Source organism: Oryza glaberrima, chromosome 4 (genome assembly GCF_000147395.1).
Source record: "Oryza glaberrima chromosome 4, OglaRS2, whole genome shotgun sequence".
NCBI lineage: Eukaryota > Viridiplantae > Streptophyta > Magnoliopsida > Poales > Poaceae > Oryza > Oryza glaberrima.
In genome coordinates this window covers 21,232,855-21,300,084 of record NC_068329.1, presented here as the reverse complement: position 1 = coordinate 21,300,084, position 67,230 = coordinate 21,232,855, and the positions used below count along the sequence as shown (strand labels likewise).

Sequence of the window (67,230 nt, the reverse complement as noted above, 5' to 3'; positions counted from 1 at the left end):
ATTGTACTCCTCTACGGCTTGCCCGCTGCCTCCATTCTTTATTGTCATTGAGATTTTAAAATCGAACATGATTATCATTGTTTTTTTTTTTTTACTTTTTGGAAGTTCCAAACCTTTAAAAATTGGACTTGTAGTTTTATTTTCTTTATAATTTTTAGAAGTTCCATCGAACGATGCCACTATGCCTCTCTACAGCTCGTCCATCGCCTACTTTTTATTGTCACTGTGATTCTAAAAATCGAACATAACTATTGTTGGAATTCATTTTTTATTTTCTAGAAGTCCCGTTAACCGTCGGCGGCTCTGCAACTATACTCTTATACACCTCGCCCGTTGCTTCTCCTTTTTATTGTCATTGAGATTTTAAAAATCGAATAGGATTATGAATAGGGTTTATTTTTATTACTTTCTAGAAGTCCCAGCAACTGCTTTACTTGTTTGCTTCACGGCCTGCCTGGCGTCCCTCCTTTTAATTGTCATTAGGATTCTATTTGGTATTTTATTAACAATTTTTATATGTCGTATCAACCGCCACCACTCTACTCCTTTATAGGCAAGTTACTTAATTTATCTCGTCATTTCTTTTAGATGGTCTTTTCTTTCAATAGTCTTTATTTTTATCACAAATTTTAGTTATTTATAAATTGTATTCCTAATTGAAATCTTATTTTTCTTTTTCTAATTTCAGAATTTATTTTTTTTAAAAAATTAGTTAATACCGTGTTGTGTTCTTTTAATGTTTTTATTTTTTTTATTTTCAATTTTAGATGTTTCAAAATTGTATTCCTACTTGAACTCTATTTTAGTTTTTCTAATTTTGTATATTATATTATTTTTTATTTGAAATTTTAATTAATCTCGTATTGGGTTCTTATATGGATTCTTCTTTCAATATTGCTTATTTTTAATTCCGAATTTCAGCTAATTTTAAATTGTATTCCTACTTGAACTCTTCTTTCATTTTATTTTGCTAATTTAGGATTTTTTTTATTTTTATTCTGAATTGTAATTAATCTCGTATTGGGTTCTTATATGGACTCTTCTTTTAATATTCTTTATTTTTAATTTCGAATTTCAGCTATTTTTAAATTGTATTCCTACTTGGACTCTCCTTTCCTTTTCTAATTCTGGATTTTATTTTATTTTTATTTCGAATTTTAATTAATCTCGTATTGGGTTCTTATATGGAAACTTCTTTCAATATTGCTTATTTTTAATTCCGAATTTCAGCTATTTTTATATTGTATTCCTACTTGGACTCTCCTTTCCTTTTCTAATTTTGGATTTTATTTTATTTTTATTTCGAATTTGGATTAATCTCGTATTAGTTTCTTATATGGAAACTTCTTTCAATATTGCTTATTTTTAATTCCGAATTTCAGCTATTTTTAGATTGTATTCCTACTTGGACTTTCCTTTTTTTTTCTTTTTCTCCGATCAATGTGGGAATTTCTAGCCTCCACAGCGAACGTGGTGCCTCCTTTTCGAGCTGTCTTAATAATATAATAGATAGATTGGTAACTTGTCTTACCACCCTCCAATGGTAACTTGTCTTACCATCAGAAATTGTAACTAGAGGCTTTTGATGAACAACTCTGAATATATCCTTTTCTGCTACGTTTTTGCGGTTCTGTAAGTTCAAGCGGACATGATTACTTTTGGTGTTTTGGTGAATTCCTGAACTTTTTGTTGGATGCTGCATCATGATTTCTGAAATTGCAATGTGATCCGTTCTATTGTTTTAGATTTTTGGTGATGATTGATCTGCTCTGGCCAATGCCAATAAGGTTCATTGCACTGGCATCATTCTGCTTGTAATATTCAGTTTGATGTGGTGTTGAATACTTCATTGACTAATTGACGAGCTTTGAGATACTGATGTTTATTGGATCTTGTGACTGTCCCAATGTATTCATTTGTTCAGTAATGGTTTAAGTAAAAAAGAAATGGTGAATAGTGCTGGACTACTAGTAGTATCAGTGTGTTGACCTTGCTAGTGTTTCTTGCTCCTGTATCAGTAATCAAGTTATTTTTCTCCTGAAAGAGTGAAACTGAAAAATCGGATAACTTGGTTACATGAGATTTTGCATTTTTAGAGTTTTGCCTATATGGAAATTGCAATTCAGTCAGGGCTGTAATTTAGGATTTGTTTTATATTTCATACCATCGAAACATCTGACAACATTTGAAATATCAGTATTCTTGTGCTCTGAATCATCAGTACATGACTCCTTTCCTTTGCTCATATGGGAGTAGCTAAGCGCTCAATTGCCACTGAATCGAGTATCTTTTGAGTCATAGGACAATGTCTACTGATGAGGGCTTGGAACATCTTGATTCACTCTTTGCTGCAGAGTCCCTGGTCTACTGTCGCGTTTATGCAAAAGCATTTGCAATGTCTGAAAAACTGAACTAATCTATCAGTAAAGTGAACCTTACAATAACACTTGTTACACGCAAAGTGTGTAAACTACCTGTTAATCCATTCAGTTCGACTATCAAGTAGTAATCTGAATTTCACTGTAGTCTTTGACAGTATGTATTTTGTCAGATACTCACTTACTCAGATTCACTGTTAAATCTTCACTTTGCTGCTCTCTGAATTTGTGATGTTCTTGCTGTGTGGTTAGAGCTTCAGCAGTTGGAGATTAGCTGTCAATAGAGCTTCAGTATTACCTGGTAAATGGTTTTTTCAATAGTCTTTTCTGTGACCTTGTAAATGGTTCTTGTGACCTTGTAACTTCTTCAGGTTGCAGTAATCTTGGTAAGTTGTATAATGGTATTGTTACTTGCTATGGTGGTTAGTGCTTCTTTAGTTTCCTCGGAACTCTGATGGGGTAAAACCCAGAAAATTTCTTGGTGAATGTTTCTTCAGAGATGGTTTGTTTTGGTGAGTTCTTGAGACATTGTTGGATGTTACATACTTTGTCTAAAATTGCAACGGGAAGTGAACATTGTTTAGATTATCTGCAGCTGTTCTGCCTTTTATACTCGGTGAAGAGTGATCTGCTGTTGCCATTGTCTAAGGCTCATTTCCCTGCCAACAATTTGCCTTTAATCTTCAGTGTGTTGTGGTGTTGAATACTTCAGTGTTAACAATCGCAGTGTCGTGTATAATCGTAATGAACTGAGATGAGCTCACGACATATCATTTTACATTTGAAGTGAAATGTACTTCGTATCATCTTTGCTCTTGGACCAATAAACTACTTGTTGCGTTTGGACATTTTCATGCTATGTAAACATCTGACGGCGTTTGAAGTATCAGGGATGCTGGTGCTCTGAATTTTTTGTTCATGATTCATTCCTGTTGCGCATATGGATGCAGCAGTGTTAGTCTTGCTCTTCCCCCGTGAGAAATTGTTTAACTGCTATAATTCTATCAAATCGGTAGTTTTTTTTCCCTCGTAAGACAGTATCTACCGATGGAATCTTGGACAGTATCTACTGATAGAATTGCAAAGCTAGTTCTGAAAAACAAAGAAACTAAGACTTAAGATTGGTCGTAGGAATCTGAATATGGCGATACACTCTGCACTAAACATTGATCAGTATTGACCACAAGTAATAGCCTGAATCATTTATGCTTCTGCAGCCTGAATTTTGTGGCACGGCTGTGCCAGTTACAGTGTAGCACACCATAAAAGATAGCCGAGTGTTCATCGCAGTTTCATCCCGTTCGATCTGCGACGGCGCAGATCCTCTCCAGTCTCCATCCACGCAGCCACGCTATATAACTAGCCAAGCAGGCCAGCCCGAGCCAACCCAACCGTTTCAATTTTCGCAAGCAAAAGCCACCGCGCCACCTCCACCTTCCAGAAGCAGAGCGCGGATTCTCTTCCAAGAAAGGCAGAGCAGAGCAAGAGAGGGAGGGGATCGAGGCGAGCGCTGCGCAGAGCTGCTCCTCGTCAGCGCCGCGTCATGGGGATCGCCTGGATCGTCGCCCGCCACCTGCTGGGTGCGGGGTGGCGGATGCTGCGGGTGCGGGCGGCGGCGGGGTGGCGGAACCTGCGGGTGCGGACGGCGGCGGGGTGGTGGAGGCTGCGGATGTGGAAGCTCGGCGGCACCAGGACCCTGGGTCAGGCGCTGTTCATCCGCTGCGTGATGTGCCGCGAGTGGATGGAGGCCGGCGCCGTCGTCCGCGCGCTCTCCTGCGGCCACGTCTTCCACAGGGCTTGCATAGACGCGTGGCTCCGCGAGCACGGCATGGCCTGCCGACTATGCCGCCGTACCGCTAGCTGCGTGCTGCCCTGGAAGAACGGAGGGCGCCGCCGACAACGCTGATCGCGGATGATCTACGCGGCGGCGGGCGGCGGCGGCGCCGCGGCGGTGGTCATCACGGAGCTCGGAGGGGTCAAGGCCATCGACGATGTGCAGGCGTAGGTTGTTTGGTTTCGTCGTTTTCTGTTTTTGATGGCAGTTCTATTTCTAGTGTTGTGTGTTCTTGGTCCAGTCTTCTTCGAGTTGATCGGTGTCAGATATGTTCCTCGAAGATTTCAATTCGATTCTTTAGGTGGTTGCAGTAGTATCGCATTCGTCCGCCTTTCTTCCCGGGAGAAATTGTAACTCGGGTTCCTTGGAGATTTCTGTTCAGTTCGTTAGGCGGTCGTAGTATCGCGTTCATCCTCTTTGCCTTTCCGTCAGAATTTGTGACTCGAGTTGCTTGACTATCGATGAACTACTCTGAATAAGTTCGGAATGAGATGAGTATAAGTCATTTTGAGTCAGTGCTTGACTATCGATGAACTACTCTGAATAAGTCATTGACTCATTTTCTGCCATGTTGCTGTGATCCTGTAAGTTCTTTAGGTTGCAGTAATTTCTTGCAGCATTACTTGGAATGATCTATGGTCAGTGCTTGTTTAGTTCGCTCGGATTTTGATGGAGTAAAAACCTGAAACATTTCAAGCAGAGATGATTGCTTTTGGTGAATTATTGAAGCTATCGTTGGATGTTGCATCCTGTATCTGAAAATTGCTGCAATATTAACTGCAGCCGTTCTGCTTTTTAGATTTTTTTTTGTGATGATTGTTCTGCGAGAAATTTTACAGTAAGTTACAGTAAAACCTCGACCATTTTAGGCTTGTTTAGTTCCCAAAATTTCTTTTCCAAAAACATCATATCGAATCTTTTGATACATACATAAAATATTAAATATAGATAAAATAAAAAACTAATTACACATTTTACATGGAAATCGTGAGACGAATCTTTTGAGCCTAATTAATCCATGATTAGTCATAAGTGTTACAATAATCTACATGTGTTAATGACGGATTAATTAGGCTTAATAAATTTGCATCGCGGTTTCCAAGAGTGTTATGAAATTAGTTTTTTCATTTGTGTCTGAAAACCCCTTCTAACATCTAATCAAACATCCAATATAACTGCTAAAAGTTTTCTTTTCACGAACAAAACAAGGCTGTGCCAAAACCTGCATCTGTTTCTCTTTTACTTCACCTGTGATCGGGGGTTTGCTCTCTCTCGTTTGGTTGCCTCCCTGAATTCGGCCCAGCACCAATGCTTTGCTCGGCCCAAATCCACCGAACCCAACTCGGGTGCGAGTCCGACCGACCGACTTAACCAAAACTTACCTCGGCGCCGGCGAGCTTAGCCTTTTCTCCCCCAAAACAATCGAAACCCTATCTGCCGCCATCCTCCTCCCGCTCCCGCCTTCCCCCTTGTCGGCGCGGACGCTCCCCCCACAAAACCCTAGCGAAACCCCGCGGCGGCGGCGGAAGGGAGAGGAGATAGATGGCGTCGGAGGAGGAGACGAGCCGGCTTTTCCGCATCCGCCGCACGGTGATGCAGATGCTGCGGGACAGGGGCTACCTCGTGACGGAGTTGGACATCGACCTCCCGAGGGGCGACTTCGTCGCACGCTTCGGGGATCCCGTCGACCGCGACCATCTCGTCTTCAGCCGCCACAAGAAGGACAACGGCGCCGACCAGGTACGGCTCCTCCTCCTCCTCCGCCGCCGCCGCCGCCGCCTCTGTTTTCCGACTGGCGGGCGCCGCACACCGTGTGAGTTGTGACGAGCGGTCGCCGCGAATTTGTTTTTTTCCTCTTCTTCCCCTCTTCGCAGATCTACGTCTTCTTCCCCAAGGACGCGAAGCCCGGGGTGAAGACGATCAGGAGCTACGTGGAGAGGATGAAGCAGGAGAGCGTGTTCAACGGCATCCTCGTCGTGCAGCAGGCGCTCAGCGCGTTCGCCCGCAGCGCCGTGCAGGAGGTCTCCCAGAAGTTCCACCTCGAGGTCTTCCAGGTCCGCCCTCTTGCCACATCCATTCGCCTCTGTACTCGTGTACTCCCCATTTATTGCTGGCACCGTGGAGAGCAGTGGTTTGAGGTAGCACTTGTTTGTGCAGGAAGCGGAACTGCTTGTGAACATTAAGGATCATACCCTTGTGCCAGAGCACGAGCTCCTGACGCCTGAGCAGAAGAAGACGCTGCTGGAGCGGTATACCGTGAAAGAGACTCAGGTCTGGAAATAGACATTTTTTATTTTCTCATAGGTGTAGTATTTGAATTGATTTGAGCATAATGTCATCGATGTTTCATTCATGTGTTGATATCTGCACAACAGTAAAAGGTTTTGTGGGCAGCATTTTTGGACAACTATTGGTGAATCATGACAATTTTCCAGGAGGCTTGCATACATACGTATTGTTTGTGTCGCCATTAAACATGTCACATATTTCCTGATACTTATCATAGCCTCATAGGAAATAGACTAGTGACTAGTAATTACTAGTAGCCTCATAGGAAAGTATGAGGCTATGAGGAAATAGCCTCATAGCCTTGATACTTTTCGAGACATTGTGGCTTGTTTACATAAACTCCCCTTCATTACCTGTACTGCATTCGAAGTTTGGTATCTGCTGCACTCTAGTTAACACATCGCAGCTCAGGTAACCTAACTCCTTGCTGTAAACCATCTAATAAACTAATAAATCAACAGTTCTCTCTGACATTCAGTGCTGCAAATGAATAAAATTTGTTAGAATGAATATAATTGATAGTAGTGGGGGCATACATTTTAAGTTTTAACCACATTCCCTGAATGCTCTTTTTATCGATCTTTTTTTTCTAATTGTTAAGAGAAGTAAATTCAGGTTTATGTGCTGTTGAACTTTGTCTGGCAGTGGAAACCAGGGCTGTTCATAATGTTGTTGTTGTTTTAAGTCATCTTGTTTTAGATACTGAGCCTAACTCAGTTGGTCAAGTGTGTGAATGTACGCCCAGACCACCCAAGTTCTTATTTAAAAATGCCACCTAGTTCCTCCTAGGTTGGTCGAGTTTTTTTTAAAAATAGTAATCTTGTTTTGTGAACTTTTAACTTATTGTTGTTTATTATGTCCTGTTTACAATGCAAACTTGCATTGTTCATGTTAGTTTTAAGATAACTGGTTCTATAAAATGTGTTAGGTCATAGTTTAACAGAACAAGGTGTCAAGGTTTCTATATCACTTCAGTAGACAATCACGATAAATGACAATCTGGTTCTTGTTTTAGAGTCAAAGCTGCTAGTTGAGCAATGTGATAATGCAGTTTTAATGTTATATGAGGTGGTAGCAGCATAACCTAATACAATAGGATATCAAGGTTCTGTTTATTTATATGCTTCGAATGCGACATTTTCAGATCTTAATGCTGACGAGCTTGTCTTGTTACAAAGTTACCATGATAAATACTCTAATGGCATTGACTTACTCAGTTGCATGTGATTCTTTACTATGGCATGTGTCATGTTGGATAATGGGAAGAATGTAAGGCACCCGATGTGCTGGGGATGTTGATCTGAGAAGCTCTTTGTTTTCATGTTCTAACATTCTATTTCTTTGTTAATTTGCAATCTGTTTAGTTTGATACATAATTTCTGAAGGGAATAGAAGAAATTTAATGAGTACCAGTCACCTCTGTTTCCTTTTTACGTTTTTTACATCCCCCAATTTTGACACCTCATTCTAAAATATAAGTGTCTTCGCAATTATCAAGATAACTTCAAACCTTATTAGATAACTAATTGAATGGACTCCACATGCAGATGTTTCTGTAAACTTTACTGCAGTAGCACATTCTGTTCTGATGACATTGAATTTGTATTATGAATGCAGCTCCCCCGGATTCAAATTACGGACCCAATAGCAAGATATTACGGCATGAAGCGTGGGCAAGTTGTAAAGATCATCCGTGCTAGTGAGACCGCTGGAAGATATGTGACGTACCGTTATGTGGTGTGATCTTCACTACATTTCACGCTTGGCCTATGCGACGAATATTACCAGTGAAAATCACTCTGCTGCTAATTCATTTCCTGTAGTAGAAACACTCGTCAGCAAGTAACAGAAGTGCGGGGGTGCCTTGTTTCTCTTTGTTGAGCTTGTTTGGCATAGCGGTGTTAGCACTAGACGTAGGTTTCTGTATCCGTTTTCCATTTCACCCTACCAAATCATTTGTGGCTATCAGAAATGTGTTTGATTGGGTGGGTCTATTTCATCTTTCGTGCCTGCCTGTATGATGTTTGTTTGATTGAAAATGGCATAAGAATGCCTTCCGGGACCATCGTTTGCCTCATGTAGTCATGTGCAACAGGGCAGCTGAGATAAAAGCACGAGGGAACATGGGATGTGCACACATCTGTAGTGTGGATTTCTTGTCGGGTGGATGGATTTTAGATGGCTAACATCAAGCTGAGCAATCTGTGTTTCAGCCTTCAACCTTATTGCATCAGGCGAACTAGTTAGGCCAATGCCCGCAAAGTTTCAACTCCCAAGGGGGTTGCCATCGTCATCGCATCTGTATTCGAGACCAGTAGCTTAAGCTGCATCCTACCTGCGGAGAAAAGAGTGATATGAAAGTTTTAGCCTTCTCAAAGTCATCTCTGATGGGAGTACATGGAAATCTACAGCATTTTAACATTTCTGCAGTTCTGTTTGGTTGCGGGCACCGCACGTCAAGAATTGGAAGGACTCTTCCCCCCTTGTCACCTTGTGGCTGTTGATGAGGCCGTAAAATCCTACTGACTCGCTCGCAGCTCGGCCAAGTCGGTCAACGATGGGAACCTGAGCGTGCGACGGCGACATGCGCCCAGCGACTTGGACCGGTCACGGCCGTTGTTGCCGAGCACCACACCACTCGCGTCGTCCAAAGCCTCCAAATCTGCAATCCACCCCTTCCCCCCAAAACTTCCCACCTCCGATCTGGCGCGGAGACTATCCGCGTGTACAGATCGCAACGAGAGCTGCTGCTGCTGCTGCTTCGCGCTGCCAGCTTACCGCATCGTGCCAGCCCGAGGCCAAGCCGCCAAAGGCATATCGTGCCGAGGGGTGTTCAACGTCGTTGGTCCGAACATCCGCCGGGGGGAAAAACAGCTAAACCGCCGGAAAAATGAGGCGATAATTACACGGCACGCGACTGGTCGCCGTGGAAACGAAGCCGAGGGGTTGGAGGGGGGAAAAACGAGATAATCCACGGCCGCGTTCACCGTTTGTACTCGCACAGTCGCACGGATAATTGAGGAAAAATCTCCGTTGTCCCCTCGTCCTTGACTATCATTATCATTCAGAGACAAGGCCCCGATCATCATCCCAGCATCAGCCGATCTGCAGATGCCATCCGTTGTCCGTTGAGCCCACATCCAGCAAATCGATGCTGTAACTCCGAAGCACACAGCAACACACAGACCAAACTTTTGCGAAATGTAACCGCGGTAAATGAGCGCTGTCAATTGATCCAGAGACTGACAGTGAGTAAGTCGAACTGGATTGGGAGGGGGTTGGGTAATTAGGCTAAGACATGTTCGCTTGATTGGTGGAAGCAACATTGGGAGTAGTAGAAAAGATTTATATGGTGCAGCCGCGTTTTTTTTTTTGTCTTGATCTCGCCGCATTTTCTCTGTGCAGCATATGCTCATGCAAATCTGGACAAAGCAGCCACTAGCAGTATAGTACAATAACTGCAGGCACCAGCTAAGCACATGATTCGAACAGGGTTGCAAAAGGTACGGCCCGTTTTTTCACCTCTCGATTTATACTTATCTATGTAGAGTCACTTCACGCATCATCTTGTTAACTGTGAAGAAAATCTTAACAGGAAGTAGTCTAAAGGTAACATTCGCTACCGCAGGTAAGTCAAATTTACGATTGTTCAATGATGGTGACAATTATTGTGGAACGGCATGTGCAAAGGGAATTGATAATTGTTCTTTGCCACCAAGAGCTGACTTTGAAATCAAAGAAAGCATACAATACATCAAGTAAGACAACTAGATAACACTCAAGATACCGGTACACAACCAAATTAGAAAACAATGGCTAAAAGCGAGGCTGAAGGTGACATTTTCCAATCGTGATGCTTCAAATGTATGGTCAGAATATAGAGCAGTGACCACAGGTAGATGGTCCAAGGTTGACAAGTATAACACCCAGTTTATAGCTATACAGATTTTGACATCAAAACTGAAAAATTATGAACTGATAAGGGCGCACTTAATAGTAACTATGATAAATCATGTTTATACAGCATTGTTTAAGTGGATGTGAATAAGGTACATGGTATCATCAAGAAAATTCACAAAGAGAAGATGGCAAATGATATAACATGCTACTTGAAAAAGGTTTCAAGGACATGAGTACATGACAGAGCGAAACATTCCTGTAAACTTTAGATAAATTGGTCAAGATTAATTTTGTTCACTGCCAATATTGTTCTTAGGAGATTGGGGAAGGAGGCAAGTTGTTCCAAGAAGGAAGGTCATATCAGAATTTAGGCATAAAGCGAGATACTACAAGCGCTAGCAATAATGTAAAAAGACAATACAGACTAAAATCTTACAGCTTACACGATTATCTCAACAGGAGATGAGGCAAGCATCGAATTGATCATCCAGCAATAATTATCATGCCAATATGGTTGCCTCAGCATGCTCTTCATCAATTCAAGTAGCAGGACTACACAAAGAAGCATCCATTGAGCCTGACCGAGGGCGGTTCACAATCCCAAGCAAGACCACCACCATTAGTTACATGGTATCTGATTCATCCTTGTTATAGGCCAGCGGGAACTCATCAAATTGCTCCGAGACATCACGACCCTGTCCAATGCTCTTCAGAGAGTGGTAAACCCGGTACATTGAGAACCTCTCCCTCGGGTGAACCATGATACACGCAAAAGCTATCTTCACAAACTCATCAATCTCTGAATCATGGCCATTCCCACGCAATGATTTATGAACAGCATCACCGATCCGGCCGGAGGCCTTAAGCTGATTTACCCAATCCACCAATGTCCCCTTGAATCCTTCACCTGCCGCATCACCCGTTACAGTGGCAGCCTCCTGCCCACTCACGAGCTCGAGCAGTATCACACCAAATGCATACACATCACCCTTCATGGTAGCAACTGGATTGCTAGCACACTCTGGGGCGACATACCCATACTCCCCGAAGTCCCCATTCAGGAAGGGGCTTGTATCTCCACCCTCGCCTGGTGCCATTCGGACCAGCCTCGTAAGCCCAACATCTGTGATCCGAGCTTCATAGTCCTCATCCAGAAGCACTGCACTTGAGCTCAAATTCTGGTGAATTTGCGGAACTTGGAACCCATGGTGCAGCCAAGCAAGACCGCGTGCCGCCCCGACAGCAATCCGAAGCCGTGTCGCCCAATCCAGCGGTGCCTCCCCTGGCTCCTTCATCACCGAAGAAAGAGCTCCACTCTCCATATGCTTGTACACAAGCAGCCGCTCATCCTCAACGACACAGAACCCCAGCAGCGGCACGATGTTAGGGTGCCGCAGCTGCCCAACCCGTCCCATCTCTGCCCGGAACGCCTTCTCCGACAACGGGCACGAGTGGAGCCGCTTCACCGTCAGAGCGGAGCCGTCGCGCAGCACGGCTCGGTACGCCGTCCCCGCCCGCGAGCTCCCGGCCACCACGATGTGGCTCGTGCTGAAGTCCTGGGTGGCCGCCATCAGGTCGGCGAGCTTGACCTTGACGATCGGCTTCTGGAACAGCGAGACGGGCGCCAGCCGGTTGTGCGCCGCCCGCAGCCGCTCCGCCCACCAGCTCCCGTCCTCCGCGGAGCCGCCGCCGGACTCGCTCCCTCCGCGGCGGCGGCGGCGACCGCCCTTGCTCTTCCCGGTGCAACGCCAGAAGAAGAAGGCGAGGAGCAGCGACGCGGCGGCTCCGAACACCCCCGCGGCGATGACGATGCCGAGGCCCGCGCCGCTCAGCGCGCGGCCGCATCGCGAGGACACGGGGCGGCCGCACAGGCCCTTGTTACCGGCGAAGGAGTCCTTCCCGAACGTGGTGAGCTGGGGCGGGATCTGCCCGTCGAGCCTGTTGTCGGAGAGGTCGAGCGACTTGAGGCGGTCGAGGCGGCCGAGGGAGTCGGGGATCTGGCCGGAGAAGGAGTTGCCGGAGAGCTTGAGCGAGTTGAGGAAGCGGCAGTTGGCGAGCTCGCTGGGGAGCTGGCCGGAGAGCTGGTTCCCGGAGAGGTCGAGGTTGACGACGAACGGGATCCAGTCGCAGAGCGCGGGCGGGATAACCCCCACCAGCGCGTTGTTGGAGAGGTCGAGCGTGGTGGCGGCGCTGCAGAACTGCAGCGCGGAGGGGATCCCGCCCTGGAGGCCGAACCCGGAGAGCGAGAGGCCGATGATGCGCGACTCCTGCGGGTTCCAGCACGACACCCCCGACAGCAGGCACAGGGCTCCCGCCGAGGTGTTGCCGAAGCTCCACGCCGAGAGGCGCCCGTCCGGGTCCCGGAGCTCGGCCTTCACCTCCTTGAGGCACCGCACGTCGTCCTCCCGGGGCGTCGCCGACTGCGCCGCCGCCGGCGCGGCTGCGAGGAGGACGGCGAGGAGGAGGAGGAGGGGAGGCGGCGAGGGAGGCATGGTGGTGGGGGTGGGGGGGAGTGGTTTGACCAGGTGGGGAGACCAGACTGCGGGGGGGTGGAGCGGATGATGGGGGGTGGTGCGGGTTTTGGTGGGGTTGGGTTGGGCTGCGCCGCGCTGCGACGGGGAGGGGGAGGGGTTGGTTTTTGGTGGAAAAAAAAGAGGGAGATGAGAATGAGATTGGGAAGAAGTGACCGAGCCCACAGTGGTGGTGGTGGTGGTGACTACTGTCCCCGTGGTCGTCAGTGACAGTGCGCGCGGAGTGGTGCGGTTTTTTTGGCCTGGTTCCTTCCCTCTCGGTCGATTTTCGGGCTCCACGACACGTGTGCTTTTGTAACTGTGGTGTACGGTGTTAAGGAGTTTAAGGAGTGTTTTCAATGTAGGACTACCGTCTTTTAAAGAGAGTTTTAGGAGTTGCGTAGCTTACATATCGTCGTGGATTCGTCTCCTGTAGTCCGGTTGTTGTGCCATTGAATTGAGTTCGGGGGCTGGGTGAAAATCTGTCTCTAGCCGTTTATAAATGTCATTAATGTAAGATATATCTTCATCATGAATTTGATGAATTTGTGATGGTTCATAAGATATTGTTTGGGTTGTGTCTTGTGAGAGGAAAAAAGATGATTGATGCAACAAAAATAATTTTACAGTACGGATTTTACACTTCTATTTTAGCAGTTTTAAATCCAAGTGTGTAAAAATAAAATATGTTCTAAAATTAAGTTTGAAAATTATAACTATAGCTATGGCACGTAAGTCTAAGCTTAAGAGCCTATTTAAATAGGAGGAATTTTCTGAAAATTTTAGAGAAATGGAACTATTTCATGTGAAAAATCTATAAAATTTATGCTATCCAAATAGAAGCCCTTGTGAGAGTGAATCAACTCATTGGATTGGATGGTTATTTTGTGTGCTCATCTATGGATTACCACGGTTTAAGTTTTGTGAGCTCTAACCACATGGCATACTGCACGGTTTCAACTTGCTCTATCGCTAGTACAATCGAGGACTAATTTTTTTCTAGTTGATTTTTTCTTGTCCCATATTTGAGGGATATATAGGAGTGCACCATCACCTCAATTCTTAGGAATCATTGGTTGTGTGCTCTACGTGAGATAGCAATAATTGAAATACGCTCGTTGCAGTTGCCAATTAAGCATAACCCTCGATCCAAATGCAGATTGCCATAGAGACATTCGTTTATCGATAACACCAACTGATATTCGTTTGAATTAATTTCTGATTGCCGTCATTCTCGAAAGAGACGACATAGGAGGAAGAGGGTCCATATATATTATTATTCTCAATTGGTTTCATTTATTATTTTTCAAAAACTTAATTTCTTATTTATGTGATCCTTTACATAGTAAACTGAGGATGTAAATAATTTGTTTAAGTAAATACAGCCACTGAGCTCCACGCCCTTGCACAACCGAGCTAAAATCCTTAAAAAATCTTGCAAAAAAAAAAACCCTTCACAAACCAAACTTTGCCAACCTATAGAGTAGTATAGACCATGTTTTTGGTTACAGCGACTAGCCCCTCTTAACAGCGTGATTTATTTGTGGGCAAGCCAGATACTATGCAATAATGCAAATGCAATAGCTTATCATATAAAATCTTATAATCCTCACGCTGTTACTGCTCACTCACCCGCGCGGCCATGTCGCCCAAAAATCTGCCCCGTTCGATCCCCCGCCCAGCCACGTGCCTGCCATCGTATCGGGCCAAGTCTACCGAGCCCATCACCCAGTCACCCACAACACGCGGAGGAGGAAAATAAAATAGAAGCCACCAACCTACGCTACTATCCCGATTCCCCATCCTCTCGACCGCCTCGTTTTAGATGATGCAAACGCAATAGCTGAATCAAGCCGACGAGCCGGTAACGGGAAAACCAAGCTAGACGACAGCGGCTGATGTCCCGTTCACCGATTCAAGGTTCTGGGATTCGGTCCGAAAGGTTCGAATGTCGGTGAATTTCACCCATTTCGGTAAGGTCCGAGACAACAATTCACTTCTATTTCACCTAAATATGGTTCATTTTTACCAATTTTTATCAAATTTGGTTTAAATTTGATTAAAATTCATCCGAATTTTCCGAAATTCGTCCATTTCGGTGGACTCCTTTTTTTTTTTTTTTGCAATCGAATCCCAAAATGCGCGTGATGCGTGGCTGCGTACCCGATTGCCCCATGTATCCAAGGGCCAAGGAAGAGTGGGTGCGTGCGATGCCGCCGATGCAAACTCGCCGCTACGCCCGTCCACGCACGCGTCGTCCGCGGCGGCCTCTCCTGTACTACACGATTTTTCGGCTGGTGAGGCGGTGACTACTCTCTCCAAGCCTTGCAACTAGACTAGGAAAATGGCCAAATTGGGCCCTTCGCCCCCACTAGCTTTTTTGGCACAACTCCGTGGGTGTTCACCAAAGTTGGAGCAGTAGTGGTTTATAGGTTCTACCGTTCTAGTTTAGCTTCCTTTGGTATAAAAATGGTACTAGCAGTTTAGCTTAACTACTAGAGACTTTTGCTGGGGCAATGTTTTTTTTTATCTATTACTCCCTCCGCTAGTATATAGCTAAAATCCCTTATATGTATATGGATACCGGTATAGTAAAAATCTTGTGTATCTTTGGACACAGAGTATTACTTTTAAACCGTAGACACGTGACTAAACAGAAAATAATTTTATGGTTAGACTTTTACGCCTCTACTCTTGATATTTCAATATTTGAGACTAATTGACACCGGAAAATTCAAATTTTATTGTAGCTTGTAAGCCGCAGCTCAAACAAAAAGACCCAATTATTTACTAAAGGGTGTTCATTGTCTAAGACATGTCGACTATTCTACCGAGAAAAGGAGAACAGCTGAACAAGAACACGGCCGGTATCCTACCTTTGGCCCCTAGCCCCCTAATCAGAGTCCAAGGACCAATTCTTATACAGCTTATAAGCGAGGAAGAGGGCCAAACTAAAGATTAAAGAAGCTTCTTCACTTCAAATATCTAATCAGGTTTAGAAATCCAGGCACCAGCGATGTGCCATGCGTCTATCATGAGCATGCGGCCGAGGAAAGAGATATCACCATCCTGCAATGGACTGGTCACGTGAAATCTCTGCGATTTGATGGGGATTTTTTCTCCGTCCGACTGAGATGTTGCTTTTGGATGGCCTACAGCGCCAGTAGATGACCGGCAAAGTGCAAAGTCTCCCACATGTGCTAATTGCAGCTTCATTAGACCGGAAGAGAAGGGGACCCCAAATGGCACGGCAAGGGACTAAGTAGTAATTACCATGAAACTATTACCCATTGATTTTTTTTTTCTGGAGGAGACTATTGCCAATTGATGTGTGTGATGCTGTGATTAACTGTATATAAGCTTTGTGTATGCCTAGGGCTTTTTATAGAGAAGAAAAAGTGAGCCCAACAATGACACTTTGTTGAATGATTATGACTTACATTAGGCTGGATGAGGAAAGGACTATATAAACAATAGACTATTTGTGATCCCAACAACGACACTTCGTTGCATGATTTAGACTACATTTTGGATAGATAACGAAAGCACTATACAGACACTACTTAGTATAGGGATATATGGTTGTTTTACACGCTAATAGCGCCATTGTGTGTGGCCTTGTGAAAAAGCTGAAACATCAGGAAAAGCTGGATGCAGCAGGAGTGCAGTTCGATGAGAGCCTAAAAAATGTTGATGCACATCAAAACAAAGGGGAATTAATAAGAGATGAAAAGATTGGCAAAAGGCAGGAAGCCAGAAAGCGCTACACGATCAGCAATAGCTTTCCTCCCGATATGGCCTGCTTTGCCAATGACCGTGGTCCTGTGCAAAAATATTCATGGGAATGGGGTTTTGTGGTCATCAACAGTAACAAGTTGAAAACAATCTGTGGCACAAACCAAGTCTTGGAGAACACCAAGACGTGGAATCTAACAGAAACATTAGGTCATAAATCATAATGAGCGAACCATCCAGCGTACTTTAATAAAGCTTAACACGGGTATAAAGTACCAGGTATCAGAGAACATGCACTTACATTCACAGAGAGCATGTGACAGGTGTTAAGTTGATAGAGCTGAAGTCAACTGCCAGAATAACTCAAGAGTCAAATACCAAGTTGATGTTTTTAGGATACTGAATATGGGCTCAAATCCAGTTGAGAAGTTACTGCAGAGTCTCCTGATGGTGGTTATTTATGTTGAACTATGTAAGCAGTTTATAAGTAACAGTAAGAATGCTTACCCATTGGATACCAGTATTGCTAACCTAGAGTAACTCAAGTGCAAATGTATCGGTCACACTCCAATCACTGAACAGAAGATCAATTATCTCTGATTCTCTGTACAAAATTGTGTAAAAGTCGGTCATTCTATGATATAACCAAAAAGATTAGTGGCATGATGTGACAATGCACAACAAAGCCAACAATTCGTATGATAATAAACAACTCGCCCACCATAGGGGAATGGAACAGTTATGTACCCAAAAGAATGCATAAAGAATGGGCTTAGTCAATGGTCATATCAGTTTTCCTTCTAAAAATCTCACAGGTGCAACTTAGTTCTCCACATGCATCCGACAACCTTCTTAGGAGAAGGGTCTTTCGGTCCTTTGTCTCGTTGCCCAGAAGTGAAATACAGCCAGCCATCCCAGTATCCTACCAGAGTGGTCTTGATTCGGAAAGGTAACCGCCCAATCACAGTCCATTCCTGTATGCCAAAATAGTTTTAGTAGCAATACAAAGTTGACAAGCTGAGGAAATTACTGACATGCAGTGCACTTTCCAAAGTTTCCTTTCGTCGTGTTTGCCATTTACTGATTTACATTTTTTCTTGGCTTCATATTGTTCTGTGGATAGATTTTATGATGATGAGTTGTACTGGGTTTATGTGCTTATAAACAGAAGAATGATGCAAAACAAGAAGTATCTAAACCACCACACGACAAACAAACAACAGGCAGTTGATAGGTGATGTTTCATGTTATATCCATCATTTCTTATCACTTTAAGTGTTTTATCTAAAATAAGGAGCAAGGAAAGGCATGTACCAGTGTGTTCAAGTTGAACCGAAACAATTCACCAACTAAAACCATTTTTTTGGTTATTGGGTGCTTTTCTGTGGTTCCTCCAGCAATAATGAGAGAATTGTTAACATTCACCCAAGCAAACTCTATATGTGAATCTGGCTTTGGCATAGGTGGAAATTCTTTCCACTTCATTCCATCATCAAGCATGTATACATTGCTGTAGACCACCTGCATAGGCAGAAGATCAAAATGACTATAGAACAAAATCTAAAAGTTATTACAAGAAAACAATGAACATAGGTCTCTAGGAGGTGTAAAATTTCACAAAGTGCTAAAACAGGTTAAGCGGACAGCTCAAAAGTTAAATCACCATCTACTGGGTAACACATTATACATTTTGTGCCTTCAGTGGAACCAGACTTTCCACTATTCATTGTCAAAAGTGATCCATGTCGAACTTCAAAATGTACAAAACAAATTCCTATACAATATGCAGAAATTAGCATATATAGTGATTGAGCTACAGATCAGCATACCTCACTTCTTCTAACACATTTAAATATAGGTGATCCAGGTTTCGCCATAAAATCTCCTTCTTGGCCACCAATAACAAGTAGCTTATCATTAGCAACAACACAAGCCCTGGTATCAAAAGAGAAAAATCATGATTAAGCTGCTAAGCTAACAACAGGACCATTCTCAGAAACAGGTTATATACTTATATGCCACATAAGAACTTTGTATGGCGTACAAACATATTTCTGGCCCAGAACTAATTTTAATTTAGATACTTAATCAAAGAAATAGCCTAGAAGCATACATATTGTGGGCGGCATCATAAAAATCTGAATACAACAGATGCTAAACATCAATACCATTCAGGTGTATAGCAACATTACTTTCCAACAAAAATGGCAACAATAGAAATTATGTGGAGGGGGAGTTATAGACCTATGAGGGCCTCCACGTGGGATTGGTATCTCACTCCTCCACTCGTTTTCCAGGGCTTTCCCATCCTTTACTGCAATGCTCCAATGTTCAAGCCCAGGTTCATGCCTATCCTCCTTGCTGCCACCCATCACATGAAGCCTGCCTCTCCAAAGTTGTGTGGCTGGAGCATATCTGAACAATAGATTTGGGATAAAGAAAGAAACAAATAAGGGCTCAAAACAATATTTGTTTTTCCTTGACAGCATACAACAGACCAAATATCCAAACTTCAAAAGTAGTATTAAGATTAACGGGAGTGCATGACCATACAAGTACAATAATGCCTAAATACAACACTGTTTGTACCTAGGAACTGGCAATGGAGGCAAATCGTGCCATTCTTTTGTTTCAGTGTCCAGCACAAAATTTCGTGCTGTGGGCCCCCTACATTGCGGACCATACTGTCCTGTTACCACATAAACATATCTTCCATCTGTAACCATCCCCAAATGTGAATGAGCCATTTCCTTTGGCATATCAAACCTCCCACCCCATGTATTATCTGAGAAATTGTAAATATCCACATGAGAATGCACCTATACATGGAAAACATTAGAAAAGGTTAAATAACTTGATGGCATCTTGAATTAACTTATGGTAAACTTAAAAGTACCAACAAAATCAGCAGGGCAAGGAATTACTGGGTTAATTCACAATCTGGCAATACTAAGCCATATATACACACACCATCAATATTAAACTTTCAGCCAAAAATGATTATAATGGGATCACGCTAACCAAAAGCACAAGTACTTCAATTGTGTTTTAGTAAGGAAGATCATGTTTAAACAAGCTAGGGAACACAGGTCATCTATACAACTTGACAATATTATGTGAATTTATATTTCATTAAAAACAATGGTGTAGGTAGCCAACTTGAGTGATCCAAAACGATAAGTCCGATTACACATCTAGGTCATTGATTGCTGAAAGGGAACAAGTATAATGTGTTGCTGTAACCCCAACTCACCAATTAAATATGTTGCATGCTATATGTTGTTCTTCAGCAAGAGATTTTATAAATACAAGAAAAAGAGCACAAAGTATGACTGGATGCGAGAGATAACAGGGAAGCTTCCTCACATGGTTAATGGTACCATATCCAGCAAACACATATAAGAGATTCTTAATTTGCATAGCAGCACCATCCAAACGTGGCACAGGTGCTTCAGCCATCTCCTCCCATTGTAGTTCTGGTGCTGGCAAATCTGCAAAGGTTGCATTTATGTCCGTGGAACCTATAGATATTTTTTCCTTTGTTTGCTGCACAAGAAAATTAAAAAAAAAAACGACTACTTAAAAAACAAGTCAACTTGAAAATGCCATACAAAATTATAGATCACGCCAACAGTCCTCATAGCATAAGTCATTATATAATAAAACTAATGGGAAGGGGAAGAAATATCGAAGTGAGATACATGAGTTTTTACATTTTTTACAACACTTGCCAAATTCATGCAGTATACACATAAATAAGATATCAAACATAATTTAAGTGTTTACTCTGATGTGTAGGACCAAGATATTAGATTAGATGGTAGGACTGTATATGCCTAGATAAACAAAAACTGGCAGTTACAGCAAAATAAGTAGTCTTAATTTAATCTGGCATGGGATCGGAATGAAAATCAGATGGCTTTTTGCTGCTTCTAGCTCAAACAAATGGTGAAACTGTCACGATTTAGCATGTGTTTGCTGCTTCCATGCCTATGTTAATTCAAAAACACAGAGATTACAGTTCATAAACATTAGCATGAGTATAGATTTTGCGGGTTCTCCTAAAGATTACTGTTCGCAAACAGCTCTTCATTCTGAAATCTCAACCAGAAGTTGCAGGCATGAATGCATGATTAATTTCTTCCTCTCCTAAGAAGCAAAAATCCTGTTGCAAATTTCACAACCGGCACATCAAGACCCTTCAGGAAGCAATCAACCTGCTAGTACTATCAAAGGTGATGCCTAAACTATAGCTCATAAGTGCAACTAGAGAGCAAGGCATTTGGTGTCGAGGGGAAGATACCAATCAACCCAGATGTGTTCTACTAGTCCAACCAAACCACAGAGGCATACCTAATTCCAACCAGATCTCACTAATCGCGCGCGACTCCGTACTACCACACAGAACACTAGAAGGCACCGGAGGCAGCAATCGAAGAGTGTGTGTGCGCGCTGCGAGATGGGAACTAGGAGCATCACCTTCTTCCCCGAGGGTGGCACGAGGGCGGCCGGGCGGCCGGGGAGATCGATCCTGGAGGACCAGGCGGGGGCGGCGGGGGAGGAGGAGGCCCAGAGGAAGTCGGCGACAAGGACGAGGCCGAGGATGGCGACGACGGCGAGCGCAATCAGGTGCTTCGGAGGGGGCGCCTTCGGCGCCGCCGCCGTCGCCGCCGGTCTCGCCATCGCCGGGTGGTCAGATGCGGCGGCGGCGGCAGCGAGGAGTGGAGGGTGTCGGTGGCATTTAACGGCGAGTCGGCGAGGGCAGGTGCATCGGAGTGAGGAAAGGAGAACGAGACGGTCATGGAGAATTGGAGCCGGGCAGTATGGCCTTTTTTTTTTTTCATTTATCTTGGAATTTAGGCCGTCTTTAGTTCGCGAAAAGAAAATTTCTGGATGTCACATCGGATATTTGACCGGATATCAGAAGGGCTTTTCGGACACGAATAAAAAAAATAATTTCATAACTTGCCTGGAAACCGCGAGACGAATCTTTTGAGCCTAATTAATCCGTCACTAGTACATGTGGGTTACTGTAGCACTTATAGCTAATCATGGACTAAATAGGCTTAAAAGATTCATCTCGCGATTTTCTCCCTAACTGTGCAATTAGTTTTTTCATTTATCTATATTTAATGATTCATGCATGCATCTAAATATTCGATGTGATGTTTTTGGGGAAAAAATTTTGGAGAACTAAACGGGGCCTTACCATCCTCCCCCTGCCACAAAATTGTAAAAGTTCTAATCACAAATTATATATTTTTTTTGGCTAATACGTCAGTTGGCGTTTTTTTTTTCCATATGCTCATCCGATGAGGCTGATTGTTTGGTATCTTAGAATGTCGGCAAATCATGATAAAAATGATGATTATACCTATTACATCATTTTTATACTGTCTTTCTCATCATCCCATATATCTATTCCAAATGACTTTCGCACTCTCTCATGTTGTATGATTGTGAGTTGAACAATACGAGGAATCGATCAAGTTCTCATTTGTGTTAAAGATGTCGATTAGGATGAAAACTGGAGTGGTTTCCCTAAACCCATAGCAACTTGTGTTTACGGTTTGAGCCCTAGAAAAACAAGGTAGAGCGCGGAATATAGTTGTCTTTTGCCTTAGACTTGTATGTGCGGTCAATATGTGAAGCTGGCCATGCTTCTTCACTTTCAAGCAAGCGTGTAATATGCCCTAAAATATAGCCACCAACAAACCCCAAACAACACCATCAATAGATCATCACCATCGCTAGTAGGTCCATTCACTAACCTCGATTTTCTTTCGGGTTGCACTTTAAATCTTGCGTAAGATGCACAATATCGTCCTTGTTGCCACTCCTCTATCTCATACTACTTCATACAATTGATGTAGATGAGCTTCTCGTTTTATTCTTAGCCTCTCACCTTCCTTTTGTATCCCGACACTATATCACTGGTTATAAAATTGTGACGTTCAGATGCTTCTTAAGGATAAAGATGTAATGAAGGATACGATAAAAATATAAGCGTATCAATCTTTAAATATTCTACAAATCCTTATTTCTAATATGCTATTACTATTTCTAAACTTATAACGAAGTTGAATTTTAAATTTTGTTTGACTATTTATATTCTCTAGTAATATTTGTGCAAATAAGTTTCGATGACAACTTAGAGATACTCCTTTCACTTTACTTTGTAATTAAATAGATATTGTTTATCTAAGTCTGATAAAAAGAAGGCAACTATGCCATATATTTGGATCCTGTTTAGCACATTTTTGGACTAAAGATTGCATGGAGATAGGTTTTCTAGCTCCATAAATATATAGATTTTGATTTGCGATTATGTTACAACAATTGGATGAATTAATAAGTTCCCATCTATCTTCTACCCTATAATTCACTAACTCACTCTTACACCTACATTACTCATTCATCAAATCCAATGGCTCATATTCATCTAACTCTAATCGAACGTGCCAGATGAGACCCCCTTCCCTCTGCGCTTGTCACGCCCAGAAATTCCCGAATAGAATTCCAAGCAGAATGTGCATTAAAGTCCCCGTCCAGGACCGACCGGGGTACACAAACGACAAAGTTGACATACAGATCCACATCTTACAAACATTATAAAAGTCTTACATAAATGCAGTGGAAAACTTAAAGGATAACTGAGCTAAACCTTGACTTGGACTGCAGCGGGAACACCACTCCACAGGCATCCTCGACGGCACGGACGAAGTCTACTCCTCAGAGAAACCACCATCTGACGCATACTCAAATTCTGGGGTTTGGGGAAAATAGAACAAGACTGAGTACTACCCACTGTACTCAGCAAGTCATACCGAAATAGGGGTATGATGCAGGGAATTATCAAAGGATAGCTATAATGGTTCATTTGCATAAAGCGGGCATTTATAAACAGAAAGTTGAAAGCAGTAAAACAGTTGTAATAATTAATCAATATTAATCATCCACTGTCCAACGCTATACCCCGTTGCAACAGGCCCAACCATCCACTTATACTATTCAATTCCATTAGACTAGTCTAGGGTGAGTCTAATCACGGTGAATTTGGTTGACCGCCCATAACCGCGGGCACGGCTATTCGAATAGTTTTACTCTGATCAGAGGTGTACAACTGTACCCACAAGACACAGCCCCACGACACGTTTCCGTGCGCCGACATGCCACCATGACATACCGGAAAGAGGCCATGACAGGACCCTTCGCATAACCCCCTCTAACCAAGCACACCACACCTCAGGTTTCACCCCCACTCCTCGCAAGGCAGCGGGCAGTCCCCTCTCATGCCTAGGTGAATCCGGAAGCCACATAGGCCGTCGCAGGGCCCATCCAAACTCCATCACGCCCACCCTTGCCTGGATGCGTCGGCTAGAGGAAAGCTACACTACAAGCCCAGCCGTTGCCCACGCTGGCTTGTGGTAAGTATGAGGAATTCTTCCAGGGTTTCCCGCGAACCGGTCCTTAATTGCCCTGGGCGCGACCATCAAAACCATGCACCCACGGCCCACCATTTAATATTAATTAATTAACCAACACCGGAGTGGTGAGCATTAACCAACATCAATCCTAGAATCTGATATCTATGCATTTAATGTAGTTCCCCATTGTGTGCTAGTTGAACTAAGCAAAGCTAAGCATTCCCTAGTCCAATCTCTAGTCATGTTATATCCCAAGCTAACAAAGAAACATGGTACAAGATAGCATGGCTATGACAGTAGGTAAACATCCCATGGTGATATTATAAAACAATGCAGTATTTGAAGAAAAATAATGGAGCATTTACAATATAGGATCAACATGTTCAAGTGGCAAGCATGACTTGCCTTGCTCTGTAGCTGGAGGAACTTCGGCGACTATTTCAAGGTACACCGGAGCGTCGGGAGAGCCGAAATCTAAGCGACATACAAAGCAAACAATACAAACAGGCTATAATACTACTGAAACAGAGAACAAAACTATTTTCAATGGATTCTACACATTTTTCTTGATTTACTGAGACTTGAATGGGCTTAAACGGAGCTCGGATGAATTAGATATGAATTTTAGAAGATTCACTGTGTTTTTACTATAAACAGAAAAATCCTTAATTGAATTATTGCGCAATAAATAAATCCCGGGAGAGAGATGGGGTGGTGCCGACATGCGGGCCCCACATGGCAGTGACTCGAGGAGGGCGGTCCGCGGTGGACCGAGTCCACGGACCGGGAAAGGACGGTGCACCACGTGGCGCTGACGTGGCGCCGACGCGGCGGCCACGCGGCAGCCACGTGGGCGGCCGAACGGACGGCCCCGATCTACCCAAGGGTAGATCGGACGGCGGGTGTGGCTCGCGGCCGGCGCGCGGCAGCGCGAGACGGCGACCGGCGGCGACCGGCCGGCAGCGGAGGGCGACGACGTCGCGGCGACGCGGGCGGCGAAGCGGCTAAGCGGTGGCGCGGGAGAGAGAGAGGAAGGGGAGGAGGGACCTCACCGACGACGATCGACGACGGCTAGCGACGGAGGGCGGCGGCGACGGCGGGACGATCTCCGGAACCACCTAGCGAACACGGTGGAAGGGGTTAGAGAGGGAGAGGGAATTGGAAGAGGGCGAGGACGCCGGCCGAAGGCGGCGGCCATGGCGGTGCTCACCGGCGAACGGCGCGGAGTGGGTTCCGGCGGCGGGATCCAACGGAAGAGGGGTGGACGGGGTGGCCTGCACGATGGCGAACGCGACGGCGTCGTCGGCTCGGCGGCTAGCGGCGGCGAAGGGGAGGGCGACGGCTCTAGGGCGTTAGAGGGCTCGGGAGGGCTCAGCGAGATGGGGAAAAAGAGAGAGGGGGTGGCGGTGGTGCTTAAATAGAGGAGGGGGAGCCCGGACATGGCCGGTAAAGGCGGGAATCGCTGGCCGACGTGGGGAGGTGGAGGAGGAGAGAGAGGCGGGATTCGAATTTCGAATCCCGGCCGTCTCGGGCGCGGGCGCAGGCGAGAGGGAGGGGGAGTGGGTGCGGGAGACGCGGCACATGCGCGAGCGTGGCCGACGTGGCCCGGAGGAGGCGGGAACGTGGGCGCGGCAGCGGTTGCGGAGCGCTGCGGCGCTAGCTGGAGGAAGGGGACGGGCCCGACAGGTGGGCCCCACCTGTCGGTGACTCCGGGGGAGAGAAGGGAGGCGGCCGGCTCGGCTGGGCCTCGGCCTGTCGGCCGGCCCAGCGGAAAGAAGGGGGGGAAAGAGAGAATGGGCCGGCGGCCCAATTGAAAGAAAAAGAGAAAAGAAAAAAAAGGAAAAAGAAGGAAATGGATTTTTCTAGGATTAAATATTGCTTGTGCTTAATTTTAATTGGTTAAAATTATTTCTAGAGCTCTGAGAATTCCACTAAAAATCTTGTTAGCGTATTTCGACATGTAGAACTCAAGAAAAATTCCACATGCTAAATCCGATTATTATTTGCATTAATTTATTAGGGTTTTCTTTTGTTCTTACACCGATATTTTCTCTGGTGGATTATAAATTCAATTTAGGTTTAGGAAAGAACTTCAGGGTGTGACAGCACTCCTCCCCACCCACGCCCACGCGCCCTCTCTCTCGCGTAACTCCCGTTCTCACGCGCCCCCTTCTCTCTCGCACTGCTATTTTCGCCCGTTCCCTTCACCCATCGCCTCCGCGATTCTTGCCACTCGCCAATCGCCGCCACACCCAATCCCTAAATCCTACCCCGCCGCTGCCGTCGTGCCGCCACTCCAAATCCCCAAACCCTACCCCGCCCCGGCACTGCGGATCCCCGATCTCCGCCTCGCGTTATGGATGCCACTGCACCTCCTCCATTGAGACGAGCCACCATGGAGGCTGCCGTCTTTGCTCCCCCACCAGATCGCCATCCTGGCACTACCAGCGGTGGAGGCGGAGGCGGCCGCCGCTGCTGCACCAGGGAGGATGGCCGCGAATGGCGTGAGCTCGATATCCAAGGGCGGGGCTGTAATGAGGAGGTACACCCATGGACCATGACGGACCGGTGTGTGCAGCGGATGCGGGCAAGGAGGGAATTGTGCAGTTGGTAAGGCAAGATCCCATCTCTCTCTGTTAATCTCGATCTCCTCATGAGATTGCTACTAATTTAACGGTGATATTTTTTTTCTAAATTTTGTGTCAATTCCAGGAGAACTCGGAACCTATGGGGCTCCTTGAGGAGAGGGAATACGTCCCTGAAACCACATGATTCCTTGCATCAGTTCATCCCTTCTGTTGAGGCTTTGAGTGGCTGGGGATTTTGATGCTATGTGCTCTTGGTTTGACTCTATTTTTGCTATGTTTTGGTGCATGCAGCAAGATCATAGAGTTGAGCGGGAATGGGCCAGAAGCTGTGGCTCGCTAACTGGCAGATTGCGCAGGCAAATTCCCATATGCTAGCAGTAAGTTTTCCCCAAAATTTTATCCCACAAACTTCGATGTTTAGTTGCCAACTGAAATCTGTGCAATGAGTTACTATTTGTTTCACGCATTTTGCTGGTGAAACTTGCTTATTGTCTCGTTTTTGTTCTGTAGGAGCGCAACCTTGGGAGGGATAGAGTCAGATCATGGCTCTCTGATCATTTTGTAAATCCCGTTAAGTTACTTTGTTATTGATGGCATCTTTAGCATGCAGCTGATTTGTACCCATTTTTTTCCCATTGAAGCTAAAATCATTGCAACATCAGTTTGCTTGCTCGAGACCTATAATCATAGCCAAAATATCAGAATTGGAGGTTTGGAGATGCTCCTATAGTGGCTGGAAATTCAGCTGGTCACAGATTACCCTGCTCCTTGCAATAAATCAATCTCCCATGGTATTAGATTTTTTTTCTACTCTTCCATCAATAAAAACGATGGCACATGATTGCTGGAGCTGTATAGGTGAACGACGGCACATGTGTTCATACTTCATGCCGGCACAGGGGCACATTGCAGAAAAAAAGAGAGAAGTAGATCTCAGGTTCAATCGCCGCTGCACCCCAGGGTCTCACGCTTATTTGTAGTCAAACTAATGCAGCTCCAAGGTTCTGATTTGATTTCATTTGGTTGGCTCGGTATACAGCTGCCGGCTGCAGTGGTCGGTTTACTGTAGTCTCTCACATGGATTTTTTTTTACTCTGTTAAACAATCTTCAATGGAAACAAATAGTTTGGTTTCTAACTGAATATTATTGTTTTAACAGCTTACATTTTCTTGTAGCATATCTGCTCCAGGTCACTACTGCTCAACATCCTCTGCATTTAAGGTAATGCCAGTTATCCTCTTCTGCACTATTTCTTGCTCCTTTTTGTGCTCCTCTGCACTATTTTGTTGTTGTGCTTGCTATCCACTCTACGTGATTATTATGTTGCGAGGTGCTATCACAAGCACTTTTATTTCAATCTTCTTTGTTGTTGGCATCACTTAATTAACACTGGATTTTTGATAATTTTTAGTGTGAAATGCATAATAATAAAGTGATGCCATATGCTGAAATGCATATGTCATCACTTAATTATTTTCGATTGTGATTTGCCATGAACATATTAACGTCTGTCGCGGATATTTCCTTTGAGATGAAACAAGGTATTCGGTGTACATAGATCTAAGACTGCTGCACGGCTGTTGTTTTTCTGCTTGTTGGCCAAGTTCATTTTACTGAATCAATTCCAAGCATAATTTCCAGTAGCTATAACCAAGATCATCTTGTTTGGGTATACGTTAATACGTTATACAGGATTGCTGCATTTTTTTTATGAATACCTATAGAAAGCAAAATTGTGTTATTCAGATTCAGCATATGGTATATATTTCAAAATATGTATAATAAGTTTAAAGCTCAGAATGTAAATAGGCACAACATTTAGATGGACAAACATGAGATCTAGATTTTAGAAATAGCTTAACAAATTGTCCTGTTCAGGTGTCTCAGCTTCTGACTTTGTTCCAAATGTGTTCAGCTGTTAAGGAAAATAGGTTAGGCTTCACTTCCGAGATTATGCATTTGTTTAGAAATTTTTTACGATCTGATAGTCCCAGTTTCCGCCTTTGTTACAAATTGGCTGCCCTTCCATATGAAGGAATCACAAAGTCAAAACACTATTAGATTGAATAGGAAAATCATTTAATTTTTCGAAATTCTCCTATTTGTTATTACATGGCCTTAATTCTAGCAGCTAAAATTAAGATCATCTTGCCTATCTTATTTGTCTTTTCATTTCTAACAAAGCCAATCTCAACCAAATACACCTTTTTTTGGCAGGACAATCACTTATTTCTATGACCTTTACACCATGTATCTTGATGCATTTATAGTATAGATATGGATGTAAATCCTGCCATGACTTTGAATCCTGGTATTTGAAAGTAACCAACGGGTGTACATGCATATTTCATGATTTTTAAGATTGCTAATGCGATGAAGAATAGAAAAATGGAGGTTGAACCTTCTGAGTTAATGGCTTCTACAATTAGAAAAAGCCAAATGATGTAAGAACCAAATTTGTTATCAGTGTAGTTCTTGGTATCACAGAGAATGATTGTATCATGTGAACGCAGGTACAAATTTGTTAGTCTTTTCTGCTTCCTATACAAGTGGTATATGTCAATATATGATTGTAGAAATATATATGGAGAAATAAATGTCTAGCTGCTAAGTGCTAAGGTGCCTCTCATTTAAATTACTTCTCATTAGTCTAGCATACACAATAACCTGGTATTTGTGTGACTTTATATGCACATTATTTGTTTGGCAATAGTTGACAGAATGAGCTCTGGCGAGACATCATTAGACTAGAATAGTTCATTTTGGTCATGGAACTGTATTTCACCTTCAATGTCGCGATAGTACTTATGATTATCAATTTCCATTTGGTACTCATGCCGATCTAGGTTTGGTGCTTATCATTTTTATTTAGTACTCATGATTCAGTAATTCTTGCTTCGATGAATTGTTGCTGATCCACATTTTTTCGTGATTAAGGGCCTGTTTGGTACAGCTCCAACTCCTAAATTTAACTCCAGAAGTTGGGTTTGGATTGGAGTTGTGGAGCTGCCTAAACCCATCTCCACAACTCCAGTTCATTTTGTGAGAGAGCTCCACCCAACTCCACACCTAGTTTTAGTGGAGCTGAAACTGTTTGGCTGAGCTCCAACTCCAGGAGGGGTGGAGCTGGAGCTGCGCCAAACAGGCCCTAATGCACCAGAGTCTGTAGTAGATTGTTCGGCTCCTTCAAACTGAATCAGTAAATTAAGTAGTTACTGCTTGAGCTATTGAGGATGCTCTTTGACTGATAGCTATACCTAATTATTGAACTCGAATTTCCTTAAAAAATATATTTGTTCAGAGATGCTCATTCTAGCTATGTCACAAGCAGTGTTAAAATATTAGTGTTTTTTTTTCCGTTAAATCGCATGTCATTTGCTTCACTACATGAGCAAATCAGGGAAGTAGGAGGTGGAGCAATTCTATTTTGAAGCTAGGCAGGATTTTTCTTTACCACATGGCAACAAGCCACCTAGGATGAGAGAAGCTCATAAAGTGAGTTTTGTATCGAGTGCTCAAATTTCTCTGTAAATTATCATACTTTTTAGGATTAAAACTTCAGTATTGTGAAGAAAAACAAGAAACGGTATTTATTTTATGCCATTCTTTAAATTTTGTATGAAGATTAAAGAACACGTGTGATGCATTTTAAATTGTATGATCTGTATTATCATATATCGTCATCGTAGTGTTAGCACGGGCATATTACTAGTTTAGATAAAAATATAAAACTATAAACCACTGAATTTTAACATACAAACTCTAAATCTGAAATCTGGAGCCGTATTAATGGGGCATAATAAAATGACACAGTACTACTTTTTAACATGTTTGAGAGTGGCTGCGGAGGAAAAGTATTTTAGCCTCTGGCTGAGAAAGGGCACGACGCACACATGCGGACATTGTCCCCGGAAAGGCCCAGCGAAACAAGTGAAAAACAGCCCATCGGCATAGCGTACCCGCCCAGCCTTCTGGCGAACCGGCCGAGAGCCCCGCGAGGGCTGCGGGCTGCGGCTCCTGGTCAAGCCAGGCCGCCAAGGCCAAGGCTGAGTAGGCCGAATGGCCAACCACAGTGCGGGCCACGCCTCTATCGCCCATCAACACCGCCGTCACGCACTCACGTTAGAGCAAGTATAACAGACAGCTGAGATGAATGAGACAGGAGAGGAGAGAGATGAAAAGCGGGATGTAAGTTTACAGCCGGCTTAGGTATATAAACAAAAATATCTGTGAGACAGACAGGTGGACCATATATTTATAGTGAAGAGTTAAGCACTATATAAGTGAGCTGATAGATAGGCTATAAGTAAGCAATTGGTTTTATTATTATCCTTGCTCTTAGAGCAGGTACAGTAGCAAGCTATAAACCAACTATAAACATATTTTAAAAAGATAAAAAAATGAGAGAAGAGCAGTGGACTACAGATTTATAACCGGCTGTAACATGGACTCCAAAACATAGTGTGTATGATATGTGAGACTAGATATTAATAGTGTTGTATATAACTATTGTATGAATTAGCTATTAAATTAATTATAAATGATTTGGAGTTAATAATTGACTATACTATCAGCTCCTACGACAGTCTAATTTCGCCCCCCGATATAGAATCGAACCTCACGGGCACACACGGCGCCACGAGTCACCGTGCGGCCGTGCCGCACGAGACCCGTGCCAGCACGCGCGGAATCCGCTTCTTTTGCAGCCGGCCACACCACCTGCCTCCTCGGCGCTCACCTGACGATAAAGAGGAACGAAACAAGAAAAACCTCACAAGAACGCCATCGTGAAAGACGCTTAATTTCTGCTTCTCCTGTTCTCCAACCGCCACGTTTCGCCGCCGGCCGATCGAACCCGTCCAACGCCTGCGTTGCGTGCAAAACGCGAGAGCCCAGTGTACCTGCGCAACCCGCAGCGATCCGCTGCCGTGAGGTTAATTTGTTCGAAAAGGCCCGAAGAGATTTTTCATCTAGGCTGGCCGTATAGTCGGCTGCCGGCGGCGGCGAATGGAGGTTGGGGGCGTGACGGCACGGCTCTCCCTTCCCCAAATGGGCCAAATTGGGCAGTTCATGCGGATAAGGAGAGAAACCGCACAAGCAGCCAAAGGCTGCGGTTTGGAGCCACTCGCCTCTCTCGGTGCGCCAACGAAACAAGCCACGCTTATTACCTCCTCCTGCTGCTGGCCTGTGCTGTACGTAAGTGCCCATGCACGCACGCGATCGAGCTGATTGATGCGCACCGCACTTGCTCCCCGTCTGCCTTATCGTAACCACCACGTCTACTGATCCGTCTCCATATGCACGCTGATGCATGCCGCATCGTCATCCATCTCATCCAACGCCTTATATAAACACACGCCGGGCAAAGCAGCAAAGGTTAGTGGCGTGAGTTGAGTGTCATTTGTTAGACAAGCTAATGCAATTTATTTGGAATAACATATATACAGTTTTAGCTGATGGGACACAGTGAGCTTCCCGCGCTTAACACGACCATCGCCAGTGAACAAACACGGTTATGTTAGCTCAGAAACTGCAAACTACAGAACTTAATTGGGTGATGAATTTGGATGTATGCGCGATTAATTCAGCTTGAATTGGCTTGTACAACACCAGCTAGCTGCTTTGCGCATAGACAACGAAACTTGGCCTTAATTAGTCATTTTGGTGAGGCTTCAGTACTCAGATTTTCTGAAAGGGCTTAATTACTTAACTTTGTATTAGAAACCTGGAGCACCTCTTCATTAGTCCATCCATAAATTCCTCTCTCACAAAAGAAACGAACTGTGTATGGTTACTCTCTGAAAATAAGCCAGGAGCTTTTGACATCTATGTAGGTTGGTAACTGGTAAGTAAAACAAAATCCCCAGCAATCAACGGTCGGCCACACCTACAAATTAAGTACTTTGAACTGTGGTTCCTTCTTTTTACAATTAGATTGCATTGCTATATAAGGCAGTTTATGCATGGATTATGGTTGCTATGTTTGTTGTTGTGCATATGACACTTATTTTTCAAATTGTAGTGGCTCTGCAAAACCTAGCATCATGATAATTTCCAGAGTCCGCTTCAGCATTACAAACTAGTGCAATCTTGATCTCTTTGGAGAAAAATGACAAAATTTCATCCTTGCCACATCATCAAAGACGATAGTCTTCAAATTTTACACTACCTCTCGCGTATATATTTGGAGTTATACAACGGAAGGAAGCACACTCTCTGCACACTCCCATTTTCTACTCACACTTGGGATCGGTGCTCGAACGAATTCCACTCGACTGACTCCATGGCCACCAACGCCGCAGCGCCGCCGTGCCCGTGCTACGACACGCCGGAGGGCGTGGACATCCTCGGCCGGTACGACCCGGAGTTCGCGGCCATCCTCACCCGCGACGCGCTGGCCTTCGTGGCCGGCCTGCAGCGCGAGTTCCGCGGCGCCGTCCGGTACGCCATGGAGCGCAGGCGGGAGGCGCAGCGGCGGTACGACGCCGGCGAGCTCCCCCGGTTCGACCCGGCCACGAGGCCCGTCCGCGAGGCAGGCGGCTGGGCGTGCGCCCCCGTGCCGCCGGCCATCGCCGACCGCACCGTCGAGATCACCGGCCCCGCCGAGCCGCGCAAGATGGTCATCAACGCCCTCAACTCCGGCGCCAAGGTCTTCATGGTAAGCAGCACACAACTCCGGCGCGCCATCGGTGAGGATCTTGACGTGGCGTGAGCGTGACGTCGTGGTTATTGTGGGTGCAAGGCTGACTTCGAGGACGCGCTGTCGCCGACGTGGGAGAACCTGATGCGCGGGCAGGTGAACCTGCGCGACGCGGTGGCCGGCACGATCACCTACCGCGACGCGGCGCGAGGGCGGGAGTACAGGCTCGGTGACCGCCCCGCGACGCTCTTCGTGAGGCCGCGCGGCTGGCACCTCCCCGAGGCGCACGTCCTCGTCGACGGCGAGCCGGCCATCGGCTGCCTCGTCGACTTCGGCCTCTACTTCTTCCACAGCCACGCCGCCTTCCGCTCCGGCCAGGGCGCCGGCTTCGGCCCCTTCTTCTACCTCCCCAAGATGGAGCACTCTAGGTAAGCACGCACAAACACATCCATCCATGGCGCACTGGCACAAAGCTTGTGATGATCAAGACATGGGCATATCTAAGTTCAAATTCTGGCTGGTACGCAATTAATAAAAAAAAAATAGCCCCGCTTTCATTCCACGTTTGATACTTAAGGAACCTTGCGTGAGGGAGAGTGCTTAGAATATGGAGTGAATTACCTGATTTTTATCACCAACATACGTTTTGGGGTTGAACTGATCGATGTATGTAACTTTTTTTTTTAATGCAGGGAGGCGAGGATATGGAAGGGGGTGTTCGAGAGGGCGGAGAAGGAGGCGGGGATAGGGAGGGGGAGCATCAGGGCGACGGTGCTGGTGGAGACGCTGCCGGCGGTGTTCCAGATGGAGGAGATCCTGCACGAGCTGCGCGACCACTCGGCGGGGCTCAACTGCGGCCGCTGGGACTACATCTTCAGCTACGTCAAGACGTTCCGCGCCCGCCCCGACCGCCTCCTCCCCGACCGCGCCCTCGTCGGCATGGCCCAGCACTTCATGCGCTCCTACTCCTACCTCCTCATCCAGACCTGCCACCGCCGCGGCGTCCACGCCATGGGCGGCATGGTCAGTCATCGAAAAAAGATCGATCCACTCGCCCGTTGGAGAGCTCCTCGAGCTAGTTGATTAACCAAACGGTTGCTGATGTGGTGCAGGCGGCGCAGATCCCGATCAAGGACGACGCGGCAGCGAACGAGGCGGCGCTGGAGCTGGTGCGCAAGGACAAGCTGCGGGAGGTGCGCGCCGGGCACGACGGGACGTGGGCGGCGCACCCGGGGCTCATCCCGGCGATCCGGGAGGTGTTCGAGGGACACCTCGGAGGGAGGCCGAACCAGATCGACGCGGCGGCTGGCGACGCCGCCCGTGCCGGCGTCGCCGTCACGGAGGAGGACCTGCTCCAGCCGCCGCGCGGGGCGCGCACGGTGGAGGGCCTGCGCCACAACACGCGCGTCGGCGTGCAGTACGTCGCGGCGTGGCTATCCGGGTCGGGCTCCGTGCCGCTGTACAACCTGATGGAGGACGCCGCCACCGCGGAGATCAGCCGGGTGCAGAACTGGCAGTGGCTCCGGCACGGCGCGGCGCTGGACGCCGGCGGCGTGGAGGTCCGGGCCACGCCCGAGCTGCTGGCGCGCGTCGTGGAGGAGGAGATGGCGAGGGTGGAGGCCGAGGTGGGCGCCGAGAGGTTCCGGCGCGGCCGGTACGCGGAGGCCGGCAGGATCTTCAGCCGGCAGTGCACCGCGCCGGAGCTGGACGACTTCCTCACGCTCGACGCGTACAACCTCATCGTGGTGCACCACCCCGGAGCATCGTCGCCGTGCAAGCTCTGAGAGCCTGAGCACATGTATACCTCATCGTTGTAGCTACATATAATAAGGACGAGGCTTCAAACTTTACTCTTAGAATACTTACATATATATACAAGGTGGTAATAACTCTCTTCGTGTAACTTCTCCGAGTACTTTGCTCATACTTATTAAGAAAATATTTTTGTTTGATCTGTGATCTGTGTAAGAGAGAAACAGAGAACAATTCCTGTTTGTTTGCACTAGAAATTCTGAAATATCAAATATATCAGGTTTACCGAGAGGAAATAACAAAAAGTTCTTGCATTTCAGGATTCAGAGGAAAACAGATTAGTCTGAACTATGAATGACAGTAAAACAGCATAGGCACACACACTACTGAGTACTGCCCAGGACCAAATTTCGGGACATTTGTATGGTAGTAACATTCTAGGTCTAACAAGCACAGCACAGTAAAATAATAAACTAAGGACAGTGATGCAGAACTTAAAATATCACTGCGTGCCAGAAAGAAAAGTTGACAGCATGATCATTGCCAGTTGTATAACAAAGGTTGATCACATGAGCTTCCAATTCACAGTAAATTTCTACGATGTACAGCACCAACTGAACTACAATCTACCTCCTACAACGCAGACCTACACCGGTTAGGAACCTTATAGTATAGCCATAAAACTGAGCATTTGTACAAATCACATCCAAGAGGAGATTTGAGTTTTCATGCTTCACAACTCATCAGCGATGCGATATGAGGTGATCAAGCAAATACCTACGAGTAATGCGTGTCTAAGAACTCCATAGAGCTAAGCGCATAACAACAGCTATAAGGATTCCAAGGATGCAACCGGCCACAACCTGACATAAAAAAGAGATCGAAATTACATTTAGATTACAAGCATATAATGTATATCTGGTGATGATTCTGACAAGCATAAGAAATGCCCAATAGCCGATGTGAGCATGGTAGTAGAAGAGTGTAAAAATGCTGGGGCACATGCAAAACCTCCTCTTCTTGAAACAATGACAACTGCATATTCGCACCCCCCACCCCCCCCCCCACCCCCCCCCCCCAAAAAAAAAAACAGAGTAGATAATGTATCTGTAAGATGTCCTATGACTTAACCTACTGTTTATTTCTTCAGAGAAGTTTTAAGTGTTTGTTAACGATATTGTGTTTGTATCATACCAATGAACTTTCGACAGTTGCATTATATTAGGGTGCTACAAGGTGTATCTAGTATCTGCCTTTATGCTTAGAGAATCTTCCTACGGTTCTTTCTGCTTTGAATATCAGTATTTACAAGGCCACAGAAATAGCTAAAATTCGACAGAATCATGCAAACTAAGCTAACCTGAGGAACTGTGTGTCCAAGAATTTCACGCAATGGCTTTGTCTCTGATAATGGATGCTCTTCTGGTAGCTCGTACACAATTTGATTCAATACCTGAAAGATTTGCATCAACAATATTAGTACGCTCTGACTTTAGTCATTTAAAATAAAATAGAGCATATCAGATAGCACATATTTACTGGACCATCCAAATCTACAATTCAACATTAACTGATGGCGGAGTGACCAGAAGAACAAGAACGTTTTCTCACAAGGAAATGTCACTTCAAAGTTCAAACTACAACATACAGTTGGCATTGTCTAAATTTATTCTCCACATAAAAGTGAAAAGGTAAAGAGTTCAGGCCAAGCAGAAGTTAAACATACAGTTGCCATTATCTAAATTTTCTTGCTGGCATAAAAGTGGATAGGTCCATGAATTCAGGCCAAAAGTGTTGACCCAATAAGGATATCAAATTTTATGAGCCCAAGAAACAGAAGTTGAAGGACAAGAATATTAAAGCTGACATATTAGCCCAACAAACAACACTGCATGTCAAAAATCTAAATGCCAGCTATAGATAATCGAATTCTGTTTATTAGTCCATGAAGATACAATCAGAAGCTGCCATGGAAAACCCTTTCATTCTATTATATCCTGTTCAAACAGAAGGCTGAAACCTTTCAGGATGAGAAAGACAAACCTCTGCCTGCTTCCCAGCATGTAAGCGAACTCCAAAAGCATCATGCATCACCTACAAACACAAGTTAAAGAAAAAAAGAAAATCAAATAATATAGACATAAGCATTTAGATCAAACAAGATAGTTGTATTTCCCAACTAGGTAGTACTGTTCAACGAGGCAGAGGCAATTGATATTGTCATGAAGATGCACTTGAAACAGAAGCTTTGCATTGTACAAGAGCAAACACAAATATAGATCAGTGTTGTATATGAGATTTAATTTTTCATTTGTAATTCCATCCATGACACTAAACTCACTCATTTACATGTAGGCTTAGACCATATCAAATGGCAAAAATGAGATGATAGAACGAGTTAGTGGGAAAAAAAACATAAATGTCTTATCTAACTAATACTGAGCAAAGTATTTCATATATGCAGAAGGGCATCTGTTTGTGTGGAACCAATGAAATGAATGCAAAATTCTCTCATATTTTCCTCTATAGTATCATACTCATGCAACAGAAGTTACAGAAGCAGCTAAGACCTAAAGATACAAATAAGAATCAAGAACATCTACTCACCACACATGCAATAATTACTGAAGTTGCAAAGGTGGCGCTACGATAGCCTTCTTGGATTCCTATGGCCACTGCAAGTGCTGTCACTGTGGCTGAGTGGGATGATGGCATCCCCCCAGAAGCTATAAGTTGCCTGGCATCCCAACGCTTCTCTTTAAACCTGCATCAAATCAGTTAATCAATGATAGAATAGTTATTTAGGGTTTTCAATAAAACAATAAAACATTAGTACAATAGGTAATTGATAAACATTAGCACAATAGGGAATTATTTCTGGCGCCACCTATGATTTTCTGACAGGTTAAATTGCAGAAAGTATATTGTTTTTTTTTTGGGAAAATTTGTTATTCATATATATAGATTACTGGTGTTCAAGATTTTCATCGCCCCCCTTTCACATTCAGATTGAAGATAGCAATACAATTAGAGAAAAGGCAAAACACCTCATACACATTAGATCAGAACAAGACAACAGGAGTGATCGAATTCCTGACAGACTATACATGAAGTATTATCTAAATTTCTAGCTGGCAAGCTTTCACGAGGGCCGTATGTAGTCCTTGTATATACTGTTCCTGGTCTAGTCCTTTATCTACTAATTTTGTATAACATTTTTTTCCTTACCTTACTTAATGAAATTAGAAAGATAAATGTTTTCCAGTTTGAAAACAAAAGATCCTGTCCTGATGCCAATTCAATGTGTATTTATTTTTGAAATCACCTAGTGATTTTTGGTGATTTAAAAAATAACCTGTACAACAAAGCATATTGTACTGTGCAGCACAAAAATGTGACACACTTGATACTTAAATACAACAATAGTGCCTATTTTATGTCTGATAAACCCATAACAGAATACAGATACCAACTATTGTCCTAGTGATTTCAAAAATAACCTGCACAACAAAGCATATTATACTGTGCAACACAAAAATGTGAGACACTTGATACTTAAATACAACAATTGCGACTATTTCATGTCTGATACGCCCATAACAGATACCAACTATTGTCTTAAATCTTCCAGAAATATCAAGGAAGACCAAGCTTACTTTAATTAATAATTTTACTACACTCATTATTTGCAAGCAATCTGCACAACTCTTGCCTAAAAGTACTATAAAGTAGAACCAACGTGAGTCAGAAAAATATATCAAATTGCCCAGTAAAAATTTCACAGGGCACTAAAATGCCCTCAGGCTATAGTAATAAGGCACTAAGTAGCAAAACACCCTGTTATTAGTGTCTCTCAAGTAATGCTCTCAACCAGTAGTTCACGACAAAACGTACCAAAAATGTAAACGAAATCGTGCAAGCGCACTACAGTAGCCGTCCAACTCTCACATCACGCTGGATTTAGAAATCCTGTTTGTCTCTTCTAGACAAAAGCATCCCAAGAAAAGCAGTTCTACCCCCTACAGAAGCAGTTGCTGCAGATCACACTGTCAAAGCCAAGCAAAATACAGAAATAGGAAAAGGATCTCTCTAACCTCCGTGAGGATCTACGGGCTAGCTACAATCCAAACCATGCCAGCGAACCAAAAAAAAAAAAACAAATCTAGGACGCCTCAGCTCCTCGTAGGCCTCAAATCTCAATTCTCCAAGTCAGCTCCTTGTTTCTACCAACGCGCAAACCACGAAACGCAACATCGAAGCCAACGAGACCTCGCCCCCACGATTCCCACCGATTACGCAATGCTAAAACACCGAACCACACGTCTCCAGCGATCGAGAACGGCCACCGCCATGGAGCCAAACCGTCACCCACAAACGCAGCGCGTGGAGGGGAGCGGCCGCCGAGCGGGGGCGCAGAGGGAGAGATAGGGCAACTCGACTCACCAGGTGGTGAAGAATTTGGAGGACTGCGCGAGCGCGAACGCCACGAGCGCCGCGACGAGCGGGTAGTTCACCGCGGCGGCGGCGGCGGCGGCGGCCATCTCCGACTCCGCGGCGCGGGAGCCTTCGCCTTCTCCTCGAAGAGCGAGTCAGCGAGAGGGAGAGGGAGAGGGGAGGGGGTTCCAACTCCCCGCGAGGAAGCAACGAGAGCGGCGAGGAGAGGAGTCGAGAGGAGGAGAGGCTTCTTCTGGGGTTTATTGATTTTTTTTTTCCTTTTTGGAACGGTTCGGTCTTTGTTTGCGAGCTCTTTTCCTAGGTTCTTCTTTGCTTGCTCGTTTTCTTTTTTCTCTTCTTCTTTTCTCGCCTCCAAGTTTTCATAATTTAGGAGCGAATATTCTCTGTAACGAAGGTATGTAGTGTTGTGTATTAAATTGTAGGCGCAGCTGTTATTTTAAGACCCATGCACCTCTGAGTACTCTAAACAATAATGCTTCTAATTTAAGAGCTTATGGTAAATACGATTTCTTCTATTGAGTAATCTTTAGTTCCTCTAAAGATTATAGATATAATCCCTCCCTTTTATTTAAATTTATAGCTAAAAATAATTATAGAATTTAGAAAAAATAAACCCGAAGCTAGAAGATCTAGTTTTTTTTCAGATTATCGCCAGTTGACTACTCAGCCTATCGATTGTTTCTTAAAATCTCGAGTAATCTTAAATATGGTATTGTACACTGAAAGATAATTGTTTCTTTTCTAAATGAAGGCATTGTGATTCATTACATAACTCAAGTAGAACTTATCTTAAACATGGTAGTGTATTGTACACTGAAAGATAATTGATTCTTAAAATCTCGAGTTATCTTAAATATGGTAGCGTATTGTACACTGAAAGATAATTGTTTCTTTTTCTTAATGAAATTGTGTGTTCCAAAGGGGCTACATAGCATAATATTTACGTGTTGCAAAAAGAATGTACTGTATAATCTTCAACGGCAAAGAAACAATGTGCACTGTGCACAGCACGAGGAACTTCCCTGCACGTTGGCACGTAGGACTTCGGTGCTAAATGCCTTGTTGGGCAGGAGGCTGAGAATATGCTTCGGGTCGCCAGGTTGGAGCCGCCGAATATGCCTCTTCGCTCCCCTTACACGTCGCTGTACTTTAGTAAATTGATGTGGAGCATCTTTCTAATCTAATTCTGAAGGCAACAACCACCTTCGTTTTCAGCGGTTTTAATCCCAACATTAAACCTGCTAACACATGGCTTAACGCTAAAAATACATTTGCCGTGTCGTGTCAGCCTGGTAAACTGCGGCAACCGTGCGGGTAACATCTTTTGATGCAACCTCACAAAAATCGTCTTGAGCAGCCCACGGTTCTCCTTCGTCGCACATAGATTAGGTTAGACACGGTGTCCCCGGCTACAGCCGCCCCCGTACAGGCGTACATACACCAGCTATACTGATTGAAAATACGCAATCAAGTGCAGGACCCTTTGTCACTCAGATCCAGCGAAGCGACGAGCAATCACCGCACGCACGTCAAATGAATCTGGTTTCGTGAAGCCGCATGCCCCGTGAAGAATGGCTCGCTCTCGCTCCACGTGAAGTGAAGCCGCGCAAGAATGGGCCAGGAGACAGAAGGAAAGCACATGGGGCGCCCCATGGCAAATGGTACGGTACACTAGCACGCATCCACCTCAGGGTATATTACCCTTTCGATCCGAAATAAATTAATCTAGTACAAGATATAACACATAATATTCGAATTCGTAGTATTAAAATATATCACACCATACATCATGTGTCATGTTAACTTTGGGTCGAAGGGAGTAAGCAAATGAGAATAGGAGGGCGGGGAAATAGATATGTACCTGGCCACCTGGGACTTGGGGAGATTTTTTGCAGTGGAAACGTAACAGAATTGGGTCTACGCAAGGATGGCCCATGGTGAAGAGAGGAGATACTGCAGTGGCAACCAGGTTTCCGGTGCTTTACTGTGACACTTCACACTTTACCCGCCCGTCGAAGAGTTGATTCTCATTTGGAAAGGAAAAGGAGAACGATAATTAGATATGGAGCAGTGTTGTCTGTACAAGAAGAATGGGTTCTGCTTCTGACTCTTGCTTCCGATATACTCCAGTCGTGCGAGCGGCATCATTCTCTTCACCCAAGCAGAATTACTGAGCTGGCACCCCTCAATCATACGGCAGAAAAGCCTCTTAGCCAGCTCGACGGGAAAGCGTTCCTGGGGTAGACACACGCATACCTAGCAGAAGTTTCCTCTGCAGGAGGATGCTCACTGCAACGCCTTCTTTACGTGCCTATATATATACAAGGTGAAGGACAAATTGCAGTCAGTGTCAAGCGTACGACAAGACAATCAGAGTAGTGTTAAGTAAAGGAAACAATCAGGGCAGTGGCCAGTGGGCGCAGACCTCCTTTAGATGCCTATCTGATTGGGTGGCCGCGGTGGCTTGCAAGCATACGAGTATGTATGTACAGGTAGCTGGGGGCAAGAACTGTTCTTGATCGCCAACTGCTAGCACTGTTCCCCTTTTCCGACAAGTTTAACCAGTTCAGCTTTGGCTGCTTCCATGACCAGTGGAAAATCAACCTCCACATAACGTCCCCTGTCAGCAAAGATTCAGGTTCAGGTAAATAGGTGACAGAGGAAAATAATGAGAAAAGGCAGCCAGAGAGGCAGACCAGAAGTGATTTTTGGACCAAGTGACAGATGGAAAAGCAGGGCTCGAGATGCCGTGCATAATCCTCGCAACAGCCCTCGGGGTGAACTTTGCGAATGAGTTGCTTTGAATGAACACCTAGAAGTATGGTGGAGATACAATTGGAATTATTGCATTATACAGAATCACAAGGGAAATGTATCACATCATCAGTGCTTACCTTTATATCGGCTTGCAAGAATGGGCTGCAAAAAAAGTAAGATGAAATGCTTCAGTCGGATAAATTTTAGATTGGAACATCACAAGAAACAAATGGCAAGTAATGCTCTGTTAAGTTCGATCTAGAAAAAGAGTACAGAAACCTGCTCTTCTGCAGCTGAGTGCGGCAATCATTCTCTGAGGTGCCATCGTCCTTGCTGAAGTACTCCATAATCTTCTTCTGAATGCACGGAGTGTGCTGGGAACCAGAGCATCCTCCCGTCCTTTTACACCCTTTGACAGCAAAGTTTGCAAGAGCAAACATAGCATCTAACTTACTGATCTGTTTGAACAGCAGATTCCATGAATCAGTATATCTAACTTCTATTTTTACTCTAATTTCATTGAATCCGCTTTCTTGCTCAAACTTGTATTAGTACCACAACTTAAATCCTTACAAAAGAAAACAGAACTTATGTAGTAAAGATTGGCAATTTACAATATGAAGCAAAATGAATATTCAAGAGAGGCAATTTAAGAAGCACCTTTGAGCTTTCTACTTCAGAAAGCCATTTTGTGAGATTTGCTGAAAGAGCATTGAAGTCATCTGGCCTCCACAAGATCACATAACAGTAAGCAGGATCTTTCAATTCAAATGATATTTCTCCTGAAAACTAAATAACAGAGGAACAAAGAAAGTTTAAGGCTTCAACATATACATATTTGCAATACTTGCTAAATACCTGTGCGTTGCAGCGGATTATAGAAATAAAAAAATTGAGTCCATTTTCTGAAAAAAAAATTGTTTCTGTTTGGTTGAAACAAAATGCTTCATCTTTATGAAACAAAAAGAAAAGGGACATGCTTATAGGATTGTAGTTTTCCAAAGTGAGACATAAACCCTTAAATGCATTTTCACGTGACAATAAAACACGTATTAATAATAAATCGTGCAGTGTGACCAATTTAAAACTACAAATAAAACTAAAATGTTTGTGAGTTTTTCACTTTAATCAAGGTGAAAAAGAAGCAAACCATTAGAAACAACAAATATACAGGGAGCATAGCAATCATGTGTATACTGGTCTCATAGCCTGATAGCCCCATACATCAGTGGTGGTGGCACCACTAGAGTCTTTTAAAAGGAATATAGATGATCATAGAAAAGAAAAACGAGCAGTGGTCAACAGTCATCACAACCAGACTATAAGCCTATACTACGTGATCATATCTTCTGGAATCTGGATAATAACAGCAATAACCATTCTAAGATAACCATTAGCGCAAGACCGATAATGGTAGAGTTTGCCAGAACATATGTAAGCAACATGAAGTAAATAAGTAGATAATGATAGGCTAAACTAAAGGTTAAAATAGCATGACTCCAAACAACTAGCAAGAATGAGTTTCTACTCAGTTCATACACTAGGCAGAGCTCCTATCCTTTCTTTCAAAAAAGTTGCAACAGATGATGCAGCCCAAACAAATATGTTTAACATTCTAGCTAATTTAGAAGAGAAGGGCAAACCTTTAGTTTATGTAGGTGATCAAATACTTCATTCATAGTGATCTTCAGATCATTAGCTATTCTTGGTATGTCAAAGACATAATGTCCATCCTTCATCTCTGATCTGCTTTCTCCACGAATTCAGAATCGACATCTTAGAAATGTGTAGCACATTCAGAAAAAATTTTGGAACAAAAGTTGATAGTGTGTTACCTATTCAAAACCGATCTAATTAGTATATCCTTGTCAGCAAGCAGTTGTGGTGATGTCTGCATCAATTTAATCCAATGATCAAGATATGAAAGAAAAATGAATATTGCTTGACAAAATAACAATGAACATGGTAAATCCATGATTTTTTTTTAAGTAAAGGCAAGCCATGTTAATTAAGTGTCTAGGCGGTGAACAATTAAGATCACTCATTGTTACATGACAGACAAGAAGATCGTCAACTGAGCATCTTGACACGCAAATCAAAAAAGGTCCAGATCACTGGAGAAGCCTGTGGCATACCTTGTGAAAATACAGTGTGCAGGTAACACTGAACTGAGGAAGTAAACGGATGTATTGTTGATCACCAATTTCCAGCTGTGTGAGAATTGTCAAAAGCACCTGCATTGTTAGAAAAATAAGAAGATAAGATCATTGAATCTAAAAATTTGCTGGACCATTTAATATTTTCGGTCATTCAGGAACTAAAAGGCTTTAGGATAAGAGTATTATAAAGAAGTGCATGAAGATATTGGTGGGAAAGGTGGATTCCATGTAAAATATTAGGGGAAGAAACTGTCTAACGGCTTCAGAGAAAAAGTCTATAAATGCTATTCCTTGTAGTATTCCTGGAACCTAAATGCATTATAGCTGATTCCAATTGCATGGAATGGCAATGTGGTTTTGACTGGAAGAGTAACATTAAGAGATTAATAGAATGTGGAAACAACTTCCGTAAACTAAACACTGGAATCTTCTTGGGGCATCATACCGATAATTTTCTCTATGATGTTCTGAACAATTGAATGCTAGACAGCTCATCCACTAAGACATCATTTAAGCTAAGAAATAAAATTTAGTGACATTGCAAATTCTTACAGAGCACAGCAAATAGCCATCAAACACACGTGCCCCAAAAATTGATATCCATTTGACCCGTTCAGTATAACATAGTGCGAGCAAACTAGGCCTATGTAGGTAGTAGGATGAGTGCATGACATAAGAAACTAGGTGCATGCTGGCCTGAAGAGGAAGGTCCGAAGGTGCAAACCTCTTCTTTTATATCAAACTTGCGTGAGGTCAACTCTTTAGCCAATGAACAAATGCACCCAGTTGTGTTCTCAGAGGAAAATATCTGGTAAAGAAATTTGCTCATTGCATATCCATCAACACCATCACTGCCAAGAAAAGGTTGCTCGGTGAAATTATAGGAAAACTGTGGCAGGCAGAGCATGTTGATTAGGAAAAAAAGATTCACCTGTGTGAAAGACTACGGATCTTATAGAATGTTGCTGAGTCAAGAAGTAGATGACAGTGTGATAACCGTCCATCCCTTCCAGCACGCCCAGTTTCCTGGATGTATTCTTCTAAGCTTTCTGGCAAGCTATAGTGAATCACCTTTAAGGGTGGAATGCTCAAGTCAGACCATTAACATAATTTAGTTATGCTTAACGTTATGAGATACACAAAATTTGAGATAGTGTAGAAATGAAGTTCACTTAAAAACAAGGAGCAAATGCAATTCTATCATACAGTTTGAGCATCATAATGTATGTATATCCATACCCCTTCGACATCACTCTTATCAAGACCCATGCCAAATGCCACAGTTGCAACAACCTTTGCTCAAGGATGGAGAAAACAAATGTTAGACACCACGTCTTACATAATGCATTTGACGAGAAAAGGTCATGCCAAAGAACTAAAGAAGAAACCACATACCACTCTTATTTTGTTAGAGCAAAATAGCTCCTGTACACGGCTCCTGTTCTTAATCAGAAGTCCACTATGGTAGCTCTATAAAACAATAGAATATGTAATTAAAGTTGGCGCAGCAAATTAATATCAAGCTAAAGATTAATGTCAACCTTGGCAGTAATGTTGTTATCACACAAGTACTTAGAGACGAAGTCAGTTTCTGCCTGTTCGCAATAATTAAAAAGGGGTCAAATCTTCATATAGTGCATACACATTTAGGGTATATAGACAGATGCGTGGTCTTTGGAACATCTTTAGGATTTTTTTTTAAAAAAAAAAACATACCTGAAACTTGCAGTAGACAATAATACTTCTCATGTCAACAAAAGGGGGAGACTTCAATAATAACATCAAATCTTTCAGTCTGCATACGTGCAAATGCTCTTGAAAACCAGATAGCATACCTTGTTTCACATGTAAATACGTATTAAACTGACTCTGGTTGCATTCATGGGTGCAAAGAGAAGTGGCCTACCTGTTATCACTTGTGCTGATAGACAGCTGTAGATTTTCTCTTATTTGAGATGTTTGAATGAGATTATCAGATGGTATTTCTAAGGCATTCATTATCTCCTCCAAGGTTTGGGTCGTTGCAGTTGCAGTCATTGCAAGAATACATTGAACATTGAGCTTTCTCCTAAGTAGTGACGCTCGGAGTCTCAGATATGAAGGTCTAAAATTATGAGACCTGTACATTCAGTCAGGAATAAGTTATAAACTTAGCAAGACAGTTGTACTAACTGTCTAACACTACACAACAAGTGAATAATAAACTAGGAAAACAAAACAACGGTAAAATTAATAAGATGTATCACAAAAATGATGTGAACACAAAAGTAATAACACAGTACCAACTGTAAAGAAGTATCATGTCTTCTCAACTGAACTAAGAACAATGTCAGCTCACCATTCAGAAATGCAATGAGCTTCATCAATCGCCACAAGAGATATTGGTAGTGTGTCCCTAAATATCAGGAGGAATTCTTCGTTCAAGAATCTCTCAGGGGAAACAAAAAGCACCTGATCCCAAAAATAAAGAATCTCAGCATAACCTAGCAAAACATTGAAGCGCAAAAAAAAAAATACATTTGTGCTTCTTAATGATTCATGTTCTAGTTACTCCAAGAAAAATGCCGCACTGGAAGAATTGATAAAGATAGTAAGGAAATGTTCTCTAGATAAGGCAGCATCAAGGCTGTAGTCACTGGAGAATGCTTAAACTGATCAGATGTCGACATTAAGAAAATTGTACCTTTATTTCCCCTGCACGCAGCCTTTGTAGTGTATCATGAAACTCATCCGATGTCTGGATAAATGAGGTAATGTTACACAATAGTCAAAACAAGAATGGATGGAACTAGCAGCAACTGCAAACATTTTGCCTTTACCTGACTGCTCGCAAGAAGGCCACCTGGCAGAAATGCAGGGAGCTTCCTCAATTGATCAACCATCAAGGAAAGCAGTGGACTCACCACCAGTGTCAGTCCAGGCAAAATCATAGCAGGCACCTGAGAAAATAGCATCATCAACTTTTCAGCACCGACCAATATAAACTTAATAGCTCAAATTTTGAAGCATACCTGGTAGCATAGCGACTTGCCCGCACCAGTGGGCAGCACAAGCATTGTTGACTCCCCTGCAACAATTTGCTGGATCGCCTCAAGCTGCCCCTGGCGGAACGAATCGTGCCCATATGCTGCATTCAGCAAGCTCTTGAGATTTTGCTCCGATGGGTCCTCCCTCACACTCTCGACAGCCTCCAGAACACTATCGCTAGCTGCCTGCTTCTCCCGCTCCAGCAGGGCCTCCGCCACGAGATCCCCTTCCTCGTCGCCCTGAGAACGGGGTGTTGCACCGGCGGCGCGCTGCCGCCGCCAGGATCGGCATTTCGTCGAGCGCTTGGCCTGCGAATTCTTGAACGTCCTCCTCCTGCCGTACCCGTTGATGTTCAGACGCACGAAGTTGCCCTCGGATCCCCCTCTTGCCCGCTTCGGCTGCTCCGCCGCCGCCGACGCGGCCGCTACCTCCGACACGGAGTTGGGGTGCACCCGCTTGGGCCTGGTCTGCGGCGGCGCGTCGGTGGCGGCGGTCGGGGGCGGCCGCGGAGCGGCGCTCGGAACCTCGGAGGGGGCGGACGAAGCGGGAGCCGTGAAGGCGGTGGCTGGATCGAAGGAAGGGTTGCGCGACTGGACGAGACGGCGGAAGGAGGACGACGAGGCAGTGCCGGAGGCCGCGGTGAGAGCAGAGCCGGCGGCGATGCGCGCGGCGAGGCCGTGCGGATCGGAGAGCGCGGCGGCGCGGAGCGTAGGCGGAGGCGGCGGGGCTGGCGCGGGCGCGGAGGCAGCGGGCGGCGTGGGCTTGAGCTTGGGTTTGGTGGGGGCGGCGGGCCTAGTACGGTGCTTGGGCGGAGGAGGAGGAGGAGGAGGCGGCGCCGGGCGAGGAGGCGAGCGGCGGCGTGGCGGGGAGGCGGAGACGTCGGAGAGGAGGGATCCCTCGGAGTCCGAGTCGGCGGCGTGGGGCGGGGAGTACATCTCCGGAGGCGGCGGGCGCGGCTGCGGAGGCAGAGATTGTGGCGCCGGCGCGGGGCCGACGAGGGAGGAGAGAGACGGAAGGGGAAGTAGGGGAATTGGAGGGAAATTTGAGAAGATAGCAATATTTTTGGCGCGCTAAGCTGCGGCGGTTGAGCACTGAAGATCGGCCTCGCTTTGCTCTAGATCTCTAAGCTTTCAAAAAAAATAATGGAAGCAATAAAAAATAATTTACAAATAATATTTTTAAAATCGTGTCTTAATAATTTAAAAGTAAAAAAACCAAATACGATGAAAAAATCTCAAAATTAACTCTAATTTATTAAGTTTCAAAAGTTAAATTTTGGTTGTAGCTAATAAACCAACAAACAAACAATGGAGCTGTGAATAGACAATAGCCCGACACATGTTCAACATATCTATCTTTGGAAAAAAAATAAGTTTAAGGTAAAATTTAAATAATTGATTGATGTGAGAAAATAGGTAGAGAAATTAAGTGAGAGATGGTTATGACTTATAGATGAGAGACTTAGGTGGTGTTTCTTTTCTTCTGAAAATGAAGATGAAGATTAAGTTTTTTACACAAAACGAGGTGGTATTAACGTATGATCAATTGAGTTTTAATTGTTATAAATTTGGAAAACATATTATCTGACATTTTAGAGCAACTTTTATATAGAAGCACGAAACGCACGGTTTTAACAGTTTGAAATGTGTGCCACAAAAATCTTTATTTTCATCCAAGTTTTGTTGGAGAAAAGAACAGGGCCTTAGTGAAAGAATCAAATGGAAGATGGTTAAGATGAAAGGGTGGGTGGAAGGTTATATTTAGAATAAAATTTATATGATAAAAAAGTGTTTTAGTACATATAAGAAGTACGAATGTAACATCTATTTCCATAGCATAGCGAGGAGACATGTTATTCCCTTATTCACAAAAGGTGATACCAAGAGAAGTTTCACGTGTTTTCTTATAAATAGTATCAAATCATCCCCCCAAGTACACAAGATAATCACGATATTCAAGTACTTCATTGTATGCATAATTAAGGGCACCTTTGAATTGCAGGATTGAGAAAACAGAGGAATAGGAAAAACGTAGGAATTGAATGCCACACTTATTAGATCCCTGAGGGCCCCTTTGAATCACAGGATTGAAAAAACAGTGAATAGGAAAAACATAGGATTCTGATAGGAATGCAAGTGTAAAAATAGAGGATTGCAGAACACAGGAGAAACACAGGAATGATCATTTGATTGGACCGTAGGAAAAACGCAGGAATCAGATGAGAGAGATAGATTTAAGGAAAGTTTTCCAAGAGGTTTGAGTGGATGTTAAATTTTCTACGTTTTTCCTTTAGAATTGTAGGAATAGGAAAGTTTCCTACGTTTTTCCTTTTCTCATTCCTACGAATCAAAGGCATGAATAGAGTAGGATTTCAATTCCTTTGTTTTCCTCTATTTTTCCTCCACTTCAAAGGGGGCCTCGAACTGTCGTTTGATTAGCACACAAGAAAAACGCAGGAACCTTATATACATGAAGAGGAAAACATGAGGTCTTGACCTCATGCTTGTTTTCCTCCAAAATTGCTCTAGTAAGGTTCACTCCATAGGAATTTCAAAGGAATTAATAGGAAACAATCATTTGTTTCAAAGGACTCTATAGGATTATGTCCCTTCCCATCGATTTTGCTATATATTTGTCGACAAATTTTCTCCCAAAAATTTGACAGATGTAATTACAGTACAATCGTAGTGTGATTACACTGTAACTATAGTGTAACTTGTTTGTAACTTTCAAAAATCTCTCTATAATATGTTATTTCGGTAAAATGGAGGTTGTGAGAATAAATCCTTACACATATATGTGTGCTATGATTGTTTTTCCTCACCAAAACAAATCTTGTAATAGATTTAACGATTCAAAATTACATGAAACTTATATACAAGTTACACTGTAATTACATGCAAGTTACAGTGTAATTACACTATGATTGTACTATAATTACATCTGTCAAAATTTTAGGAGAAAATTTATCGACAAATGTATAGGTGGTCCCATTTCCCATAGGATAAAATCCTTTAGAATTTCTATGGTTTTTCCTTTGATTCAAAGGGGCCTAAACTTTTCCATAGAACAGAAGGCTCAAGGCTGTATGCCGGTTTGTTTTTGTAGACAGAATATCTCAAAGTAATAACCCGTATGGATTATAGGTATATTGGGCTTGGAAATCAGGAATTGTGATCCAATTCGATGAAGTGGGCTGTTTGGCATGGGCCGAACTTGGAACGAGTGAATCCAGCCCATATTCCAATCTGGGTCTGTCAACCAACCAGTCGCCTCCTGCCACCTCCCACGTCGGTCGTCGGGATTCTGGTGGCGAAAATATGGAATCGGAAACGAGTCAAGACGACTAAAGCATGCAGCATTGCAGCGGCAGACGACCAAACGTCGCGGTCTCGGCGTCTCGCGGACATATAAACGAGAAAGATATAGGCGCGGGCCGGCGCTTGCTCTCGGTCTCGCGCGCGCGCCACAGGTAACGAACGCCAGACCGCGACAAAGACACGATGACGACGCTGCTGAGCGATCTGCCCGACGACGTCCTGCTCCTCATCCTGGACAAGCTGGACACACGGGACGCCGTGCGATGCAGCCTCCTCTCGAGGCGGTGGAGCCGCGTCCCCGGCATGCTCGCCAACATCGAGCTGGACGTCGACTCCTTCGCACCCGACCCCGACGACGACCACGACGACGGCTTCACATCCACCCTATCCGAGTCCGCGAGGAGCAACCACGCGATGGTGCGCGCGGTGCAGAGCATCCTGGCAGCGCACGAGAGCCGGCACGCCATCCGCCGCCTGGGCCTGAGCTTCTTCTCGAGGGACGAGTCGGTCGGCATCGTCCGCGCGGTCGACGACGCCATGGCCCGCGGCCGCAGGATCCACGACCTGTGGTTCACCGTCTCGTCGGAGAAGCCGGAGCTTCTGTGCGCGGGCAGGGACGTCGCTAGGCAAGGGGCGCGCCTCGCGTCCTACCGCGACAAGTATCCCCGCGTGTTCGCGGGCCTCACGCGCCTGCACGTCGAGTGCGTTAAGCTAGGCGCGCCCCGCGTGTCCGCCGTGTCAGAAATGATATGATTTTTCGCTGCAAACTCATCGCCACTTTTGAAAGCTGAAGAAATTCCGACCCAGTCTTTGGTAGACAACATTCGTGAAGTTATTCAACGACCCTCGTCCAGCAAGAGTCGGGACTGGTTAGTGTTGTTTCCGATAGCCAAGTTCTCTGTTTTGGGCGCTAGCTGCGAGTGTCCTTCAGCTGGAGTCCCCAGCGATAAATTGGTTACTCTATTTGCTTTCTATAAAAAGGATTTGCCTTCTATAAAAAAGCAGGGCCCCAGGCTCCTTTCTAAAAAAGGAGATGAAAACACTTCGCACGTTTGGCTGTAAAAAAAGAGCAACCGAGTACATGGCGGCGGGCCAATGTAGTCGGAGCAGAGAGCAAGCGAGCACTTGAGCGATCAGGCGAAAGAATCCGACTGAAATCAAGCAGAAAAAAAGGCGACATTTTTTCAGCAAACCCGTGCCGTGAATATCAACAACTATGGATATGATGAACCAAGCATCTACAATCAACAGCGCAGCCAACTAATCCTCAAGAAATTATTCGTCTAATGCCACTTGAACTTTCAAGTTCAAAAACCACGATTTATAAAGTGCCGGAGATGAAGTACACAAATTAACATTACACCGAGTTTTAATAAAACATCATGCGAAAAGCCAGCAAAAACAAAAGGCAGCATACAGCTAATGAAGCTCTACTGGAGTAGCTCGCAAAAGGTCCGACTTATTTTCAGTAGCACTCTACTCCATTTCTTCCGAAAGAGTGACCATCTTTTACTGGGTGTTGTACATGTGACGGATCAGGTCAACAACGCGAGAGCTGAAATAAAAAGGAGTGGGTTAATGTACGAATTATTTGGACAGTAATAAAATGGAGTTGGTACGAATTATTTGAACAGTATGGCAAAAAGATACTAGTGCAGAATTCTCTAATATTGAATCCAACTAGCAAAAGAAAGAGGGCACAATGGAGTGTGATCCAGTTTGTGTTAAGAACTGCAACTAACCAGTAATACATTAGAAAACAAGGGTTCAACCTGACCAAGGTAATGTAGTTCAGAGAACTACCATAGAACATGTTAAAATTCCAAGGATATGAACAAAACAGCCAGTATAGCTTTCTAATGGAGAGCTAGCCTACGCGATATGAACCAAACAACCATGAACTAAAAAACAAGTATAGCTTTCTAATGCACATAGAAATGATTACCTGTATCCCCATTCGTTGTCATACCAAGACACAAGCTTAACAAAGTTGTCATTGAGAGCAATACCGGCCTTTGCATCAAAGATGCTTGACCTGTTTACACAGAGCAAAAGAGGTCAGGGGCTTCGAGTAACCGAGTATCCAAATACAAGACGAATTTAAACAGATCTCCACCTGTTGTCACCCTGGAAGTCTGTGGAAACAAGGTCCTCCTCAACGTAACCCAGAATACCCTTGAGTTTCCCCTCAGACTCCTCCCTAGAAAACAGAACAAACAAAAGTCAATTGCTAGTCTTAGATGACGTTCTGGTACCCAATACTTTGGCCTCTTCACTTTCTGTAAGGGCAATTCAAATTTATGCTACACTTACTTGATAGCTGCCTTAATCTGATCATAGGATGCTGGCTTCTCAAGCCTGACAGTCAAATCAACAACAGAGACATCCACGGTTGGAACACGGAAAGCCATACCAGTCAACTTTCCATTGAGAGCAGGAAGCACCTTGCCGACAGCCTAACAAGTTTTATAGCAAAAGTTAAAACATGTACAAACATTTCCCCGAAACAGGATTAGCACAAAGGCAAAAAGACTATAAACAAAATTCTTAAATAATGATCTCAAATTTTGAATTTACAACTTAGATGCATACGGTTGCACTTCCAGAGATTATGCTGAAGGTAACAAACATGATGCAAACAAAGAAGCATTTGGAGGCAGAAACTGTGTTCAAATTAGTACAGTTGCTTCAGGATAATGTACTTTGAACCTTCTCTGATAGGGAGTCAGTAGCTTTAACTTCAATTATAAGTAAACGTGTTTAAAAATTTTGTCTGACATGTACACCAAATGCTAATGCATTCAAAGAGATCTTTAACAAATCATTGTTGATGCTACAAAGGTTGAGCCTACCAACTCGAGTGAAGTTAACAAAGAGTTGACTCTTAAGTGAGCGACTAATCATTACTAACTAATGCACCTATATTATATGTACAGACAGAAATCATCATGGAGGCTGACCTCAGCATATGGGATAATATTAAATCTCATGCTTACCTTTGCAGCTCCAGTGCTGCTAGGGATGATGTTGAAACTGGCAGCCCTTCCACCCCTCCAGTCCTTGCTCGAAGGTCCATCAACGGTCTTCTGAGTTGCTGTAAGAATTACAGCACAGTGTTACATCAAAGAAATGCTAAGCAACGCCACAACAATGAAGAACATCACAGGTACTTCAAAGATCATACCAGTGATTGCATGGACAGTGGTCATCAAACCCTCAACAATACCAAACCTGTCATTGATAACCTGCAGGCAGACAATTTGATAAGGACAAGGCTTCATATGGTAGTAGTGACCAATTTCTTAACATCACCACACAATTTGCAACAGTAGACAAGTGAAAATGAGTGAGGAACAAACCTTGGCAAGTGGAGCAAGGCAGTTGGTGGTGCAGCTAGCATTGGACACAATGTCGATGTCAGGCTTGTACTCCTTCTCATTGACACCAACAACAAACATGGGGGCATCCTTGCTGGGAGCAGAGATGACGACCTTCTTAGCACCACCCTATATTGAAACACATATGATACCATGAGAATCATTCTTCATATGAATTGTTATGACACCACAATCAAACAATGACATGTTGGGTTTCGCAGAAAATACCTTCAGGTGAGCAGCGGCCTTGTCCTTGTCGGTGAAAACACCAGTGGACTCCACAACAAACTCAGCGCCAGTCTCACCCCATGGGATCTCCTCAGGGTTCCTGCGCAGAGAAATTAAGGTTGAGCGATATGGTATACTGCTCATGATATCATCAGACAACAGCAGAGAGGGAAAAAAACAGCAAACCTGCAGCCGAACACGGTGACCTCCTTCTCACCGAAGAGAAGGGTCTTGGAGTCCTTCACCTTAACCTCATGATGCTTCCACTGGCCGTGCACAGTGTCATACTTGAACATGTATGTCTGCAGGAAATTGAAAAAAAAGTTATCACCGCATTGTCTAGATGATTGGATTCACACTTCAGATGAAAAGGAAAATCACAGATATTTAAGAAGGGCCATTATCAAACCAAAACAAACTGGAAACAAATAGCTGGATGTGGCAAACATATCTCAGTAGCCAGTACCACAGCAAAGCATATCGCTGTGCGGAATTTTAAAGCAACCGGCACAATCTGTGATTTTGCATGTGCAAATGCATCTGAAGACATATCAATGACTATTTGATCGACAGGTCGACACACTGATATCCAAATTCCAAACTCACAGATCTAATTAGGACAACAATATGATAAGCAGCCACAAAAAACTCGCTCGCGTATGCAGATCAATACGCTGGGTCAAGCTCAAGCCAGTCAAGAGCACACTGTGACTGTAACCTCCTAACACCTAAACCCACAAACTAGCCCCTGGAATAGTAGATCTAAAACAAACCAAACATCCCCTCGCATCTATCCACAAATCTGTGCAGCTAACGAGATCAAAGCAAAAGGCAGGAGGGTTTACCATGTAGTCGGTGGTGATGAAGGGGTCGTTGACGGCGACGAGCTCGACGTCGTCGCTCTGCAGGGCCACCCTGGCCACGAGCCTCCCGATCCTCCCGAACCCTACACAATCCACATCCAACAATCAAAACCCACCCCCAAAACCCCGCAAACACCGGCACAAAACACAGATCTGGAGACGAAGGTCCAACTCACCATTGATCCCGATCTTAATCTTCGCTGCAGAAGCCAAAAAACCAACCAGCAAAAAGTCAGAAAAAATTGCAAAAAAATCACTCCACTAGAACAGAACGGGAACGGGGAGACCAGATCGAGATCGGAGGAAGCGGGATCAGATGGCGGAGTTACCCATTTGCGATTTCGATCTGAACTAAGCGAGAGGAGGGATGAGATGCGGGGGTCGAGAGCTACAAGTGCGATGCGACGCGAGGAATGGGTGGTGCCAGGTGGGGCGGCCTCGCCTTTATATAGAACTGGCTCCGCCGGGGGATCCAGGGCTCTGTGCCCGCGGCTCAAGGATGGGATCGGGGCCGTTGGTTTGAATCGGGAGGGGGGAAGTGGACGGTGGGAGATGCGGCCACGTCGCTGGATTGGGAGAGGGGATAGAGAGGGCGTGGGTTTCCAGAAGGTTCCTGTGGGTGGAGAGAAACGTTGGACCGCTGCTGGATTTGGGCCCACGAAAAGATAATGGCAAAGGTAGGCTTCCTCCCAAAGAAGATCGATGATAATCAGCCGTTGAAGATCTCTCGTCCTGCTGATCAAGAAACATATAAACGGTGTTATGAATAGTTGATACAGTATCATTTAGAGCAAGGGAACCGGTACTGAGAAATATTCCTTCTTAATAAGACGTGATTTGATCCGTGTATATTTTGTACTAGAATACAGTCATTTCCTCTGGTTTAGTTTTAGTTATAAATTGAAAATGTTCGATTAGAATGTTATTAAAACGTGACTTGGTTGGTGAAAAAATGGCGGTTACTGAAACGAGATATCTCCTCTACAACTGGTAGTTGTATATATTGGTTGCTATACGATGCATTAACAAATTACCGTGCATACATTGGCCAATGAATCAAACATAGTGCTCCATTTCTTAAGCTGTGCCAGTAAAAATGGCAGGGCCTGATAGAACTTTCACCAAAAGAACTATAAAGGTTTTTCATAGGAAAAAAATCTACAAGAGAAATAAAAAAGTTAGCTATATACCAAAACTTCTAACAAACATTAGAAAAGTTCCCTTTGTAAAGAAAAAAGGTTGCACCAACAAAATCAAAGGAAACTTTCTCTTGAAAAATAATCTCTACCGAAACAATATAATCCTACTTGAATTTTAAATACATCCAAATTAACTTTCAAACAAAAGGCAAACAGGATGGCAGTGCTAGTCAGTGGCTTTTAAGGCATAGGGGTAGTTTTTAGTATAGAATCACATAGTTCACAAATATATTAAAAACTATATTTAGATTATTGAGTATATTATTATCGCCATTATATAACCGATTATAGTGGTTAATTTAATATTTTAAGATAAAATATGTCTAAAATGAGTGGTCTAAGTAATACTCCCTACATGCCAAAATGGGTGTTAGGCTAAATCACTTCTAACGCAAAAGACCGAGAAATAATTTGATTATCGCATTGGTTAGATCACATCCATACAGGCAAGCAGTGTGATTGGGGGCTTGATGGTAGATGGTTTAAAACAAACCAAATTTAAAGGACCAAGAGGTGATAGTTAATGTGCATGCATGCATACACACCTTATATTATAAGACATGGAAAAAAGTTGTTGTGCCGTGATGGAAGGACTACAGTATAAGTTTTTGTATTTTCAAAACATAATTTTCCAAACCGTGAATCAAATGATATGCTCTGATAATATAATGAATAAGCGTATTTTTTTAGTCTGGTGAAGAATAAACTTTTCGATTTACAATTCGGCCGAATAAGCCTAGAAAAACAGTAAGAAACAAATGTCTCGTTTGGTAAGACACTCATTTTGCGAGAACACTCTAACCAGTTTTACTCTATTTTTTTTAGTGAAACCGAAATTGTTTGGTAAGTTAGAACTGCGCTAAACGGGCGAATATGAGGGCAAATAGGGGTTGTTGGCAGCAAAGGGCATTCCCAACCCAATGACTAGGATGATGTCCATAATATTATATAAGTTGCCACCTAAGACAAAAAATGATGTAGCAAGTAAATAAACGAGGAAAGAGAAGGAAACCATGTCTTGCATGAGATATGGTTTCTACACAAAATCCAAGACATCATGTGAGATAAATAGCATTAAATTGAAGTATGGAATAGTGGTGTTTACATTATAAAAGTAGTGTCTAATAATAGTTTCTTGATGATGTGGAGTTTATAAAAACTATGTCCAGTGTTATGGGTTGGGACTGCCCTAAAGTCCAACCGTCCGAACAAGTTCAAAAACCCATCCACCGGAGCATTTTCTCCAAGAAAATGGTGTTTCTACGGTTCTACTAGTAGTCTACTGGTACCAGTACAATTCATCATCAACAAGAGGTAAAGGACTCGAAGAGAGCGCGCGGCTTGGGCGAATCGCGCCAACCGAAGCCCACTGGCCCACCGCCCACACGACCGTTGGGAGCGCAGGTCCGGCCCACCTTTAAAAACTCCCGAAACCCACCCGCACGCCGACACCTTCTCTCCCCCGCACCTGACCCAACACGACCCATCGACAAACAACGCTCCCAAGTTCCCAAGCGCCGCAGCCCGCAGCCGATCCGCTCCACACTAGCCGTTGCCTTTGCCCGGCTTTTCCCCCCTTTCCTCTTTCCTCTCCCCCCATCCGCCGCCGCCGCCGCCGCCGCCGCACGGGAGGCAAGAGGAGTTAAGAAGGTGAGGCGGATCAGGAGATGGCGTCGAGGACGGCGTCCAAGGACATCATCACGCTGCGGGGCTCCGCCGCCATCGTCAGCGAGTTCTTCGGTAGAAGCTATCTCCGCTTCCGTTTCTTCTATTTTTTTTCGCCCTCGGCTCCTCTCACGCGTGTGCGCGCCCGATAGGTGTTTGATCGAATGCCTTTTCTCGTGTGGCAGGCTACGCCGCGAACAGGTGCGCGCTTCGCGCGGTTGCGGGTGCCAGGATCGACGGCCGCCGCTGCGCTGATGCTGGTTTCCTTTGAAAGAAAAAAAAAATAAAAAACGGTTGCTGCAGATTCAGGGTTAATTTCTGATCCGGGGTGTTTTGTGTTCTTGGTTTGTGCGTGGCGCAGCATCCTGTACAACCGCGGGGTGTACCCGGAGGAGAGCTTCACCAAGGTGAAGAAGTACGGCCTCACGATGCTGCTGACGCAGGACGAAGGGGTGAAGACCTTCATCGCCAACCTCAACACCCAGCTCTCAGGTCGTCTGGCCTCACTCACCGGATCACTAGCCTGCCTGTCTCCATTTGGTTTCTTTTTTCTTTTTCTTTTGCTGCTGCTGATTGATCTTGCCTGTGTTTCCTGCGTTGCCGCGCGCAGAGTGGCTGGAGGCCGGGAAGCTGCAGAGGATCGTGCTGGTGATCATGAGCAAGGCCACCTCCGAGGTGCTGGAGCGGTGGAACTTCAGCATCCAGACCGACCCGGAGGTGGTCGACAAGGGTGTCATCAAGGAGAAGAGCGACAAGGAGATCATGAGGGAGATCCAGGCCATCATGCGCCAGGTCGCCTCCTGCATCACCTACCTCCCCTGCCTCGACGAGCCATGTAAGCGCCATTACCACCACCTCTACTTCTTCAGTGTTCAGTGTTCATCGCCTCTGCTCTCCCCCCCCAATTCCTCCCAGCTCATCCGCATTCGTCGATTGATTGATTGATTGATTGATTGATTTTGCAGGCATATTCGACGTGCTGGCGTACACCGACATGGACGTCGCGGTGCCCTTCACCTGGGTGGAGAGCGACGCCAAGCTCATCGAGAATCCACAGATGGTGAAGCTGCATTCCTTCGACACCAAGGTGAATATCACTGAATCGACTCCGTTTCTTTTTTTTCGCTGCCTCTCCCAGATTGCTGACGTTACAGCGCCGTGTTCTTGCCATGGCAGATTCACAAGGTGGACACGCTCGTCTCCTACAAGGTCGACGAGTGGGACGAGGAGTAGAAGCCGCCGGTGGAGGTTGGAGCCATGAGGAGGAGACCCCCTTGCTAGTTTATTGCTGCTAGCTTATTTAGCTAGCTTAGCTTGCTAGGCCGTGATGCTTGTGTGAATCGTTCGTTCATTCACGCCCTAGCCCTATCGGAACTCGTGTGCTCTGGGAGAATCCCTTTTCTTGTTCTTTACCGCATTTTGGGAGAATCGACTGTGTATCGCTGCTTCACCATGATTTTTTTTCCTCAGCCTTTGAAATCCTGGGTTGAAAGTACCACTGGAGTTGAATGCATCGTGATCGTGTGCCACGATTTCTTCACTGTGTTGTTCAATTATATGTGTTGTTTCTCACTTCAGAATCTCAAAAGATTCAAGGTGTTTTGAAGTCATATGCTCTGTGAATAACAAAATGCACTTAAATTAAAAGTAATTCTGTACCATCTTCAATCTCAAGACAGCCGTATCCTCAAAGTTTATGTTATATCGACCACCGTTTTTCTTGTCAAAACTTGCATATTAAATTAGAAGTAATTTTGTACCATCTTCAATCTCAAGACAAAATGCACTTCTGCTGAATGAATTTATTCCAGCTTCGGAACTTCCAAGGCTGTTTGCAACAATCCATCAGAAATCTTGCATTTTGCCAGACAACCTTCGTTGTCCGGACAAATTACACTTCTGATGAATGTATTTGTTTCCAGCTTCCAAGACTATTTGTGACAAATGTAAAACCCAGTATCAGCATGGGTAACACATTGGAAACTAACTAACACCAAGATGCTACAGAGCTACATTTACATTTACATATAAACCAGAGGAACCCCAGGAACTGTTGGCAGCAACTAACAGGTCCTCATTTAGGCTGTAATCTTTGTACTCAGCCAAAGCACCTTGGATCTTCAGAGAGCTTGAATGATCATATTTCCAACTTTCAAGTTCCAACTTCCAAGGCTATTTACTTCAGGTAACCAATGTATATCCAGTATAACTTTTCCCCTTCGGCTGCATGGACATTTAAAATTAGCTTAGGTCAAGATGCCAAAAGCTAAATTTACAATAACCAGGAACCCATGATTTGCTTGGCTTCAAATTGCATTAAAAGGTAGGAGTATGCTCCATATCTACTTTGGATATATTATATGCCTTGGTCAGGCAATGTCACCAAATCAATCACCAAGTGATCGCATCCCTTCATAAATCACACCAGGACGAAGGTCATCCAGAGTATCGGCGATTCTGTAGCCTGAATACTCCCTGAGGAGTGTCCAACCACGCCGCGAGAGAAAGTCTCGGAAGTCCTCTTCAGTGTAGAATGTCTTGTCTTCTGTCCGGACCTCATCATTTTCGAACATATATAGTTTGATGGTCATTCCTGTGAACATTGAATGCAGCAATGATTGAATCAATATAACTCTATCTGATTCCAAAATAAGTTGTTTTAGATCTGTGCACTAACTCAAATTGACCTTGTTGGCCTTCATTTATATTACATTGGAAAATATGTATCATTTCTTTATGAGAGAAGGAGCATCTATTTTGGAAGGACAATCATGGAGGAATTTTTTTTGAATAAGTGCTTAGAAGTTCCTAAATGACTTACTAAGGAAATTGTTGAGAAGTCTAAAGTAATCTATATTTGGAACAAAAGGGAGCAGTGTTGATGAACATCCTTCAGTAGAGTTTGAAAAAAAAAACTTCAGAAAAAAAAACTAAATCTTTTAGTTGGCAATGCGCAACTTGGACGCAAAATAGCATCGTAAATTGAGACGTAAATTACAACTGATAAAACATGATATTTTTTACAGTTTGTTGGTAATGAGAGTGTCACTCACTATTGGCAGCATCCAAACATAAATACTGACAAACATCACTAGTATACAAATACCCCCAAAGAAATTTCTAGTTAGCACCATACTTTCTAGTTAGATGTACAGATGACCAACATGAACTAGTTAGCTCAACAAGAAGAATCTCAAACAAGAAATCGGCATTCACATTTAAAGTTAATGGATGCAAATCTTCTGTGTGGTGCCACTTGCTTTCAGTTCTTAGTTAGGGTCTACTGCACCAACCAAGTCACAAACTGAAAAGCCATATGTTCCAAAATAATCCCCCCACCACACATAACAACAACAACAACACCACAATACAGAAAATACTGTTACAAATCTAAATAATCTACTACGGTATTCCTAGTTGTGGAGAAAACAAAGTCTTGTCCATAAGCAGAGAAAACGTTTTCCGATTACCGGTATCGAGATGAAGGGTGTATGTTCCAACCGGCATATCCCTGTCTAAGGAACGGACAACCTCATCCTCATCTTCAAGCCAAAAGGCCCGTCTTGTTCTTAGACCAAATGCCGATTTGATGGCTTCTTTAATTGCGTCTGCAGTACCATCAATGCCTATTCTTTTAGTGTAATCACCCCACTTGACTAAAATGACTCTCCCACCAAAAGTAACCTGATTATCTCCACCTGTATGAGGCACGTTTCCCGATTAATACAGAATATTAAAACAAGGAGCCACGAATTAATTAACATAAGAATTATAGAGTTTTAGTACCATCTGAAATTAATAACTTATAGCTTCATTAGTAAAAATAAAGTATATGGTGTATATTAGCCGTATGCATAGAAACAAATTGAAACAATAACAGTTAGAAAGAAAAAAGTATCCAATAGCTCATCCATATTTCAGGAATGACAGATATGACTAAATAGTTAAATTCAGTGGTTTATGAAATATTTTGAAATAATATTTCTCAGCAGAACAGGAAGTTCATGCAATCAAAATAAATATTATCCAATGGAAGTTGAATCAAGTTCATAAGTACACAGTCAAGCAGCAATATTTCCAACCAGTCCAATTCCTCTGCCATAAATATCCAGATTATTATTATCACTTTTAGTGTGTTTGGATTTGGATTAGTACCATTGGTAGAGGTGTCTCTCCAGTTCCATGGATTTACACCATTGGTTGCAACTGCATCAGCTGTTAATGCAAGTGGATGACTATCAGGTTCTAGTCGATCTTCGACACTTAGCAATGATCTACCACTTGCTGTAAAACAGAAAAGAGCAAAAGAATCAGAGTAAAACTATATATGATGCACTGATATGCATGGTTCTGTCTTCATAACCACAGTTACATCAGAGTATCATTGATAACAGGAGTTGGATAAACAAAACACATGAATCTGATAATAAAAATGGTAAAAATGAAATTATACTTTATTGGTGTTACTGGTCAAACAACTAATTATAAGTGCTAGTAACAGGTGCCTTTTTCTCCTTGATTGTAACTTCATATGAGAAAGCGAGAATTTCAACAATTCCACAACAACATCGAGCAATTCAAATTAAATGTTAGGTTCATCCAAAATTTTGAGAACAATAAATCATACGCCATCAGAAAAATTAATGAGCTAGGACTGAAAGCTCTTCTACGAGACTAAGAAAAATGGCATCACTAAAAACTCACTGTTTTGGAGCACTTTTTTGGATGGTCAACCATAAAAAGGGAAAATGACTAGTCCGCAAATGACTTTGCATCAAATTTACTATGTCAAAACAACTTAGCCAAGCAAGTAAACGACTATGGCATATCTGAAATTATTGCATGTGGACATTTTGGTACCTTCAACAGGGCCGAACGGAATGCTAGCATCTTCAAAACCTAGACAAGGGTCATAATATTAGTCAATGAGAAAACAACCGAATTAAACAAGCAGAACTGTAGAAGGCAAGTATAAGCATGAAGACTGAAAATATTGCTTATGTTTAATTTTCATTTTTCCACCCTAACTTCAATACTGTTTATTTTACATCCCTCAATTGTGAAAATCATGCCCGCACACTTTACAATGATCTCTGCTTTAAGTAGAATCAATCTAAACCATTCATCTTTTCTAGTACAATGGATCATATCAATTTATACTACCACCTCAACTACTGATATAACTCATAAATCAATTGTTGAGATCATTTCTACTGGTGGTGATAATACTGGTACAACCGGTAGAGTCATGGAGGGGCTATTTAGGTTTACTACGATGTGAATATAGTTTTATAGTGACAATTTATTTATCCCCTCAACGCGAATTACTAGCTAATAAGCTGTCAGAAGTACACAGCATAGCATAATTACTTTCTGCGTAGTTCATTGGCTGACTAGTGACTAGTGACATACATTAGTATAACTGTTAGTCCAGTTTAGAGTCTTATTCTAGACTTTTTCTACTGTTCTGCTTCAGTTCAAGCATGTTGGGGTTTGTCCAACAACTCTTCTATTTTTCTGGTTTTTGGCTGGATGCACTACGAATACAGGCTGGAGATTTATTATTCATATTACCTGAAAAAATGATTACAGCTGTTAGTTCATCTGTTCAAGCTTACTGAGCTACATGGTGTAAAGAAAACTCAATTCTGATTGCTAAGTGCCTAAGTTTAGGGTTCTATTTGCAGTTAGTCTGTGGCTCTGTGCTGAGTTATGAGTTGTGCATCAAGAGATTGAACAAATACCAAAGTTGTAAGCTGTCCCATGCTCTTCAGACAATGCAAGTAGTTCGAAGTGCCTCTCTTCGATCCATCAATGCAAGGCATGCTCATTTTAATCAGAAGACTGTAAACTCTGGAAGAGGTATACCCTTGTCGAACTGCAGGTAGGAGTCGATCTTGGAGGTGACCGTGGGGCTCTTGACGGCGCCACTCCCCACGGCGGCGCCGCCACCGCCCGTCGGCTTCCCGCGGCGCTTGAGCAGGTCGTCGATCTCCTTGTAGCACGCCATCTTGGCGGGGCAATTCCCGCCGCCGATGCCCGCACCGCCGCCGCCCACGCCACCACCGCCCCCGCCCCGCGCGTGGCTGCGCGCCTTCTTGAACTCCTTGAGGAGGTTCCTCCACTTGTCGGTGCACATGGTCGGGGAGCGGTCGAACCCTTGCTCCCGCATCCTGGCCGAGATGGCCTCCCAGAGGTGCTTGTTGGACTTGGAGGTGTTGAAGTGGGAGTCCATCTCCCGGCGCAGCGCGATGAGGCAGAGGGTCTCGTCCTGGACCCACGTCTCCGCGCGCTTCTTGGGGCCGCCGCCGCCGCCCGACGTCGCCGCGCGGGAGGAGGAGTCGTGGCCGCCGTCCTCGCCGCTGCTCTCCGGGAGGAGCAGCGGCGGGGTGGGCTGCTGCGGCGACGGCCCGGAGAGGAGCATGGCCGCGGCGGGGCGGGGCGGGGCTCGGGGAGTGGCACCGTGCGCGAAGGGGAAGCCGGCGATGGGGGAGGTGACCGGAGCGGTGGTGGCAGCAGTGGGGGAGCGGAGACGGGGAGAACCGGGGGGACTCGGGGAAGATGCGGTGGACGTTCGGCCCGGCCCGGCCCGAGTTCCCGGCCATGGCCTGCATGGACTAGTGGGTCAGGTCCATCAAAATGTACAAGCTTTAACTTCACTAATGGCCCATAGGCATGAGGGGATTCCTTGTCTTTTGAAGCTGCGAATGACTGCCAGTCTCATCTTTTCGCTTATACTTATACTTATCAGTTAAAATTTAAATTTTTAACCTTAAATTTGGAGTTAATTTTAGAGTTTCTTAATTAAAGTTTATTTTTCAGCCATTGCTTTTAGATTGCTAAGAACACATATATAAAAGTTTTACTCATAAATTATTTTTCGTTTGTAAACATGTCGTTTCGCTTGTTCCTCCGATAAGCCAAACGATGGGGGCTTGCGTGTCGGATATTTGGAGGTACACTTCATCAATGGAAAAAGAAGAAGAGAATGGTTCCAGTTTAACACTTCGGGTTTGTTTAGTTCAATGCCATACCAAAACATCCGTAGTGCCAAAATCCAGATATGTTTTATTGTTTTGGCACTACTAAATATTTTAGTGTTCCCTTTTCCAACAGCGTGCTGATTCATCTTGTCAATCATTATCGCAATCAGCTTACTCATCAGTATACAAAACATAGCTTGTGAGTAGCAGAAGATCTGGCATGTAAAGTATCTATAACCGCAAGATCCAAAAAAGATTATCAGCAAAATTCTAGCTCAAGACCGGTGCATCACGTATTGGTACAGAAAACAAGGGAGGAAGGACTAGCCTCATTATTGAACTAGTCTTCATCTTGCACTAACCACTCTGGTGCATCCTTTCTGCATATTAGTCCTCTGCTCCTACAAGTACATAATGCAAATATTAATAGCTAGCCCAGGACAAAAACAATCGACAGTAGGGAGAAATAAAGCAGTAAGAAAATAAAGTCAATACACTAACATACCACCGATTACGAATGCAGCAGCTGTAGATATAGTGGACGAGGCTACTAGGTCCCGGTGCACGGCCATACAGGCTGCAATTATCAATTGCCAGTGACAAGCTGCCCCTACTGAGGTGGTATTTCACAAGTCCTGAATTAAGGTAGACAAGATTGTCACCCTTGACTGTAGGCAGTATCTTTGAAGAGACACTTATGTTCCTTTCTCCAATGAACAGGGTATGGCCCCCGATGCTTTTTATTGGCATAAACCTTTGCAGCACAAGGTCCGCAAGTTTGAAAACTGAAATCCGCGACGTAGACCAGTTCTTGTAACCAAGCACCAGGATCTCTGAACCACATTCTACCAGACCTTGAAAATGGTCGAGCTTGCGTGCAGGGATTGTGGCAACCAGCTTTGGCTCTTGTAGAGCACGACCTGCGCCCGAGCCCGACCCATCCTGCGCTGCTGCAGGTGGGTGATCAATCCGGAGAATCTGGTGCATCTTCTCGCCACATGATCTGTCTGTGTGCATCAGGTATATCTTGCCATGGGATGCGATCGGTGAAGAGAGTGTCACGCATTCGTAGGTCGACAGGCTCCATTGCCGGTCCAGGGAAGTAGCGAAGGCTACACGAGACACCACGGAGAGTGCAAGCAAGACGGTGATGGCTCCAGCTCCAGCTCCAGTGGCGCTGCAGGAGACAGAAGCGCAGACGACCCTCGCGAGGCTCCTGATCCTGTACGGCGCGGGGCAATCCAGCAGCCGTGAGCCGAGATGCGGGAGGACCGTCCCGAGCGGCGGGAGCTCGGCGGTGTCGCCGGTGAAAGGGTGGAGGAGGCGAACGGCGCCCTCCTGGTTCGGGTCGGGGTCCAGCAGCAGCAGGAGGAGGCCGTCGACGGAGTCGATGGCGACGTAGCCATCGCGGAGGAGCGGGATCCGGGCGCGGACCAGGGTCCCCGTGTCGAGGTTGAGGAATCGGGCGTACCCACGCAGGCTCGGGTGGCCCGGGTAGAGGCCGTGGCCCTCCGGGAGCATCATCCAGCGGCGCGGGTGGAAGCGCCGGTCGGCGACGCCGCGGCCGCGCGGGGAGGCGGTGCCCGACCGCCAGCTGGTGCAGACGGCTCGGAAGCGGACGAAGTCCAGCAGGTCGCCGCCGGCAAGCAAGCGCGACGCCACCAGGTCCACCAGATCTTCGGGCAGCGACGCCCAGCGAGGCACAGGGCCCGAGGCGCGTCGGCAGCGCTTCCTGTCCCCCGGCGCCCGAGGTGACGACGACGACGACGACATCTCGAGTGATCAAAAGCCCTCGCTTGCCAATCTGATCCACCAAGACGAACAACACGAGATTGGAATCGATTCACGCGGCTTGAATTCCCCGAACCAGATCATGCCGTCGGCCGTCGGCGGAGGCAGGCCGACCGGCCCGCGGTGGCAAGGAGGGACTGTTAGAACTATAATATGTTATAATATGTTAGTTAGAGATAAGAGTCAAAAGCAAATATAGAGATAAGATATATCCTAGAGATAGAATTCTAAAGATAAATCTACTCTTACTTATATTGTACTCCAAGTTTCTATCCCCTGTGTACTATTATATATACTCTATGAGAGGGTCGATGTAATAGATGAGAAAACAATAAAATACAATAAATTGGAT

The 67,230-nt window shown here is 44.4% G+C and overlaps 11 protein-coding genes and 1 long non-coding RNA gene across 13 annotated transcripts; 5 read left to right on the top strand and 7 right to left on the bottom strand.

Moving 5' to 3' along the window:
* The first annotated feature begins 5,621 nt into the window (after positions 1–5,621).
* Positions 5,622–8,566, top strand: LOC127769565 (DNA-directed RNA polymerases II and IV subunit 5A-like). The gene is made up of 4 exons (XM_052295160.1): positions 5,622–5,952; positions 6,087–6,266; positions 6,370–6,483; positions 8,119–8,566. Exons 1-4 carry the CDS (start codon positions 5,755–5,757, stop codon positions 8,242–8,244), a joined length of 618 nt encoding a protein of 205 aa, XP_052151120.1. The 5' UTR covers positions 5,622–5,754; the 3' UTR covers positions 8,245–8,566.
* A 2,021-nt stretch (positions 8,567–10,587) lies between these two features.
* Positions 10,588–12,946, bottom strand: LOC127769561 (probable inactive receptor kinase At1g27190). The gene has a single exon (XM_052295157.1). The coding sequence runs from the start codon at positions 12,891–12,893 to the stop codon at positions 11,025–11,027; it is 1,869 nt and encodes a 622-aa protein (XP_052151117.1). The 5' UTR covers positions 12,894–12,946; the 3' UTR covers positions 10,588–11,024.
* Positions 12,947–17,217: 4,271 nt separating this feature from the next.
* Positions 17,218–21,467, bottom strand: LOC127769563 (kelch repeat-containing protein At3g27220-like). The gene is made up of 7 exons (XM_052295158.1): positions 21,126–21,467; positions 20,013–20,192; positions 19,236–19,465; positions 18,891–19,061; positions 18,476–18,581; positions 17,961–18,167; positions 17,218–17,620 (listed from the first exon to the last, which is right to left on the bottom strand). Exons 1-7 carry the CDS (start codon positions 21,327–21,329, stop codon positions 17,456–17,458), a joined length of 1,263 nt encoding a protein of 420 aa, XP_052151118.1. The 5' UTR covers positions 21,330–21,467; the 3' UTR covers positions 17,218–17,455.
* A 5,071-nt stretch (positions 21,468–26,538) lies between these two features.
* Positions 26,539–30,639, top strand: LOC127770224 (uncharacterized). Of its 2 annotated transcripts, XR_008016900.1 has the most exons (4): positions 26,539–26,683; positions 26,786–27,038; positions 27,172–27,883; positions 28,880–30,639. It is a non-coding gene; the product is annotated as an uncharacterized LOC127770224 (long non-coding RNA). The 2 variants fall into 2 exon arrangements; XR_008016899.1 differs by lacking the exon at positions 28,880–30,639 and having other exon boundaries at positions 27,172–28,013.
* A 2,225-nt stretch (positions 30,640–32,864) lies between these two features.
* On the top strand, positions 32,865–35,256 carry LOC127770222 (malate synthase). The gene is made up of 4 exons (XM_052295889.1): positions 32,865–33,320; positions 33,405–33,730; positions 33,995–34,325; positions 34,415–35,256. Exons 1-4 carry the CDS (start codon positions 32,946–32,948, stop codon positions 35,084–35,086), a joined length of 1,704 nt encoding a protein of 567 aa, XP_052151849.1. The 5' UTR covers positions 32,865–32,945; the 3' UTR covers positions 35,087–35,256.
* Positions 35,257–35,564: 308 nt separating this feature from the next.
* LOC127770223 (uncharacterized) lies at positions 35,565–39,772 on the bottom strand. Its single transcript, XM_052295891.1, has 5 exons — positions 39,498–39,772; positions 37,662–37,818; positions 37,098–37,148; positions 36,415–36,507; positions 35,565–35,917 (listed from the first exon to the last, which is right to left on the bottom strand). The coding sequence occupies exons 1-5, from the start codon at positions 39,593–39,595 to the stop codon at positions 35,849–35,851; spliced, it is 468 nt and encodes a 155-aa protein (XP_052151851.1). The 5' UTR covers positions 39,596–39,772; the 3' UTR covers positions 35,565–35,848.
* Positions 39,773–41,247: 1,475 nt separating this feature from the next.
* On the bottom strand, positions 41,248–48,454 carry LOC127769977 (ATP-dependent DNA helicase Q-like 5). The gene is made up of 20 exons (XM_052295637.1): positions 47,437–48,454; positions 47,245–47,364; positions 47,109–47,162; positions 46,764–46,876; positions 46,332–46,544; positions 46,142–46,220; positions 45,967–46,020; positions 45,821–45,895; positions 45,665–45,718; positions 45,357–45,496; positions 45,150–45,276; positions 44,402–44,500; positions 44,102–44,157; positions 43,910–44,012; positions 42,927–43,055; positions 42,546–42,724; positions 42,404–42,428; positions 42,206–42,321; positions 41,935–42,129; positions 41,248–41,820 (listed from the first exon to the last, which is right to left on the bottom strand). Exons 1-19 carry the CDS (start codon positions 48,385–48,387, stop codon positions 42,039–42,041), a joined length of 2,778 nt encoding a protein of 925 aa, XP_052151597.1. The 5' UTR covers positions 48,388–48,454; the 3' UTR covers positions 41,248–41,820; positions 41,935–42,038.
* Positions 48,455–50,955: 2,501 nt separating this feature from the next.
* Positions 50,956–51,918, top strand: LOC127769979 (F-box protein At4g27050-like). The gene has a single exon (XM_052295639.1). The coding sequence runs from the start codon at positions 50,956–50,958 to the stop codon at positions 51,523–51,525; it is 570 nt and encodes a 189-aa protein (XP_052151599.1). The 3' UTR covers positions 51,526–51,918.
* A 153-nt stretch (positions 51,919–52,071) lies between these two features.
* LOC127769978 (glyceraldehyde-3-phosphate dehydrogenase 2, cytosolic) lies at positions 52,072–55,682 on the bottom strand. Its single transcript, XM_052295638.1, has 12 exons — positions 55,570–55,682; positions 55,417–55,440; positions 55,223–55,323; positions 54,564–54,679; positions 54,378–54,477; positions 54,132–54,278; positions 53,957–54,017; positions 53,769–53,866; positions 53,086–53,228; positions 52,889–52,972; positions 52,718–52,807; positions 52,072–52,327 (listed from the first exon to the last, which is right to left on the bottom strand). The coding sequence occupies exons 1-12, from the start codon at positions 55,571–55,573 to the stop codon at positions 52,282–52,284; spliced, it is 1,014 nt and encodes a 337-aa protein (XP_052151598.1). The 5' UTR covers positions 55,574–55,682; the 3' UTR covers positions 52,072–52,281.
* A 2,213-nt stretch (positions 55,683–57,895) lies between these two features.
* Positions 57,896–59,644, top strand: LOC127771193 (mitotic spindle checkpoint protein MAD2). Its single transcript, XM_052297039.1, has 6 exons — positions 57,896–58,179; positions 58,290–58,305; positions 58,466–58,596; positions 58,715–58,939; positions 59,070–59,191; positions 59,281–59,644. The coding sequence occupies exons 1-6, from the start codon at positions 58,107–58,109 to the stop codon at positions 59,335–59,337; spliced, it is 624 nt and encodes a 207-aa protein (XP_052152999.1). The 5' UTR covers positions 57,896–58,106; the 3' UTR covers positions 59,338–59,644.
* Positions 59,645–59,891: 247 nt separating this feature from the next.
* On the bottom strand, positions 59,892–64,718 carry LOC127771192 (trihelix transcription factor GT-4-like). The gene is given in 6 exon segments (XM_052297038.1): positions 59,892–60,697; positions 61,575–61,802; positions 62,260–62,388; positions 62,965–63,003; positions 63,973–64,540; positions 64,542–64,718. Coding segments are annotated over 6 exon segments (1,347 nt in total). The 3' UTR covers positions 59,892–60,491.
* Positions 64,719–65,115: 397 nt separating this feature from the next.
* On the bottom strand, positions 65,116–66,993 carry LOC127771698 (uncharacterized). Its single transcript, XM_052297623.1, has 2 exons — positions 65,593–66,993; positions 65,116–65,488 (listed from the first exon to the last, which is right to left on the bottom strand). Exons 1-2 carry the CDS (start codon positions 66,858–66,860, stop codon positions 65,428–65,430), a joined length of 1,329 nt encoding a protein of 442 aa, XP_052153583.1. The 5' UTR covers positions 66,861–66,993; the 3' UTR covers positions 65,116–65,427.
* Between the last annotated feature and the right edge of the window lie 237 nt (positions 66,994–67,230).

Excerpts from the sequence above, each read along its gene's own strand:
- LOC127769565 (XM_052295160.1), top strand. The coding sequence starts at position 5,755 with ATGGCGTCGGAGGAGGAGACGAGCCGGCTTTTCCGCATCCGCCGCACG. Across the intron at positions 5,953-6,086 it reads AGGACAACGGCGCCGACCAG|ATCTACGTCTTCTTCCCCAA; the intron begins GTACGGCTCCTC and ends CCCTCTTCGCAG. Across the intron at positions 6,484-8,118 it reads ATACCGTGAAAGAGACTCAG|CTCCCCCGGATTCAAATTAC; the intron begins GTCTGGAAATAG and ends TTATGAATGCAG.
- LOC127769561 (XM_052295157.1), bottom strand. The coding sequence starts at position 12,893 with ATGCCTCCCTCGCCGCCTCCCCTCCTCCTCCTCCTCGCCGTCCTCCTC.
- LOC127769563 (XM_052295158.1), bottom strand. The coding sequence starts at position 21,329 with ATGGCGAGACCGGCGGCGACGGCGGCGGCGCCGAAGGCGCCCCCTCCG. Across the intron at positions 19,466-20,012 it reads GATATGGTACCATTAACCAT|GTGCATTCTCATGTGGATAT; the intron begins GTGAGGAAGCTT and ends TTCCATGTATAG. Across the intron at positions 18,582-18,890 it reads CCACGTGGAGGCCCTCATAG|GGCTTGTGTTGTTGCTAATG; the intron begins GTCTATAACTCC and ends TTTTGATACCAG.
- LOC127770222 (XM_052295889.1), top strand. The coding sequence starts at position 32,946 with ATGGCCACCAACGCCGCAGCGCCGCCGTGCCCGTGCTACGACACGCCG. Across the intron at positions 33,321-33,404 it reads CCGGCGCCAAGGTCTTCATG|GCTGACTTCGAGGACGCGCT; the intron begins GTAAGCAGCACA and ends TGTGGGTGCAAG. Across the intron at positions 33,731-33,994 it reads CCCAAGATGGAGCACTCTAG|GGAGGCGAGGATATGGAAGG; the intron begins GTAAGCACGCAC and ends TTTTTAATGCAG.
- LOC127770223 (XM_052295891.1), bottom strand. The coding sequence starts at position 39,595 with ATGGCCGCCGCCGCCGCCGCCGCCGCGGTGAACTACCCGCTCGTCGCG. Across the intron at positions 37,819-39,497 it reads TCCAAATTCTTCACCACCTG|GTTTAAAGAGAAGCGTTGGG; the intron begins GTGAGTCGAGTT and ends GATTTGATGCAG. Across the intron at positions 36,508-37,097 it reads ATGCTGGGAAGCAGGCAGAG|GTATTGAATCAAATTGTGTA; the intron begins GTTTGTCTTTCT and ends CAAATCTTTCAG.
- LOC127769977 (XM_052295637.1), bottom strand. The coding sequence starts at position 48,387 with ATGTACTCCCCGCCCCACGCCGCCGACTCGGACTCCGAGGGATCCCTC. Across the intron at positions 45,497-45,664 it reads ATAAGAGTGATGTCGAAGGG|GTGATTCACTATAGCTTGCC; the intron begins GTATGGATATAC and ends CCACCCTTAAAG. Across the intron at positions 44,501-45,149 it reads AGTTTGATATAAAAGAAGAG|GTGCTTTTGACAATTCTCAC; the intron begins GTTTGCACCTTC and ends CTAACAATGCAG.
- LOC127769979 (XM_052295639.1), top strand. The coding sequence starts at position 50,956 with ATGACGACGCTGCTGAGCGATCTGCCCGACGACGTCCTGCTCCTCATC.
- LOC127769978 (XM_052295638.1), bottom strand. Across the intron at positions 53,229-53,768 it reads GCAGCACTGGAGCTGCAAAG|GCTGTCGGCAAGGTGCTTCC; the intron begins GTAAGCATGAGA and ends AAAACTTGTTAG. Across the intron at positions 52,328-52,717 it reads GACAACGAATGGGGATACAG|CTCTCGCGTTGTTGACCTGA; the intron begins GTAATCATTTCT and ends TTTTTATTTCAG.
- LOC127771193 (XM_052297039.1), top strand. The coding sequence starts at position 58,107 with ATGGCGTCGAGGACGGCGTCCAAGGACATCATCACGCTGCGGGGCTCC. Across the intron at positions 58,940-59,069 it reads CCCCTGCCTCGACGAGCCAT|GCATATTCGACGTGCTGGCG; the intron begins GTAAGCGCCATT and ends TTGATTTTGCAG. Across the intron at positions 59,192-59,280 it reads TGCATTCCTTCGACACCAAG|ATTCACAAGGTGGACACGCT; the intron begins GTGAATATCACT and ends TTGCCATGGCAG.
- LOC127771698 (XM_052297623.1), bottom strand. The coding sequence starts at position 66,860 with ATGTCGTCGTCGTCGTCGTCACCTCGGGCGCCGGGGGACAGGAAGCGC. Across the intron at positions 65,489-65,592 it reads TGCTGCATTCGTAATCGGTG|GAGCAGAGGACTAATATGCA; the intron begins GTATGTTAGTGT and ends ATGTACTTGTAG.